Source organism: Rhinoderma darwinii, chromosome 12 (assembly GCF_050947455.1).
Source record: "Rhinoderma darwinii isolate aRhiDar2 chromosome 12, aRhiDar2.hap1, whole genome shotgun sequence".
NCBI classification, from domain to species: Eukaryota; Metazoa; Chordata; class Amphibia; order Anura; family Rhinodermatidae; genus Rhinoderma; species Rhinoderma darwinii.
The window spans coordinates 12,815,628-12,887,716 of NC_134698.1; the positions used below are offsets into that span (position 1 = coordinate 12,815,628).

The 72,089-nt window shown below is 41.9% G+C and overlaps 1 protein-coding gene across 1 annotated transcript; it reads left to right on the forward strand.

Annotated features, from left to right (window-relative positions):
• Positions 1-12,324: 12,324 nt before the first annotated feature.
• LOC142664389 (embryonic protein UVS.2-like) lies at positions 12,325-56,274 on the forward strand. Its single transcript, XM_075843460.1, has 14 exons — positions 12,325-12,373; positions 12,750-13,073; positions 15,364-15,501; positions 33,392-33,589; positions 48,739-48,798; positions 50,227-50,361; positions 50,443-50,560; positions 52,118-52,296; positions 52,401-52,482; positions 54,248-54,375; positions 54,517-54,632; positions 55,030-55,255; positions 55,686-55,804; positions 56,053-56,274. The coding sequence occupies exons 1-14, from the start codon at positions 12,325-12,327 to the stop codon at positions 56,272-56,274; spliced, it is 2,094 nt and encodes a 697-aa protein (XP_075699575.1).
• Positions 56,275-72,089: the final 15,815 nt, after the last annotated feature.

A 72,089-nucleotide genomic window follows, 5' to 3' on the forward strand; every position in this document is an offset into this window, starting at 1 on the left:
ATCGTCCGATTTGGTATTAGGCCTTCCCTGGTTGCAGTTGCATAATCCCACATTTGACTGTAATACTGGGGAGCTTACCAAATGGGGTAATGAATGCTTGACGTAATGTTTTTCTGTTAATTCTATTTCTCCCCCTGAGGAGGTGAACACGCTACCTGAGTTTGTTCAGGACTTCGCTGATGTTTTCTCTAAGGAGGCCTCCAAAGTGTTACCTCCTCATAGAGAATACGATTGCGCTATCGATTTGGTACCAGGAGCTAAGCTCCCTAAGGGTATGATATTTAATCTCTCTTGTCCCGAACGTGAACCCTTGAGAGAGTATATCCAGGAATGCCTGGCCAAGGGTTACATTCGCCCCTCTACTTCTCCGGTTGGTGTTAGCTTCTTCTTCGTAGGGAAGAAGGATGGTGGTCTTAGGCCATGCATTGACTACCGTAACTTGAATAAGGTCACTGTAAGGAACCAGTATCACCTTCCTTTGATTCCTGATCTCTTTAATCAGGTTCAGGGGGCCCAATGGTTCTCTAAGTTTGATCTACGGGGGGCGTATAACCTTATCCGCATCAAAGAGGGGGATGAGTGGAAGACTGCGTTTAACACGCCCGAAGGTCATTTCGAATACCTCGTCATGCCCTTTGGGTTGTGTAATGCTCCCGCGGTCTTCCAGAATTTCATAAATGAGATTTTAAGAGATTACCTGGGGGTATTTCTTGTAGTGTACCTTGATGACATACTTGTGTTTTCCAAGGACTGGTCCTCCCACATTGAGCATGTCAGGAAGGTGCTCCAGGTCCTTCGGGAAAACAAACTGTTTGCGAAGACCGAAAAATGTGTGTTTGGGGTGCAGGAGATACCATATTTGGGTCAAATCCTCACTCCTCATGAATTCCGCATGGACCCCGCCAAGGTCCAGGCTGTGGCGGAATGGGTCCAACCTGCCTCCCTGAAGGCGTTACAGTGTTTCATGGGGCTCGCTAATTATTACAGGAGATTTATTGCTAACTTCTCGGTCATCGCTAAGCCTCTTACGGACCTCACTCGCAAAGGTGCTGATCTCCTCCACTGTCCTCCTGAGGCTGTCCAGGCTTTTGAGGTCCTTAAGAAGTGCTTTATCTCGACCCCGGTGCTGGTTCAGCCCAACCAAATGGAGCCATTTATCGTGGAAGTTGATGCATCCGAGGAGGGAGTGGGGGCTGTCTTGTCCCAGGGTACCAGGTCCCTCACCCATCTCCATCCCTGTGCCTACTTCTCCAGGAAGTTTTCGCCCACTGAGAGTAACTATGATATTGGCAACCGCGAACTCTTAGCCATTAAATGGGCATTTGAAGAGTGGCGCCACTTCCTGGAGGGGGCTAGGCACCAGGTAATGGTCCTTACCGACCACAAGAATCTGGTTTTCCTAGAATCTGCCCAGAGGCTAAACCCGAGACAAGCTCGATGGGCGTTATTTTTTACCAGATTCAACTTTTTGGTTACCTATAGGGCTGGGTCTAAAAATATTAAGGCTGATGCACTGTCGCGTAGCTTCATGGCCAGCCCTCCTTCAGAGGAAGATCCTGCTTGTATTTTGCCTCCAGGTATAATCATTTCTTCTATTGATTCTGATTTAGTCTCTGAAATTGCGGCTGATCAAGGTTCAGCTCCCGGGAACCTTCCTGAGAACAAGCTGTTTGTTCCCCTGCAATTCCGGCTATGGGTACTTAGGGAAAATCATGACTCCGCACTATCTGGTCATCCAGGCATCCTGGGTACCAAGCACCTCATTGCCAGAAACTATTGGTGGCCTGGGTTGCCTAAAGACGTTAAGGCCTATGTCGCCGCTTGTGAGGTTTGTGCTAGGTCCAAGACTCCCAGGTCCCGACCAGCGGGCTTACTACGTTCTTTGCCAATTCCCCAGAGACCTTGGACCCATATCTCCATGGATTTTATCACTGATTTGCCTCCATCTCAAGGCAAGTCGGTGGTGTGGGTTGTAGTAGACCGCTTCAGTAAGATGTGCCACTTTGTGCCCCTCAAGAAACGACCCAATGCTAAGACGTTAGCTACCTTCTTTGTCAAACACATCCTGCATCTCCATGGGGTCCCTGTCAATATTGTGTCTGACAGAGGCGTACAATTTGTTTCATTGTTTTGGAGAGCCTTCTGTAAAAAGTTGGAGATTGATCTGTCCTTCTCCTCTGCCTTCCATCTTGAAAATAATGGCCAAACTGAGAGGACTAATCAGTCTCTAGAACAATATATAAGGTGTTTTATCTCTGACTGTCAATATGATTGGGTCTCATTCATTCCCCTCGCCGAATTTTCCCTTAATAACCGGGTCAATAACTCGTCAGGGGTCTCCCCCTTTTTCTGTAATTTTGGGTTTAATCCACGGTTCTCCTCCGTTTCACCTGATAGTTCCAACAACCCCGAGGTAGAGGTCGTTCATCGGGAACTGTGCACAGTCTGGGCCCAGGTTCAGAAGAACCTAGAGGCATCCCAGAGCATACAAAAAACTCAGGCAGATAGAAGACGTTCTGCTAACCCCTTGTTTATGCTCGGGGATCTGGTGTGGTTATCGTTTAAGAACTTGCGCCTTAAAGTCCCGTCCAAGAAGTTTGCTCCCCGGTTTATAGGGCCGTATAAGGTCATTGAAGTCCTCAATCCTGTCTCCTTCCGACTGGAGTTGCCCCCATCTTTTCGAATACACGACGTGTTTCATGCCTCCCTCCTTAAACGCTGCTCCCCGTCCTTGGCTCCCTCGAGGAAACCTCCTGTCCCCTTTCTCACCCCTGAGGGGGTGGAATTCGAGGTGGCCAAGATTGTGGACAGCAAGATGGTCCAAGGCTCCCTCCAGTACCTGGTCCATTGGAGAGGATACGGGCCTGAGGAGAGGACTTGGGTACCCGCCCGGGATGTTCACGCTGGGGTATTGGTCAGGAAGTTCCACCTTCGTTTCCCCAATAAACCAGGGCCACCTAGAAAGGGTCCGGTGGCCCCTCATAAAAGGGGGGGTACTGTAAAGGATCTGCCAGACACAGCTTCTGTGTATACGCCCATAGGTAATCAGTCTGCACCTGCTTCTATGTCTGTGAGACTGACTCCATCTTCCACCACTCAGGATGACAGGCTTAGGAGTGGGAGAGCCTATCACAGCCTGGCCAGACAGAACTAGCTCCCACCCTCTGTCTATTTATACCTGCCTTTCCTTTTCCTCCTTGCTTGTGATTCTTCTCGTGTGGTTTCCTGGCCCTGCTGCAGCTTCTGAACTATTAGACCCTGCTTCATACTGACCCTGGCTTACTGACTACTCTCCTGCTCTGCGTTTGGTACCTCGTACACTCCTGGTTTGACTCGGATTGTTCACTACTCTCCTGCTCAGCGTTTGGTACCTCGTACACTCCTGGTTTGACTCGGCTCGTTCACCACTCTTGTTGCTCACGGTGTTGCCGCGGGCAACTGCCCCATTTCCCTTAGCTTTGTGTACCCTTGTCTGTTTGTCTGTCGTGCACTTACTAAGCGTAGGGACCGTTGCCCAGTTGTACCCCGTCGCCTAGGGCGGGTCGTTGCAAGTAGGCAGGGACTGAGTGGCGGGTAGATTAAGGCTCACTTGTCTGTTTCCCTACCCCCATCATTACAGTTGTTTTGAATAATCATTGATACACTTTTAGCAATCACTGCCAGCTTGCAAGATTATGTGTAACGGTCCTTAACAACCACCAATTATAGAAATTGTCAGACTGGCATAAGGTGGGAATCAGTGCAGATTGATTTCTAGCAAGCATTTGATAATCCGGCCTGGACTTTTCATGTAGTATAACAAACAAAGTCAGCCAGTCTGTGGTATTATAACATGAAACCACCTACTTGAATACCATTGAAAAATAACATCCTGTAATCAATGAAGGACCCTGACACTTACCCTAATTGCAAACTATGTTATAGTAATATAACTACCTACACAAGTTACAGTGAAAGACATTGGTATTGGCTGACACCCAGAGCCCCTAAAGAAATTTTAACCAAAATACATCACAGGCTGTATGAACCAAAAACTATACCTCGGTAGTGAGGGGTTTGTTGATGTTTTAAATGAATGTGACCAACTCCTGCTTGATTCAATGGAGGTTCACGAATGTGTATTGTGTTGAAGAATTTGCTCTTACAATTGTTGATTGGCAGCATTTTGTCTGTTCTTGATGTTTAAAACAGTGAGGAATCAGAGGAAAGGAGATCCTACTGCTAGAATGTCTGGAGGAATGACTTTTGATATACTATTGGTAAGACAGTCTAGAAGATAGACTGGTCTGAGATATCTGTCGGCAGACGTGGCCAGTTTGCCTGGAGTTGGGGGATTTACCGGAGATCACCCTACTGCTCTCCGACCATGGGGTCAGGAGAAAGTGAGACAAAAATGAAGGTCAGCCTTGGGGCATGGGTCCTGGCCATCATTATAGTAGAATGAGCAAAAGGAGCTGAGGCTGTTTATGTAAAGAATGTTAAAGAATGATGAGAGCTGGATATTATGATGCTGGAAGAATGTGAAGACAAAATAACACACTGTAAAAAAAAATTGTTGAAGAGGCTAGCAGCGGTAAGATGGTTGTTTGCATGTGATAAATAGAATGGTTTGTGGAAAGTTGAATAAGGGATGGTGGATGGCCAGGAGTTAACCTCTGTTAACTAGCTATAAGTTAAAATGACAATGTAAGTGATTACATGTGGTTACAAGAAAGTTGATGTGAGAAAGAACAATTTAAATACTGGTGTAAACATACATTTGCAGTGACTAATTTGGGTCAGAACGGGGGGAGTGTAATGTAAACGGGTGTGATGTGACATCTGTGTGATTTGTGAGACATGTGTGTAATATAACATGTGTGAAGTTTGAAACGAGTGGCTACAATATTGCAGATCTATATTGTATGCTCTTATTTTTAACAGCAGTACTGTCTAAAAATTTTTGTGTCTTGTGTATGGGGTTAAAATCAGTTCCTCTCCTCTGTGTATAGAAATGTTTCTTATGTCTGCGCATGCAATGTTGTCCGTAAGTACACCAAGTGAGAAAAATATTACAGCCGGCTGAATTTGTCTGCGAAAAGATAAAAGTTACATATTTATGTGTTATGATGTGATAAGATTTAATGTTGTAATGTTTTGAAGTTGAAACAAATGAATTAAAATACAAATATTGTGAGACACAGGGTCTTGAAAATGTATGTACCCCTACTGCTCCCTATTCTCACATATAGTTTATTGGCTTGCAGTAATTAATATTAGCAGATATATTATTTTTTGTTTTATTGGATAAATAATTACAATTGTTTTTTTGTTTTCACACATGCAGGCAAGGGGTATAGTACACCCTAAATGTCGTTTTTGAAAATGTGTGATGTTTTAACCCCTTCCCTCTTTAGCCACTTTTGACCTTCCTGACAGAGCCTCATTTTTCAAATCTGACATGTTTAAATTTATAAAAACCGAAAAAGGCCATACTTAGAAATGGACACAGCCAGGTCAGAAACGCTGATGAAGGAGAGTGAGCAGGTTTCAGGTTTCTCCTTCATCAGCGTTTCTGACCTGGCTGTGTCCATTTGTAAGTATGACCTTTTTCTGTGTTTTTGTATATGTCCCCTTGTTTTTATCGGTTTTGTATGTTTCAATTTATGTGGTAATAACGTCGGAATACTTTTACCTATCCAAGCGATTCTGAGATTATTTTCTCGTGACACATTGGACTTTAAGATAGTGGTAAAATTTTAGTCGATACATTTAGTATTTAATTGTGGAAAAACACCAAAATATAGTGAAAAATTGCAAAAATTAGCATTTTTATAAATTTAAATGCTTGTAAGACAGGCAGTTATAACACACAAAATTGTTGCTAATTAACATCCCCCATATGTCTACTTTATGTTTGCATCGTTTTTTGAACATCCTTTTATTTTTCTAGGACGTTACAAGGCTTAGAACTTTAGCAGAAATTTCTCACATTTTCAAGAGAATTTCAAAAGGCTATTTTTACAGGGGGCAGTTCAGTTCTGAAGTGGCTTTGAAGGCCTTATATATTAGAAACCCCCAATAAGTCACCCCATTTTAAAAACTGCATCCCTCAAAGAATTCAAAACAGCATTTAGAAAGTTTCTTAACCCTTTAGACGTTTCACAGGAATTAAAGCAATGTAGAGATGAAATTTACAAGTTTCGTTTTTTTTTGCAGAAATTCATTTTGAATCCATTTTTTTTGTAACACAGAAAGTTTCACCAGAAAAATGCAACTCAATATTTATTGCCAAGATTCTGCAGTTTTTAGAAATATCCCACATGTGGCTGTAGCGTGCTTATGGACTGAAGCACCGGCCTCAGAAACAAAGGCGCACCTAGAGTATTTTGGGTCCTTGTTTTTATTAGAATATATTTTAGGCACCATATCAAGTTTGAAGGACTCTTGCAGTGCCAAAACAGTAGTAACCCCCCACAAGTGACCCCACTTTGGAAACTATTCCCCTTGAGGAAATTATCTAGGGGTATAGTGAGCATTTTGACCCCACAGGTTTTTTTGCAGAAATTATTGGAAGTAGGACGTGAAAATGAAAATCTAAAGTTTTCCCAATAAAACGTAGGTTTAGCTAATTTTTTTAATTCCCACAAGGACTAAAGGAGAAAAAGCACCACAAAATTTGTAGAGCAGTTTGTCCCGAGTAAAACAGTATCCCACATGTGGTCATAGACTGCTGTTTGGACACACGGCAGGGCTTAGAAGGGAAGGAACGCCATTTGGCTTTTGGAGCTCAAATTTTGAAGGAATGGTTTGCGGAGGCCATGTCGCATTTGCAAAGACCCTGAGGGGACAAGACAATGGATACCCCCCACAAGTGACCCCAATTTGTAAACTACACCCCTTGAGTAAATTATCTAGGGCTATAGTGAGCATTTTGACCCCACAGGTTTTTTGCAGAAATTATTGGAAGTAGGACGTGGAAATGAAAAACTACATTTTTTCAAATAAAATGTAGGTTTAGCTAAAAAAAAATTCATTTCCACAAGGAAGAAAGGAGAAAAAGCTCCACAAAAGTTATAAAGCAATCTCTTTCGAGTAAAACAGTACCCCACATGTGATCATAAACGGCTGTTTGGACACACGGCAGGGCTGAGAAGGGAAAGAGCACCATTTGGAGCTCAAATTTATCAGGAATGGTTTGCGGAGGCCATGCTGCATTTGCAAAGCCCCTGAGGGGACAAAACAGGGGAAACCCCCCAAAATTGACCCCTTTTGGGAAACCATGCCGCGCAAGGAAATTATTTAGGGGTATAGTGAGCATTCAAATAAATGATCCAATTAAAAATCCATGGATGTGTGATAAACTTTGAAGCACTCCTTTATACACAGGCCAGGTTTTTCGGGGCAGGTGTCGCACTGATAAATGGTGTCTCGTCTTCTCCCCCTTTTGTAACAGACTTTGCACCTTTTTGGGTCCTTCCCTTTTTACCAGTGGAGGGGATTTCGCAGGGAAAGTGTTGCCCTTTTACAATACGTGGACCATCGCTTCTAGAAGTACTGGGGCCCTTCCCTTCCTGGTTCCCAAATACAAGGGCCTTGATAACGACCTCTTGAAAATTAAGGAATGTCCCTGTCCAGCCTGCACATTGGTATAGCACGTAAGCGTTATACAATGCCATCTGCACCATGTGCACGGCCAGATTTTTATACCACACCTTTGTTTTCCGCATGACACTGTATGGCTTTAGTACTTGATCAGCGAGATCAACCCCTCCCATGTACTTATTGTAGCCGAGGATGCAATCTGGCTTGGGGGTCATTGTAGTGCTACCTCGGACAGGTACAGGGGTGCTGCCGCTACCGTGTATTGTGGTCAACATAAGGACATCCCTCTTGTCCTTATACTTGACCAGCAACAAGTTATCGCTGTGTAGTGCCCTACTTTCTCCCTTTCTTATTGGTTGCCCAATCAGATTTTAAGAGAGGCCTCTCTGGTTTCTCACGGTGCCGCATGCTGAAGTATTTCTGGTGGAGAGGCATTTAAATAGTGGGATGCTGGTGTAGAAGTTATCAACGTAAAAGATGATAACCCTGGTCCAGCAATGGGTGCATCAAATCCCACACTATTTTCCCACTAACTCCCAGGACAGGGAGGCATTCTGGGGGTTCTATCCTGGTGTCCTTCCCTTCATAAACCCTAAACCTGTAGGTGTACCCTGAGCTGCTCTCGCACAGCTTGTACATTTTAATTCTGTACCTCGCCCTCTTGCTTTGCAGGTATTGGCAGAATTTTAGTCTCCCCTTAAAATGTACAAGGGACTCGTCTATTGCTTTGTTCTTTTCGGGGGTGTACACTTCTTGAAATTTGGTGCAGAAATGATCAATGACTGGCCTGATTTTGAATAGGCGGTCGTATGTGGGGTTATCACGGGGTGGCCACTGTGCATTATCACTGTAATGCAAAAATGTCAGAATTATTTCAAAACATGCCCGGGTCATTGCCATGCAATTAAATGTGGTGCTGTATAAAACGTCCTTACTCCAGTGTTGCCTAACTTCTGGCTTTTTTACTAGGCCCATATGTAGTACGAGGCCCCAAAATTTCATCATCTCTGCTGCCTCTATGGGGGTCCACCTAGCAAATGATGAAGTGGGGTTTTGGGCTAAAAATTGCTGGGCGTATAAATTTGTCTGGGCCACCATTACATTAACAAAATCCTCAGAGAAAAAGACCTTGAAAAAGTCAATTTCTATGAGGCCTGCAGTCTCTAACCGAATTCCTGAGCTCCCTGTGAAATCCGGAATGTGAGGCTCATAATTATCAGGGGATGGGTTCCACACGATATCATTAATTTGGGGGGTTGCCTGAGCTGATGTCCTGGGGCACCTTTGTGGAGGTTCCTCATCACTGGATGAGGATGATGAGGAGGAGCTCAAGAGGAATGGGGCAATTTCCTCTTCTCCCTCGCTGGCCGATTCAGTGTCAAAGGCCAGGATGGCGTATGCCTCCTTGGCTAAGTAGACCCTTTGGGATGATTGGGACATTTTTATTATGGGGGTATGTAGTGCTTCAACACGTGTAATAATTTATTTTTATAGAGGTAGTTGTGTGTGTTGTGCTTTTACACGTGTAAATGAAATTTATTGAAAAAATAAAAAAGGAAGAGAAGTAAAGGAAGAAAAATTCCTGACTACCTGACACTAACAAATAAATAACTAACGCTAACTAAAACGCAGTAAATAGACTCTAAAACTGTCGCTACGCTATAAAAAATGTAGTGAACGAACTTCAGTTAAAAAAACGGAATGTCCGTCATTAACTGACGTTAACTATAACGCAGTAAATAGACTCTAAAACTGTCGTTACGCTATCAAAAATTTAGTGAACGAACTTCAGTTAAAAAAAACCTGAATGTCCATCACTAACTGACGCTAACTATAACACAGTAAATAGACTCTAAAACTGTCGCCACCCTATCAAAAATTTTGTGAACGAACTTCAGTTAAAAAAAACCTGAATGTCCGTCACTAACTGACGCTAACTATAACGCAGTAAATAGACTCTAAAACTGTCGCTACGCTATCAAAAATTTAGTGAACGAACTTCAGTTAAGAAAACAGAATGTCCGTCACTAACTGACACTAACTATAAGCTGTAAATTTACTCTAAGGGTATGTTCACACATTAGCTGGCTTTTACGGCTGAAATTACAGACTGTTTTCAGGAGAAAATAGCTGCCTCGTTTCAGCCGTAAAAGCAGCTCCTCGTATTATGCGAGGCGTCTTTGACGCCTGTAATCTTGAGCTGCTCTTCATTGAGTTCAATGAAGAACGGCTCAAATTACGTTGCAAAGAAGTGCCCTGCACTTCTTTGCCAAGGCAGTCAATTTACGCGTCGTCGTTTGACAGCTGTAAAACGACGACGCGTAAATTACAGGTCGTCTGCACAGTACGTCGGCAAACCCATTCAAATGAATGGGCAGATGTTTGCCGATGTATTGTAGCCCTATTTTCAGGCGTAAAACGAGCCATAATACGCCTCGTTTACGCCTGAAAATAGGTCGTGTGAACCCAGCCTAAAAGTGTAGAAAAAATATATAGCTAAAACTTCTGCTATATATTTTTTTTACAAAACGAATGTCAGTAAATGTCCGCTACTCTAACGCCCTAAACTTACTCTTTTTTACAATTATATAAAATAAAAATAAAAAAGAGGCCCAAAATAACCTGCGTCAACAAATTACCACTGAGGCTGATTATAGACTCAGCACTCAGCAGCCGCAGGGCGCACACAAAAGATGGTGCAGTAAAGAAAAAAGGACAAAAAAATAAAGAAAACTTAGCCAAAAAATTAGCACAAATGCTGATCAGTGACGACGGTCACTGATCAGTGCTCAGCGGTCGCAGGATACACACACTAAAATGGTGTGTACAATGGGTACAAAAAAAAAACTGTGCAAAAAAAAATTACCACAGATGCTGATCAGTGATGGCGGTCACTGATCGGCACTCAGTTGCCACAGGGCACGCACTTGGAGACGGTGCAGAAAATAGAAAAAAAAAGTCCTGTGCCAAAAATTGAGCGCACAGAGCGATCAGTGATGGCGGTCACTGATCCGCACTCATCGGCCGCAGGACGTAAAAAGGGGGAGGGGGAAGGGGGGAAAGGGTACAGGGATAAGAAGTTGAGGAAAAAACCAAGTGCTGCTGCTAAAAAATACAAAAAATCAGCAGCAGCACAGATGATGATGATGGTTCACTGTTCTGCAGGAAGCAGTCAGATCAAGACGTCACAGCAGGATCGCAGCACAGAAGGCCTCAGATTCGGTAAGATGGCTTCACAGACGGTCAAACTAGCTCTCCTCACCGTTCCTAACCGGAATGAGGTGGGCAGGGCTGGTGGAGGGTGTGTCAAACACCCGCTATGGCTGCGATTGGTCGGTCGGTGCAGACCGACCAACCGTAGCGATCGGGGGGCTGGAATCACCGCCATTTTTTACATGGAACATGGTAGTGATTGGTGCTGTCCTAGACAGCACCAACCACCACCATATCACTGTGCCCTGTGGCACAGTAATTGGCTAAAGCCGCAAACTGCCGGAATTGGCCCGTCTGAATTGACCGGCCAATGGCGGCGATCGCCGATGTGGGGGGGGGAGGCGACACCCCCCTGGGCATCGTGTATAGATGGCCTGCTGTTATGAACAGCAGCCATCTTTACTTTAAAACGTTCTAATTTTTTTCTGTAACTGTTTTCCCGTTTGTCGTAAGTATACAACATTTTTGCGGGAAGCACTGGCTTTCCATGACGTATACTTACGACAAATGTCGGGAAGGGGTTAAAAGTAAATGGTTGTAAGTTATTTAAAAGATAAAATGTAGTTGTGTCAGGAGAAAGTCACTTTTGTTCCAGGCTATTGTGTATTTAAGGGGGCCAAACTAGTGCCCCCAGATAGAGTGACCGACCTTATTATGTTGAGATATGTAGTTTTGAACCCTGCTACATTACTTTCGCATAGTCCAAATAGGAGGGAGTAGTGAGGGGACTGATCAGGTACAATTTTGTTTTGTTTTGTATTTTGTTTTGAATTAATTAATTTGGTTCTAGGAGGTCTACAAAATGTGTATGAGACCACAATGAATAACCTAGATTAAATGTGTATGACAGTAACCCAGATTTTGAGTTTTTCTGTGTAGATGGTGTATGCTGTACTGTAGTCTCCACCCAACATGATGTCTTGTGTAAGACAACATCCCCCTCCAGTAAATCGGCACAGAAGGCCGAGGTGATGTCACTCACATGGGAAGGAGGCAAAAATTGTCTGAACATTGTTAATTTTATGCCAGATTTTAGTAAAATAGTTTGTTTTTGTATTAATCAGGTATTTACAGGACCTGATGGGGGTGGGATTTATAAGTGTTCTGGATTATCAGATGAATGTGTAAAAATAAAACTCCACCCTTTTGAAATAGTCTATCTATATGCGACATGGGTTTCCAATGTAAATTTGTAATACTTTAGCATATACAGTATGTACAAGACAGGATAGGAGGCCCAAGGTAAATTATCCAAAAAGCACTCTCGGGGGGCGTGGTCAACAGTTAATGGTGCCGGTCGCATAATCCCGGAGCTCCGTGCCCTGCCACACAGCAACAGCCGTAACTAGCACTCCCAGGTGCCCATCTATTGGGAAAAATAGACCCAAAGGGTCTGGACTCACCTCTGCAGTGCCTCATCAGGTTGATCCTGCTCCACCGACGTCGGACGGCTATTTTCTGCGGACACAGGCCGCTCCGCTCCCCCAGCTTTATCAGCCGCCATCTTTAGCTTCCTCGTGCCGGCGGATGGAAGAACTGTCTCTGCGGATGGAAGACATGGCTACCCAGCCTCAGGGTAAGCCACAGGGCCAGCAGGCTCCAGTGATTCCCCCTGGATCCCCTATATTAGCTAGTGCTTCACCTAACAGTCAGGGGAGAGACAGACCGCACTTGGATGGGGCTGCGGCCGCCATTCCACGTGGTGCATCAGTAGCGGGGGGCGGACCCTGCCCTTATGCTGACTGTTCCACCAATGTCACAGTCCCCAGGACAAGCAGCCCCTCTATTATTGGCTGCACCTTAGCCTCAGAGGTCTTCAGCCCAGCATAGGGAGATAGTATGCGGTTCCACCTATAGCTATTCCCAGCAGCCGTTGGTGGGGGATGATTTAGGGGGCACACCATCTTTAACCCCATGTGCTCAGATCCCTCTCTTGTATGCCTCTGATTCAGTCCAGTCTGATCCTATTTCGCCACCATCAGATATGCCTCAAATGTTGAGGGAATGCTTTTCACAGTTACCTACTAAGGATGACTTTAAGAATATGATACAAGATGTGAAGGAAGCATTTCGTTCAGAATTGGCGGTGGTTTCTCAGCATATGCACCAAATTGCTACAAGGGTGGAGTCTCTGGAGGACGATCAAGATGCTACTAGATGCCATGTTTCTGTCCTACAATCTACTATGTCCTCTCAGCTTGCGTCCATTAGAGACATGCAATTACATCGGGAGGATCTGGATAACAGGGGACGTCATCACAACATACGGATAAGAGGTATACCTGAGCCCTCGGGAGCGGAGGACCTTCATCTCATGTTAGAGACTATCCTCAATGACATTTTGGGTGCACCCCCTTCTCATAAAATACCGCTTGACAGAGCGCATCGGGCATTGAAACTAAAATCAATCACATCTCAACCCAGACATTTGTTGCGTTCAAGATTTCCGTACTAAAGAGGACATTATGCTCAAAGCCAGACAGCGTAAAAACTTGGCTTATGAAGGCACCCCGATCCAGTTGTTTCCGGATCTCTCCTGGATTACTCTACAGAAAAGATAACTGCTTCGTCCTCTTCTTGCTACCTTGCGTGACCATAATATTATCTACAGATGGGGTTTCCCGTTCTCCCTTACTGCTCGAAGAGATGGTGCCTCTGCAACCTTGCGATACCTGGGGGATTTGTCACACTTCTGTGATACCCTTGGTATACCTACACCCAAGATGCAAAATTGGGAGACCCCTCTGCCACCTTCTCCTCCGCCTCCAGTCTGGCAATCCGTCAGAAACAATCGGAGACTCTCTCCACGACAATCACCAAGTAGCAGATCCCCGAGACCTTATCCGAATTGATGGACGCTATGCTGTTTCAAGGCACTTGTGTGATTTATGTGAAGGGATCCTGGTCATTTATACCAGATGTTCTCTTTACCAGCTGAACTGTTTAGGCTGATTTAAGCTTATATTTCATGTTTCATCTTGTTTTTCTTTATTTCTTTAACCCCTTCCCGCCGCAGCCCTTTTTCAGATTTTCATTTTAGTTTTTTCCTCCACACATTCCAGAAGCCATAACGTCTTTATTTTTCCGTCAATATAGTACTACGAGGGCTTGATTTTTGCGGGACGAGTTGTCGTTTTTCGTAGCACCATTTATTTTGCCGTATAATGTACTAGGAAACGGGAAAAAAAATATTTGTGGGGTAGAAAATGAAAAAAACAGCGATTCCTCCATGTTTTTTTGCGCGCCGTTTTTACGGAATTCACTGTGCAATTGAAACAACATGTTAATTTTATTCTGTGGGTCAATACGATTATGGCAATACCAAATACATATAGTTTTTTCTATACTTTACTATTTTTACATGTAAAAACCTAAGTGTAAAAAGGAAAGTTTATTCTGCGTAGCCAAATTCCCAGAGCCACAACTCTTTTATTTTTCTGTCGATTAAGTGGTATGAGGACTTATTTTTTGCAGCATAAGCTCTAGTTTTTAATAATACATTTTTTATATAAATGCGATGGTTTGATCACTTTTTATTTCATTTTTTTGTGGGAGATGAGGTGACCGTGAGGGTTAAATAATGATATATTGTAATAGTTCAGACATTTGCGTACGCGGCGATACCAATTATGTTTATTAATTGATTTTTTTACTATGCTCTAGGGGGAAAATGGGAAAAGGTTTTTTTTTTAATTTATTTTTTTTTATTTTTTTTTTACACCAAAAAATACTTTATTTTACTCATTTTTACTTTTTTTTATTAGTCCCCCTAGGGGACTTCAACCAGCGATCATTAGATCGCTTGTACAATTTACTGCAATACTAATGTATTGCAGTATATCGTGACTCTGACAGGCACTTATTAAGCCCTGCCGGAGGCAAGGCTTAATAGGTGTACAAAGATGGCGGACCTGGGGGCGTTCATTAAGCCCCCAGGCAGGCATAGCAACCATCGCCCCCCCGCGATTGCATTGCGGGGGGGCCCGATGAGCTGTTAGAGGGGGTCATCACCCTCTTTCTGACGATTTAAATGTTGCGGTCAGTATTGACTGCAGCATTTAACGAGTTAAACTAGCGGGATCGCACTCGCGCTCGCTGTAACATACAGCCGACACCGTCATCGTATGGAGCGAGCTCACTGCGTGAGCCCGCTTCATACTTCCCATACCCGACTTTGGCGTATGGAAACATCAAATGTCAGGAAGGGGTTAAAGTAATTTGTGGCAGGGTAAGATCGGTCAAAGACAACTTAGCTCACTAACCTCTTTCTTGGCCTTTGAGTAATTTTAACGTACTCTTGTATCAGGAAATTTGATTGCTGAGACCCAACCTCCTCTTTGATTTGGGTATTATTTTTGTAGTTCTCCCTCTGTTTTTGGAGTGAGTTGCAAAAGTGTAATATTGTATTGCACGCTTGTATTTGCCTTAAAAAAAAATGCCCACTCCAGGGTATCATACTTCCCCTGGTAGTACATTTTGTTCTTTAACTGATGTGCATTGACTTCATGTATTTTCTTTTGTTATTACTGATATTTGTTTTGTTTCCCTGGTTTGTTTCTCTCCCAGTGTTTCTCCCTTCCCTTATACCTCTCTCCACAATAACAGATGAGATGACTTTGTGTCTTCCGCGGACCTCCTTGGATGAAAGGTATCATAGAGAACTGTTTGCTATGAGACTTGACAGAGACTGGCCTCGACGTAACTGTGAGTAGTATCCATTTGCACTTTTCACATTACTTATTTTTCTCCCCTACACCTATGACCATGGTTAAATTTGTCCCACACTCAATCTAAAGGGCCTCAACTCCAATGTGAAGAGACGCTTACTTCTTAAAGAGCTGAAATCGCTTGGAGCAGAGGTCGCCTTTTTACAGGAGACACATTTGGATTCTTCTGGTTCATTTAGTTTTGCTCAGGGGACATATCCTGTTGTATACTCTGCCTCTTCTTGTCGTAAGAGGGAGGGGGTTGCTATTCTGATTTCCATTACGTGTCCCATACAGGTACATACCTCACATTTAGATCCTGGGGGTAGATATGTAATCTTGGAGGGGACTCTGTCTGGCCAGCCCATTGTTTTGTGTAACGTCTACTCCCCCAATACAGCGCAGATCCCATTCCTCCCTAGGGGAGCATGGTTGGTTGGTGGGCACTCCACTCCATCTCCCACTCTCGCAGGACTTTCTACTCGCTTCAGGCAGCTGATTAGGGAACATCACCTCTATGACCTGTGGTGAGTTGATCATCCGGGCGATAGGTCTTATACTTTCTTTTCCCATACACATAACACTCATACACTCATACACATATAGATTATTTCTTTGGTAATGTCCCTGCCCTCCGTTTGCTTCAGATGGCGGTCATAGACCCCATCTCCTGGTCAGACCATGCGCCAGTTTCAGTAACTTTGCAGATAGGCAGACCCTCCACGAGAACATGTCATTGGCGTCTAAATGAAACTTTAATTAAATCCCCCACCCTTAGGGATGACCTGGCCGCCCACATGCATCAATTTTTCGAACTTAATGAGGTTTCGGTTCCATCCATTTCCACTCTATGGGAGGCCCATAAGGCGGTGATGAGGGGTCATTGCATGGCTATGGGTTCCAGACTAAAAAAAGGCTCTAAGGCCAAAAAGGAGGCTCTCCTTCGGAAAATTACTAAACTGGAGGGGCAAATGGGGATTAAGCCAACAGTGCCAACAAGTTGATAGAGGCTAGAGCGCAGCTTAAGGATTTAGCAATGAAAGGGGTAGAAAAATCACTTTTATACACGAAACAGAGATATTATGACAAGGGCAACAAAGCTCATTCGCTTCTAGCCCGTCTATTGAGGAATTAGGCGACTGCTCGCACCCCGCAAGCTGTTCGAGATAGCACAGGCCTCCTCCAACATCACCCAGATATGATAGCCACACTCTTCCATGACTACTATAAATCATTATATCATTCCCCTAGAAGAAGCCAGAATGCTGGCGAAACGCGCGTCGGGTGCTCAATCCTTTTAATCCTTCCCTGGTGTAACACATGGCCATATATGCCTGACAGGCCAATGAATTATTAATGCTTCCTACCTGGGTGACAGCAGTTTATTCAGCCGACAGTTAACAGTGCGGCTGTGCCATTCAGCCTAGCGTATCCTGCTGTCACATACGAGCGGCTGGTTGTACGCTTCTTCCAGCTGCCGTTCTAATCTGACCGCCGGTGCAATTGCCGTGCGGCTCCCTCATCACTGCTTACCCCGGTCACCCACGGGGACAGGGCTGCACACATAGCTCAGGTCCACTTACAGTGGATCTGCGCTTTGGCATATTATCTGTGCTGCGTCTGAGCTCACACTGGGCGCGAGCACAGCAAGGGAGATACAGCTGGTCTCCACGCTACTGCTCTGATCCACAGAGCGGCGGCGTGAGAGTGCAGCTGCTTGCTCATTACTCACACCTTCTGCGGCAATTGTGCTTGTAGGTACAGCAGGATTTCACCCTGAATCAGCCGTGTCCTACAGCAACATCACGGGCATGAGTGGTTTTCACTACTCTGACCCATGTGCTTTAGTGACAGTGCTGCTTAGCACAGCGCAATCTGCTGTCACACATGAGCGGCTGGCTATACGCGTCTTAGTTCGGCACAGCAGGGGATATAGAGCTTATCTCCAGGCTACTGCTCTGGCACACAGAGCGACGGCATGACAGTGCAGCTGTCTTCTTACTATTCACACCCTCTGCGGCAATTGTGTGTATGGATGCAGCAGGACATTCATCCTGAACCAGGAACATCACAGGCATGAGTGGCTCCCACTACTCTGACCCGTTTGCTTCAATTCTAATAAGGTTGCCGGCATCCCTACTGAAACCGACTAATTTAGTGCATAATAAATAATTCATTTACTACACGGTTTCTTATATAACAAGGACACACACAAGGTGTTTGCATATCACAGCAGCACAGCCTGAGTGGTTGTTTGTGCTCCTGGTCTGGCACACAATATACCTATGAGAGGGTAAGTCTCTAGACCCATGTTCACACTTTGCTGTAGTGCAGCTGCATGGTGGTGACACTAGCTACCCTGCTTCATTATTGCACTACCGCAGACCTGAGAATATAATTGCTGGTTTGGAAGCATAGTCACACGTGTTCTTTTTTGAACACTTTGTCATGAGTCCCAAACCATGACATCTTCAATATATATGGCCTAGGTATGTGAGTTTGGGGGTCACTCACACATACCTTTTACACCATCGGATATTTTACTGTTTATTTTCATTTCATTTAATGCATATTAATAAAAGTTACGTATTAATTTCAGATCACATACTTCTTCTTCTTCCTTCCCTAAATACATAGTTACTACAGGTGGTGCACACCAATGTGATCTGTTTACAACATTGTGAGATAGGTGGTCTTCCACTAGTTGCCTTGTTCCAATTATAGACCCATAGCTCTTTTGAACTCTGATTTTACATTTTTTACTCGCCTCCTTGCAAATAGACTTAATATCTGTCTCCCATCTTTGATTCATAAAGATCAGGTGGGCTTTGTGCCCCTTAGACAAGGGGAGATAACACACGGAGAACCCTTGATAATATTGATGCCTTTCAAAAGCAAGAGGACTCAGCGATCCTTCTTAGCCTGGATGCGGAGAAGGCGTTTGATCGCTTGGGATGGCCATTTATGTTTGAAACTATGAAGTAATTTGGGATTTCAGGTCCTTTCTTGACGGCTCTGCGTGGTCTTTACTCCAATCCAATGGTGGCGATTAAACTTCCGCATTCCACCTAACCCCTTTTCAGATTTGGAATGGAACGTATCAGGAATGCCCCCTATCCCCTCTTTTATTTGTGCTCTGTATTGAACCCCTTGCAGCTCAAATATGGCAAGCCATAGATATAGCAGGGGTCAAGATACAAGATAAAGAGATCAAGGTCTCCTTATTTGCAGATGACGTTCTCTTGACTATCACTAAACCTCATACATCCCTTCCTACCCTTACTACCGTTCTCCATAGATATGGGAGGCTTTCAGGTTATAAAACTAATACCTCTAAAACGGAAGCGCTCCCTCTTTATGTCCCACACCAAGAACTATTGCTCCTCAAACACAACTACACCTACAACCTGAAGGAGGCCTCCCTGACTTACTTGGGAGTACAGCTCACTCCCTCTTACACATTGGTTTACAAGGCTAATTTCCCTCCTCTTTTCGTGGAACTGCATAGACTTATGGCTGGGTGGGGTTCTCTCCCATTGTCCTTTTTTGGATGCATTGTAGCGGTCAAAATTACCCTGCTCCCTAAATGATTGTACTTCTTTGAGACCCTACCAGTGGCAGTACCTATGGGGGAACTGAGGGCAATGCAGTCTTCCATCCTTAGGTTCATATGGCACTCCGGCAGACATAGAATCCCAAAATCTGTTTTATTCTCTGGTCAATCTGCAGGGGGGTTGCCTGTTCCTGACGTTGTGAAGTACTACTGGGCGTCCCATCTTCATCCTAACTCTTTGTTATGGGGCGACTCGCTGGCCTTGCCTTCTTCGTCTCTGTTGGGTCCAATGCACTTTCAACGGGAGGTGTGGGAAGCTTGCAAAAAACGCTTTCGTTTTGGCATCAGGTTGTCCGCCTTTAACCTCGGTACTATATACTCCCACTATTCCAGGGGGTACTACCTCACGAGTGGTCCGATTGTGGACGGGGGCAGGTGTGTTCCACCTGGCCGATATGGTTGATCCTCATACGCTAGAGCTTCACCCGTTTCCATATTTCCAAAGGCATCATAACATCCCCTCTTCTACAGTTTTCCACTATCTCCAAGTTAGACATTACATGCAACAAACTTTCGAATTCACTTGGGTCACTACGCCTGCAAGCTTTGAAAAACTGTGTCGCCATTCTACCACTACTAAATAACTCATATCCGCTATTTACACAATACTGCTATCCCTGGATAACTCCCCTCCACCTGGACATAGATATATGTCAAAATGGGAGACACTGTTGAATAAATCCATCCCTTCCTCGTTGTGGCAGATCATTTGGTCACAAGCCGCTGAAACTTCTCTTTGTGCTACTTATAAAGAAAATCAATATAAATTTCTTATGTTTTGGTATCATACCCCTGCCCTCTTGCATAGCTTCAATCCGGGAATCCCATCGGATTGCTGGCGATGTAGAGACCAGAGGGGAGACCTGTTCCATATCTTTTGGAGATGCTCCCTGGTGCAACAGTTTTGGCTGGAGGTTAAGAATTTGATGGTGGTGGTGTTACAGCAGGATATTCCTCTATACCCTCTTCATTATCTCCTTAATGTCCTTCCTAGGTCCTTGGAGAAACCCCTAGCTCAACTTTTTTTTTTCTATTTTCTCCCCTCCCTTTTGTCTTTCTCATTGTGTCCTGTCTTGTCTGATTGGATTTTCTAATATGTCAATTGGATTGTATGGCCTGCCCATATGTCCTTATGTCTTGTGTGTATTTTGAAAACTTTTCCATAAAAATACAGTTGAAACCAAAAAGCACCCTCACCTTCTTGTTCATCTCAAGGAGCAAAGCTGGCGGTGCTCACTGAGCCTTGTAACCTGGCAAAAGGTAAAACGGCCGACATTTACACTGACTCTAGGTACGCTTTTGGCATCGCCCACAATTATGGGCCCATTGGTAGTAGGACCTTTGTTGGATCGTCGGGTCAGCCAATTGAGAGATCAAGAGATGACAGACCTGACAACAAGAGTATGTGCAGCCAGGTATCAGTAAATTGGCTTGTCCCTGGACTCAATTATGCCACCACTAGGCTTGTAGCAGCCTGAATGATGTGCACACGGCATGACATAGGTAAAACAGCAAAGGTACCTATGAAAAGTGCACCGTTGCCAGATTACTTGTTCCAGTGACTGCAGAACATACAACTACCCGAGGTAGGTGTGTAGGAGACGGTGCTCATATGTATAGACCTGTTCTCTGGGTGGCCTGAAGCCTGGCCAGTACCTTCCCCATTGCATAAGTTGTGTGTAGTGATGGGAATAGTTTTTTTTCCCAAGTATTGAACTGGTTTTTGTACAATGATTAAGATATCAGCAGTTCTCTAGAGGATTTTCCAAAGTTAGTTTGTTTAATAACTGTATTCAAGAAGTGCTGTGGGAATATTTAATACTGAGGTTATCTTTTATGTAAAGTTCTAGACCAGCATGCCTTAGCATTGGACAATTAGAGGCATGCGTCAGATAAATGATACAGAAGCGGAATATTCCCATTTGAAAACATTTTTTGTTGTGAAAGGAAAATTTTAGAGCAGAAAATTCTGTGCAGTATATAAAAAGAAGAAAAATCAGTTTGCAGGTATCACTTCTAGTTACTTCTTAATGTGAATGTTTAATGTAAAGATGTTATTTGTTAATCTTTATCTTCAACTGAATTATCTGATTAAGATCAATTAATGATAATGCGATGAAAAACATTGTTCTCCATCGGAAGTGTTCAACTGGGAGCGGAAGGCGTGAAAAAACAGATTCTAACAGAATGTGGATGGATAAACGAAGGTAAACCGGTAGCACCCAAGGCACTCTTGATGGCACTTGCATTGATGGTGTGTGGCCTCACATATGTTCCCAAGACTGCAAGGATCGATTTGGTAAGATCTAACTGGTATGTCCCAGGTTTTTACAGCTGTTGCTGCTAAATTCTGTTAGAGCTGTTTGATTTGCCTATAGAACAGCCCTAGCAGACTGGTGCCAACTTTATCATACCTGCCTCACATGAAGAGAAGAGACGAGACATTGAGAGGCCTTCCTATGCAATACAAATCAGAGTAAGAAAAAATTGGTTTGAGACACTTGTCAGATAAACATATGATATCTGTGTATATTTTTGTGGGTAGGAGCTATTACAGGTAATCAGCTCAAAACAATGTAGAAATAATGCTGAAAAGTGAGTGTAACACCAAGATCAAAATAAAATGTACCCAGTAACTACACAATTTCTAGGTGCCCTGTCCATTGGGACAGATACATTTTTCTTATATAAAGGTGTTTGTTTGATTTAGTTTAAGGGCCTGACATTGTTTTTGTATGTACTTAGAACAATTTTTATATTATGTAAATTTTATCACCAGATTGGCATTTATATTAACAATTGACAAGGGTTGGGTTCCTAGCAAGTGCCAGTAAACATGAACTATAAGACTTTAGCATGATGAACTCCATCACTGGGATGAGGCAGGCACAGCCTGAGCCAATACAATGTGTTTGCCATAAACTGACGGCAGTGTCACAATTCTAAGCAGCCGTGCAGACAAGCAACTTACCGGAGGAAGAGGACAGATGCGGAGGGTTTGAGGTAGTCACAATAAAACTCCACTACTTGGTCTATGTGGGATCTCACCCCAAGCTCACAACATGAGGTGCTGTGTACAACCCGCTGATGTACACTTAAAGAGACGGTGACAGATGAGAAGGACCAAGCCAAGTCATCATAACATCAACAAAGGTCAAAGCAAACGTCAAAGTAAAGCAAAACCCTGAGTGAACCCGTCAGCAGCATCTAAGTGTTTTAATAAGTAAGTGACCAGGAGGAGGGTAATAATAAATCCCCCACTGGACACCATCGTACCGTCTGACAACATAATTGTGTGGGTTACCCTAAGGGCGACAGTCAGTGAAAAACCGAAGATAGAAGAGGACGAAAATGTACAGGACCTGTCAATGCACTGGTGGGACCCTATACCCAAACCTGAGATTGGTGATTTTTATATTATTAGTTGTGGCCCTATTGATATATTGTTTGAGGTTTATAATCATAACATGTAATTTCTGTAATTTAATAAGAGAAAAAGGGGGGTTTGTGAACAATGGTCTATTTGCTTATATTCTCTGTATTAAATTACATTATGAATTATCAAGCAGGATGCCGAATTACTAAGATATGTAGTCTTCATTATTTTAATGACCTTTCCTCTACATAGTGCTACTCGATTCTCAAAGAAATGTGTTATGTTTATGTGATCTTCATGTGGCCTTCATGCATCCATGGCTAGCGGGTTGGCTGAACGCCCAGACATAAAATGCAACTATTTGTCGTTATCACATGGGAAAGAACAGTTAACACCACCCCATTGTATGCTTGTCTCCAGATGTTACCTAATGTCAGCATTTTAATGAAGAATTATAATTATGTATTTGAAATATTCTATGGTCTGCTATTGGCTGAATAAGAATTATTGTCACATAAACCCCCAGAGGAGTATTTTGAGCATACCAGCAGCGTCTGTGTGTAATTTCCCCTTTCTCAATATATATACTGCTGGCGTGAGTTTCTGTTTGGAACACTCATCTAAATTTCAGTTTAATATATATTTTGAGCCATTAACGTCCACGACACTAGAAAAAAATAGTTCCTTGACAATAAACGGATCACAAAGTGTCCCCTTGCTTGGACCCCATCGATCAGGAACCTGGCAGTAAGTGTTTAATTTCTCTGCTGCACTACCAAAGGAAAAATCAAGCATTACACTGCACTCATTCAAATCAGTAGGTTGACTGTAATATAGGACAGGTCCTCTAGAACATGTAACGCTATTTGTTAACTGCTCTGCGCTCTGGATCATAGGTTAGGATCTTGACCCACACCAATTGAACTCAGATTCCCTACTAGAGTATATGTAAATGTTTTTTATAAACTATATAACACCTTTAAGCTCTTATGATCAGAATGTTCTGAACTGATATAGTCAAATAATAAGACTACATAGGGGACTCATGACTACCAAGTCTCATACAAATAGGAATTCTCCCAATAAATTTATGCAAGAGATAGAAGATCCATAGCTTCACTTGATTTCAGACCAATAACGATACATTATAATATTCTGCATGATCTAATGTAAGAAATGTGACAAATCTTAAATAGTAGAACCTACCCGCCTGAAGACGCAATGTTGAGGAAGTCAGTCTCTGCTGTCCGAGGCACAAACCTCAGACAGGTAAGTGTTTCAAATTCCTGCATGGAAGTCTTAATCAAGTTGCGGTGCCAATCACCTGAGGATATAAGAACAGATAATGAATGTATTGTAGGACAGTTACCATGGCCACCTTATGCATAAATAATAAAACACTCACTATAATCAGAGGAAAGGGTGTAGGGCACAATGACAGTCCCATCTGATGATTTGGGCCACAGGCATTCTCTAAATTTTATAGCACTGCATCCTATTTGTATCAATATGTATCCTTCTTTTACGGCCCAGGTGATTTCTAAATGAAGAAAACAGTAAAATCAAGACCAATAATTATATATATAGCATGTCATCTACAATTGACAATGGACAATATAGAGACAAAGGTTTGGACCTAAATGTTTGGACCTAAATTTTGACTTGTGAGGAATGATGAATAATTTTGAATACATTTAATTTGTATAATACAGCTTTATACCCTATTCCATAATGTGTTTGAGGTTTATAGACCAATCTATACACACATTTTTTTTCAATGTATTCTCAGTAAGGTCCAGTTATCACCATATTGTTGGAGTTAATATGATATGACGGTGGTTGAAAGTGATTGTATACATTAAGAGACCTTCCTACAATCTACATAAATTAAGTCATCTTAAGTTACTTGCTTGTTCAGTGCCTGGCAGAGATTTCTTTGGCGATTTGAAGTCCAGGAGGTGCAGTTTTTACACAAGACACTGCACAGTAATATAAACTATCTGTCCTACTAAATTATAATTGCAACTCTGAGCTATAAGAAAGGCTTTGTATAAACATCAGTACATGACAGACAATGCAATGTGTTTGGAAAGCTACTCAACTTTGTATGTTTGTTACATTTGTTACATATGTGTAATGCTTAATTTCTGCTCAGGTGGCGCTGCAGGGAAATATAACACATACTGCCATATATATATATATATATATATATATATATATATATATATATATATATATATATATATATATATATATAAGTAGTTCAAACGTTTGGGGTCACCCAGACAATTTTGTGTTTTCCATGAATACTCACACTTATATTTATCAAATGAGTTGCAAAATTACTAGAAAATAATGATTTTCATTTGAAATATCAATTTTTCTCCTTCAATCTTTGCTTTCGTCAAAGAATGCTCCATTTGCAGCAATTACAGCATTGCAGACCTTTGGCATTCTAGCTGTTAATTTGCTGAGGTAATCGGAAGAAATGGATTGGCATGATGGGCACTTCTTGCGTACCATACGGTCAAGCTGCTCCCACAACAGCTCTATGGGGTTGAGATCTTGTGACTGCGCTGGCCACTCCATTACAGATAGAATACCAGCTTGCCTGCTTCTTCTCTAAATAGTTCTTGCATAATTTGGAGGTGTGCTTTGGGTCATTGTCCTGTTGTAGGATGAAATTGGCTCCAATCAAGCTCTGTCCACTGGGTATGGCATGGCGTTGCAAAATGGAGTGATAGCCTTCCTTATTCAAAATCCCTTTTACCTTGTACAAATCTCCCACTTTACCAGCACCAAAGCAACCCCAGACCATCACATTACCTCAACCATGCTTGACAGATGGCGTCAGGCACTCTTCCAGCATCTTTTCAGTTGTTCTGCGTCTCACAAATGTTCTTCTGTGTGATCCAAACACCTCAAACTTTGATTCGTCTGTCCATAACACTTTTTTCCAATCTTCCTCTGTCCAATGTCTGTGTGCTTTTACCCATATTAATCTTTTCCTTTTATTAGCCAGTCTCACATATGGCTTTTTCTTTGCCACTCTGCCCTGAAGGCCAGCATCCCGGAGTCGCCTCTTCACTGTAGACGTTGACACTGGCGTTTTGCGGGTACTATTTAATGAAGCTGCCAGTTGGGGACCTGTGAGGCATCTATTTCTCAAACTAGAGACTCTAATGTACTTGTCTTGTTGCTCAGTTGTGCAGCGGGGCCTCCCACTTCTCTTTCTTCTCTGGTTAGAGCCTGTTTGTGCTGTCCTCTGAAGGGAGTTGTAGGAAATCTTCAGTTTCTTGGCAATTTCTCGCATGGAATAGCCTTAATTTCTAAGAACAAGAATAGACAGTCGAGTTTCACATGAAAGCTCTCTTTTTCTATCCATTTGGAGAGTTTAATCAAACCCACAAATGTAATGCTCCAGATTCTAAACTAGCTCAAATGAAGGTCAGTTTTATAGCTCCTCTAAACAGCAAAACTGTTTACAGCGTTGCTAACATAATTGCACAAGGGTTTTCAAGTGTTTTCTAATCATCCATTAGCCTTCTAACACAGTTAGCAAACACAATGTACCATTAGAACACTGGAGTGATGGTTGCAGGAAATGGGCCTCTATACACCTATGTAGATATTGCATTAAAAACCAGATGTTTGCAGCTAGAATAGTCATTTAGCACATTAACAATGTATAGAGTGTATTTCTGATTAATTTAATGTTATCTTCATTGAAAAAAACTGTGCTTTTCTTTCAAAAATAAGGAAATTTCGAAGTGACCCTAAAGATTTGAACGGTAGTGTATACATATATATATATATATATATATATATATATATATATATACCGTATATATCGGCGTACAAGACGACTTTTTACACCCTTAAAAAAATGTCAAAAGTGTGGGGTCGTCTTATATGCCGGATATTGTCTACATTAGGGATGCACGTTGCAGCCGCACAGCTCAGTACAGTAACACATGAATGTATGGGAGCGCGGCTGCGGCTGTGTAATTCAGCCACAGCCCCGCTCCTGAGTCATGATAAGTTTGCTGGGTCAGGATGATGCAATGTGGCCAGCGCTGCACTAATGAGCGGCGGCACTGGAGACAGAACATGGCGGGCGCGCTACAAAACACCCCCATGTTCTGTCTTCAGTGCCTGAACTGCCGCTCATTAGTGCAGCGCCGGCCGCATCACCTCATGCTGACCGTGCGCACACTTCCTGTCAGGAGCGGGGCAATGGCTGTATTACACAGCCGCAGCCCCGCTCTATAACGGCGGAGATCAGAGAAACCGCTCATCTCCGCCGTTATTCCCCTGAATGCTGCGATCACAGCTGACTGCAGCATTCAGGGAAAAGTGAGAAGGGGGGATGCCCCTGGATCGCGTCACAGGGAATTCCTGTGACGCGATCGAGGGCCATACCATATATGGGCAGACAGCCCAGGGTCTATTGACGGATCCCAGGGCTGTCTTACCATATTTCATGTTGTTAGGACATACCCAAGTGTGTCCTAACAACTGCCTGTGTATTATCCGTCCACAGGTTAATGTACTGGCACATATCTGATATATGTCAGTACATTAAAGTTTAAAAATAAAGTAAAAACAAAGTATTGTTAAATTTTAAAAAAAATACACCTTCACCTTTTTTACAATAAACATTAAAATAAGTCTCAATACATAAAATACACACATTCAGTAATGGCGCGCACAACAATGTTTTTGCATCATTTATGATGTGTACGCTGTAAAAAAATTAAATAAACACGGCTTTCATTCACTTATTAATGTGAGGCGCGAGGTGCGATGAATTTACCCTCCATGTTCCTCACATTAATAGTAATTAACCCCATCATGTACCTCGCACATTAACCCAATATGACTGAGAAACATGATGGGATTAATTACTATTAATGTGAGGCGCGTTCAAAATTCATCACACGTCGCGCCTCACATCAGAAAACGGAAGAATTTTTTTTTTATTACTGTTGGCAAAAGTATCGAAATTGGTATCGAAATCGCAATACTAAACGAAGTATCGGTATCGAAGTCCAAATTCTGGTATCGTGACATCCCTAGTCTACATATTGTCTACGCACAGGTTGTGTGTTACCTTGTGAGCCTGCAGTCCGGTACACAGGCTCCCGGGATGCACGGAATCCGCCACGGATCTGAGGGAAGCCGGTATTAGCCGTCAGGGAACATCTCTGTAAGATCCTCTGGCCCGCCCTTTCCTATCATTCCCTGCCTCTCAGATCTCGCGCGATGAAGCAGCCTATCTGCGCATGCGCGAGTTCAAAGAGACAGAGAGTCCTGGGTCCTGGGTCCTGCCGCCGATGGCCATAGTGAAGCGCTCCTGCACGAAATGGTGAGTATATCTTAAATTCTATATTTTAAGGGTAAAAGTTGGGGGTCGTCTTATACGCCCAGTCGTCTTATACGCCAACATATACGGCCTGAGGCTTGATAAAGATCCTATTGTAGGATTGAAACGTTGCTGTTGTTCTTGGATTGAATAAACCACCACTTTTTTCACATTGGAGTGCTGCAAATCTTCTTTCTTTATATACCAATACACGTCCGAGGATCGGGACGTTTTGCTGGGCACCTGATCGATTGATTCCGTGTGAGTGCTGCTGCTTTCTTGTTTGCTATATATATATATATATATATATATATATATATATATATATAGCAACAAAGAAATGATCGCAGCACTCCAGAAGCACTTGCAATATATATATATTTTTCTTTCAAAAATAAGGAAATTTCTAAGTGACCCTAAACATTTGAACGGTAGTGTATATATATATATATATATATATATATATATATATAGCTATATATATATATATATATATATATATATAGCAACAAAGAAATGATCGCAGCACTCCAGAAGCACTTGCAATATGTATATATATATATATATATATATATATATATATACATATATATATATAGATAATGTAATACTACTGGTAGTTGTAATTCTACAATCATCTGTAATTCTACCATTCAATGTAAGAATATTTACAATCAATGTTAATATCAATTGTGACTTGTTCTATGATGTGTAGAGGTTCAGATAGCACCAGCTCGGGGAGGGGGGGGCGGTAATGCACGGATAGGGGCCCAACCCAATTCTGAATATTCTATATTGGTTCATTGAAAAAGTAGAAGAGCAAAGAATTTGATATATCTTATATTGTTAGGAGATTTATATCACATCGAAGGACCCAGATAGAAGTAAATGTGATTGTTGCTAGCCCCGTTCCCCCCTCCGGTGTTATCGACAACACCGGGCATTAGGGGGACCGTGCCTGCCGATCCATAAAGGTTGTGAGTCAGCTGCCTCTGCCCCCGTATCAGGGACCCTAAGAGGATGGGGGCCATGCACAATTGCCCCCTAATGCCGCTCCAACCTGTAGCCTAGTAAATGGCAGAATAGGGAGATAACACAGATACTATTGAATGTGGTATCGCTACCGCTGCAGCCACCGAGCATGGGGGGGCAAGACGGCAGGTGGCATGGGCCCCCTCGTGCCGTGGGCCCCCATAGCAGCCGCTATGGCTGCTACATCGATAGTTACACCACTGGATGAATCATCTGGGATTAAAGTCTGCAATTTAGAAAACTAAGGCATTTCCCTTTTCTTCAAAGACTAACGCCTATTGGAATTGAATAAAGAGACCTACTTGAAATCTTAAAAGAGACAATTTTAATAAACATAGAGGTATAAATTAAAGAGAGGGGCTCCCATAACAAAGATAACAAAGACTAAAATACCCCTGCCCCCGTATGAGTGCCGTGGTCCCTCCAAAATGGCCGATCGGCTGCGGTTCCGGGAGACAGACCCCCAACGATCAGATATTCATAGCCTATCCTGAAGATAGGCCATCAATTGCCATATGACAAGAAGACTCCTTTAAAGGGAATGTGTTGCCAGCAAAACATGTTTTTTTTTTTTTAGTTAAACAATTAGTGTGTAGGTGATTAAACATTGTTCTAATTTTTTTTATTTTTTTCACGAGTCAGGAAATATTATAAATTGGATTCAATTTATAATATTTCCCAGCACTGGTCACTAGATGGAGCAATTCCCAAAATTGCAGCATTGCATGTGGTAAAGCAACCACATTGCTTTATGCTGCAAAATTGGGAAAAAATCCCTCGCTCTAGTGAGCTCTCAGAATCCCCCCCTCCTTTATCCTGGCTAGTGCCGGGAGAAACAAGGGGTTTGAACGGTCTAACCTCCTACACTGTGTGTCGCCATTTTTTGAGCTAACACACAGTGTAGAAGGTTTACATACACTAGTAAACACACACTGAAACACGAACATACATAGAAATCACTTACCTGCTCCAGTCGCCGCCGCTCCCTCCGGTCCGTCCGCTCCGTCTGCTGCCGCTGCTCCATGTGCACAAGTTCGGAAGCCGCGACCGGAAGTAGTAATCTTACTGTCCGGCCGCAACTTCCGGTCCACAGGAAAATGGCGCCGGACGGCGCGCATTTCAAATTGGACTGTGCGGTAGCGGCGCATGCGCCGTTCCCACACACACGGCGTACACCATAGTGGATGGAACGGGCCCCGTTCGCATTCCCTATGGGACTGGAGCTGCCGTATTCCATGTCTGTATGTGTCGTTAATCGACACATACAGAAATGAAAAAAAAAATGGCAGCCCCCATAGGGAAGAAAAAGTGTAAAAATAGAAAAAAGTAACACACAAACACACAAATAAATATAAATGTTTTTAATAAAACCCTAACATAAAACTGATATAAAATAAAAAATTTTGGTGACACTGTTCCTTTAAGTAATTAAACGTCACTAGATTTGATTGCTATCTTCTGAATTGTTGGTAGAGAGATTTCTAGACTGGGCATTGACAAAATATCAGAAAGGCTGATCTTAATTCCAATGCCCTTGACCAGGAGTTTTTGGTGTACATATTCCACCAATGACATCATGACCCTTGCAAAAATAAGGGGTGACAGGCGACACCTCTGTCTCGTGCTTTTGCAGGGGATCGATTAGTAAGATATGCAACCCAAGGAAAATACTGGGGCAAATGTATTATGACATTACTGAACATTTTGTGAACCCATTAAAGTGAAATTTACTCAGTTACTAGGATAAATGCCCACAGTATACATGGTCCAATGCTTTCAATGCTAGTAGCAGAGGGGGATGTTTGAATCTCTACATTAAACTAAAGGGGTATTCCCAAAATCATAAATTATCACGTATCCACAGGACAGGTTATAATTTTATAATGGCTGGGTGTACCACTGCTGAGACCCCCACCGATCATGACAACGTGGATCTCGAACGCCCAGATCTTTCTCACTACTAGACCGCAGTACAGTGGAGCTTGAATGGAGTGGCAGTCAAACATGCGCTCGCCACTGTCAATGAAAGTAATGGAAACATCTGAGTGCTGAACTCGGCTGTTCCAATCATTCCGATAGACATTGAATGTGAGGAGGAACTCTTGGTTCGGAACCCCTGTTCTCACGATTGGTGGGGGTCCCAGCAGTGTGGCCCACAGCGATCAAAAAATGATCTATTCTGTGGATAGGTGATAATTTATGATTTTGGGAATACCCCTTTAATAAAGCATCTCATGCCATTGGAGGATGGGCTTCCAGGCACAAAAGTCAACTTGATTTGGATGTATCAAATCCAGTCGTTTCACCCTGAGCCCTTTAGCTATTATTTTGCTATAAAATACTTTCATGTGTATATTTAACAAACATATTGGCTTGAAGTTCTCCTGAACATTGGTTTGTTACGCTTGGTTTAGGCAATGTTATAAGTATGGCCCAACATATCTTTTTGAAATGTGCCATCTAATAGTTGGGTTATGTAGAGGGCTAAAAGAAATGTAACACATTTTTTTATAGTAGGCATTTTAGATATTATCTAGGGAAGGTGATTTATGACATTTTATAAATTTCACAACTTTCGCTTTTTCTTCAATGGTCAATTAGACTTAAAGTTGACCAAATTACTGATTACTGATAAGTTCAAGGTAATAAGCGCTAAAAATAGTTAGTTGCCTCCAGGGAGGGCTGGGGTGTATTAATGTCAAGACCTCAATTATACAGTGAGTGGTAGTAATTCCTGAAATATTAAGTGATATGTGGCAGTCTGATAATTTTGATAGCTTCTATGTTTAGCTATAAAGGTTACTTATTTTTGTGACTTACTTTCTACTTTGTTGTTATAAAATTAAGAATTGAGTTTGTCTTTCTTGTGCATTGTCATGTTAGTATGCTTGCATGGTCTGTAGTTGGTGTCTAACTGTAAAGATCTGGAAGCAGATTTGAAGTCCAGTGTCTGAAACAATCTGGAAGGTGGGTGATATAAGTAAGAGTAGTCAAGTAACCTTCCAGCAGGGGTGGGATTCGGCCAGATCTCCCCGGTACTCCAAACCGGATGTTAAATGACAGCCGATTTGAGTAACCTCTGAGACGCAGGTTCCTGACCAGGTCCTCCGTACACTGTCTTCAGGACCCAGACATATTTGAAAAACCTAACCTGTGCTGGCAAGTGAAAAGAACCATCAGTCCCCTACCACATTATTTGGTGCATTTCTATAATGCTACTGCTGGAGCATGCCTGGTGCTGTGTTCATGTACTGTTATAATTGCAAATTGCCCTAGGGGAAAAAATTACCTATTGTCCACTTCAAGTATTATATAAAACGTCCCTTTTATGAAACCAAAATATAACTCAAAACAATCCTTCACCAACAAACTGATTAAAAACTCATTGATGATCCCAGCCGCATAAATATAAGTGCATCACAGATATTCTACAGAAAGCTCCATACTGAACCAATCATCTCCAACTTATGATACACTGATATTTATACAAAACTAAATCAATAAATTTTCAATCGGTTCTTTGGTGAAGGGTTGTTTCTAGTTATATTTTTTAGGACAATAGGTAATGTTTTGTCTTAGGGAAATTTGTAAATATAAAAGTTTTATATACCTTACCACTCATGTGGGGCGAAGTGTGAATCTTGTTGGATTTTGTTATGTACTGAGCTTGGATCTTGTGCTGTATATATGTAATTATCTTGGTTCTGTTGCTATATATATGTAATGGTCTTGGTTCTGGGGGTGTATTTATATACTGAGCTTTGCTCTAGTGCTGTATGTATTTTACTGAGCTTAGTACTGGTGTTGTGTTTATGTACTGAGCTTGGTTCTGGTGATCTATCTATGTACTGATCTTGGTTCTGGTGCTTTATTTATGCACTGAGCTTTTCTCTGGTGATGCTTATATGTACTAACCTTGGTTCTGGTGTTGCATTTATGTACTGAGCTTGGTTCTGGATATGTATAGATAGATAGATAGATAGATAGATAGATAGATAGATAGATAGATAGATAGATAGATAGATAGATAGATAGATAGATACATAGATAGATAGATAGAAAGATATGTATGTGTGTATTTAGCTTGATTCTGGTGTTGTATATACGTATTGAACGTGAGATATAATATTGCCATACTGTATATCAGATTTTCTGCACAATGGGAACCCACATTGAAGATCCAGACAACAGAATGTCAACTATGTAAGTAGACCCCTTGGTTTTGTTTGCTATGGCTGTGGTTACTCCTATGGTTCAGTTGACCAAATCAGGGGCAATAACAAGGTTGAAGTGACCATCTAAAAGCGCTCCTGTACCTACCATAAAATAATAGTTTAGCATTTTTTCAATAAATATTGTTTCACATAGAGGAAGTATATGTTAAATATTAGATATTCGGCACTTTTAGCAGTAGAGTTTAAGAGTAAATATCGTCTTGATGTATCTAGCTTCAGCTTCTTAAGTTGAAAGGCTATAGAGTCTTTGATATATTTGAAATTAAGATTCATTTTTGTTTAGTGGGAAAAGTAAAAAAGTGTTTCTTGATCAAAGTTTATCACTCTTGAAGGAAAGTGATTTCTACCATGAAGTTCTGTTTTATAATTGGGACATCAAATCCCTTAGCATTGAGGCACAACAACTAACTGTGCTGAGTGCAAGACTGATCAATTCCCCACAATCCTCCATTGTGGACCTCATGGGTTTGCGGCCTACATGGCCAGGCTCAACACCACTTAGGAACTCTTTATGACATATGCCTGATTTACAGGGTTTTTCGACAAATAGATTGGATATAACCCCTTAAATTCTGGCATATTTTGAGCCCTTAAGGAATAAGCATTATTTTTTTTTATTTTTTTTTTAATCGACACATTTCAAGAGCCGTAAATTTTATATTTTTCCATTGATTGAGCTGTATGACGGCTTATTTTTTGTGGTGCAATTTTTACTTTTCAATGGCACAAATTTGGAGTACATATAATTTATTTAGCTTTTTATAAAAGGGAAAAGAAAAGAAAAACAGTAATTCTGTCTTAACTTTTTTTATTTTATTGTATGGGCTGGTATAAAATATGTTTTATAAAAAAAAAATCATTTTAGGTCGCCACATTTCAAGACCCATAACTGTAATGGCAGGGGGTAGGGAGACGGACAAGTGAGCCCTAATCTACCCGCCACTCTGTCCCTGCCTACTTGCAACGACCCGCCCTAGGCGACGGGGTACAACTGGGCGGCGGTCCCTGCGCTCAGTAAGTGCACGACAAACATACAAAGGAACACAAGCAAGGAAAAGGGGCCGTTGCCCACGGCAACACCGTGAGCAACCAGAGTGGTGAACGAGCCGAGTCAAGCCAGGAGTGTGCGAGGTACAAAACGAAAAGCAGAAGAGTAGTCGGTAAGCCAGGGTCTGTATGGAGCAGGATCAAAAATAGCAGGAGCTGTAGCTGGGCCAGGAAAACACAAGGAAAGAATCACAAGCACCGAGGGACAGGAAGTGCAGGCTTAAATAGACCGAGGGCGGGAGCTAGCTGAGTCTGGCCAGGTTACGATAGGCTGTCCCACTCCTAAGCCTGCCAGCCTGAATGGTGGAAGCAGGAGTCAGTCTCAGGGATGTATTCTCAGGTGCTGACTGATTAGTTCTGGGAGTTAACCCCGAAGCTGTGCCTGGCAGATCCTCTACAGTGCCCCCCCTTTTATGTGGGGCCACCGGACCCTTTCTAAGTGGACCTGGCTTACTGGGGAAACGCAGGTGGACTCTCCTCGGGCCCGTATCCTCTCCAATGGACCAGGTACTGGAGGGAGCCTTGGACCATGTTGCTGTCCACAATCCTGGCCACCTCGAATTCCACCCCCTCAGGGGTGAGGATTGGAACAGGAGGTCTCCTCGAGGGAGCCAAGGACGGGGAGAAGCGTTTGAGGAGGGAGGCATGAAACACGTTGTGTATCCGAAAAGACGGGGGTAACTCCAGCCGGAAGGAGACAGGATTGAGGACCTCAATGACCTTATAAGGCCCAATAAACCGGGGAGCAAACTTCTTGGACGGAACCTTGAGACGCAAGTTCCTAGACGACAACCAGATCCCCGACCATAAACAGGGGGTTATCAGAACGTTTTTTATCAGCCTGAGTTTTTTGTACGCTCTGGGACACCTCTAGGTTTTTCTGAACCTGGGCCCAGACTGTGCACAGTTCCCGATGAATGACCTCTACCTCGGGATTGTTGGAACTACCAGGTGAAACGGAGGAGAACCGTGGATTAAACCCAAAATTACAAAAAAAAGGAGAGACCCCTGACGAGTTACTGACCCGGTTTTTAAGGGAAAATTCGGCGAGGGGAATGAAAGAGACCCAATCAAATTGACAGTCAGAGACAAAACACCTTAAGTATTGTTCTAGAGATTGATTAGTCCTCTCCGTTTGGCCATTGGTTTCAGGATGGAAGGCAGAGGAGAAGGACAGATCAATCCCCAACTTCATACAGAAGGCTCTCCAAAACAATGAAACAAATTGTACCCCTCTGTCCAAAACAATATTGACAGGGACCCCATGGAGACGCAGGATGTGTTTGACAAACAAGGTAGCCAACGTTTTGGCGTTGGGTAGTTTCTTGAGGGGCACAAAGTTGCACATCTTACTGAAGCGGTCCACCACCACCCACACCACTGACTTGCCTTGGGATGGAGGCAAATCGGTGATAAAATCCATGGAGATATGTGTCCAAGGTCTCTAGGGAATGGGCAACGAACGCAGTAAGCCCGCTGGTCGGGACCTGGGAGTCTTGGACCTAGCACAAACCTCACAAGCGGCGACGTAGGCCTTAATGTCTTTAGGCAACCCAGGCCACCAATAATTTCTGGAAATGAGGTGTTTGGTACCCAGGATGCCTGGATGGCCAGATAGTGCGGAGTCATGATTTTCCCTAAGTACCCTTAGCCGGAATTGCAGGGGAACAAACAGCTTGTTCTCAGGAAGGTTCCCGGGAGCTGCACCTTGATCAGCAGCAATATCAGAGACTAAATCAGAATCGATCGAGGAAATGATTATACCTGGAGGCAAAATACAAGCAGGATCTTCCTCCGAAGGAGGGCTGGCCATGAAGCTATGCGACAGTGCATCAGCCTTAATATTTTTAGACCCAGCCCTATAGGTAACCAAAAAATTGAATCTGGTAAAAAATAACGCCCATCGAGCTTGTCTCGGGTTTAGCCTCCGGGCAGATTCTAGGAAAACCAGATTCTTGTGGTCGGTAAGGACCGTTACCTGGTGCCTAGCCCCCTCCAGGAAGTGGCGCCACTCTTCAAATGCCCATTTAATGGCTAAGAGTTTGCGGTTGCCAATATCATAGTTACTTTCAGTTGGCGAAAACTTCCTGGAGAAGTAGGCACAGGGGCGGAGATGGGTGAGGGACCTGGTACCCTGGGACAAGACAGCCCCCACTCCCACCTCAGATGCGTCAACTTCCACGATAAATGGCTCCATTTGGTTGGGCTGAACCAGCACCGGGGCCGAGACAAAGCACTTCTTAAGGACCTCAAAAGCCTGGACAGCCTCAGGAGGCCAGTGGAGGAGATCAGCACCTTTGCGAGTGAAGTCCGTAAGGGGCTTAGCGATGACCGAGAAGTTAGCAATAAATCTCCTGTAATAATTAGCGAACCCCAAAAAACACTGTAACGCCTTCAGGGAGGCAGGTTGGACCCATTCCGCCACAGCCTGAACCTTGGCGGGGTCCATGCGGAATTCATGAGGAGTGAGGATTTGACCCAAAAATGGAATCTCCTGTACCCCAAACACACATTTTTCGGTTTTGGCAAACAGTTTGTTTTCCCGAAGGACCTGGAGCACCTTCCTGACATGCTCAATGTGGGAGGACCAGTCCTTGGAAAACACCAGTATGTCATCAAGGTACACTACCAGAAAAATCCCCAGGTAATTTCTCAAAATCTCATTTATGAAATTCTGGAAGACCGCAGGGGCATTACACAACCCAAAGGGCATGACAAGGTATTCTAAATGGCCTTCGGGCGTGTTAAACGCAGTCTTCCACTCATCCCCCTCTTTGATGCGAATAAGGTTATACGCCCCCCGTAGATCCAATTTAGAAAACCATTGGGCCCCCTGAACCTGATTAAAGAGATCAGGAATCAAAGGAAGGGGATACTGGTTCCTTACCGTGACCTTATTCAGGCTACGGTAGTCAATGCATGGCCTAAGACCACCATCCTTCTTCCCCACGAAGAAGAAGCCAGCACCTACCGGAGAAGAAGAGGGACGAATGTAACCCTTGGCCAGGGATTCCTGGATATACACTCTCATAGCTTCACGTTCGGGACAAGAAAGATTAAATATCCTACCCTTAGGAAGCTTAGCTCCTGGTACCAATTCGATAGCGCAATCGTATTCTCTATGAGGAGGTAACACTTCGGAGACCTCCCTAGAGAAAACATCAGCGAAGTCCTGAACAAACTCGGGTAGCGTATTCGCCTCCTTAGGGGGAGAAATAGAATTAACAGAAAAACATGACGTACAACATTCATTACCCCATTTGGTTAGCTCCCCAGTATTCCAGTCAAACGTGGGATTATGCAACTGCAACCAGGGAAGACCTAGAACCAAATCGTACGATAATCCCTGCATCAACAGTACAGGGCATTGCTCCAAATGCATGGAGCCAACAAGGAGTTCAAAAACAGGGGTATGCTGTGTAAAATAAGCATTAGCAAGAGGAGTGGAGTCGATACCCACTACCGGGACAGGTTTAGGCAAATCAATCAGAGGCATAGCAAGGGACATAGCAAATTCCACAGACATGATATTAGTAGAGGACCCTGAATCCACGAAGGCACTGCCGGTAGCAGACCTACCACCAAAAGAGACCTGAAAGGGAAGCAAGATCTTAGTACGTTTCATATTTACGGGAAATACCTGTGCGCCCAAGTGACCTCCCCGATGATCACTTAGACACGGAAGTTCTCTGGCTGCAATCTTACGCTTAGGACAGTTGTTCACTTGATGCTTGTCGTCCCCACAGTAGAAGCAGAGACCATTCTTCCTGCGGAATTCTCTACGTTGTTGGGGGGACACGGAGGCCCCGAGTTGCATAGGTATCTCTGAATCTTTCGGGGAGGAACGAAGCAACGGAGCTTCGGGAGGCATCATGGGGGAGTCGGAGGAGAAAACACATAAACGTTCACGTTGTCGTTCCCTGAGACGTCGGTCAAGTCGTACCGCTAAAGCCATAACCTGGTCTAGGGAGTTAGAAGAGGGATAGCTAACTAGCAGGTCTTTCAGGGCATTCGACAGACCCAACCTAAACTGGCACCTTAAGGCAGGGTCATTCCACCGAGAAGCTACGCACCACTTCCGAAAGTCAGAGCAATACTCCTCAACCGTTCTCTTACCCTGACTTAAGGTCACCAGCTGACTCTCGGCAAAGGCAGTCCTGTCAGTCTCGTCATAAATAAGTCCGAGAGCAGAAAAGAAACAATCAACGGAGGAAAGTTCAGGGACGGCAGGAGCCAAGGAGAAGGCCCACTCTTGGGGCCCTTCCTGGAGCTGGGACATAATTATACCCACCCGCTGGCTCTCAGAACCTGAGGAATGAGGCTTTAAACGAAAGTAAAGCCTACAACTCTCCCGAAAGGAGAAAAAAACCCTCCGGTCCCCTGAGAACCGGTCGGGCAACTTGAGGTGGGGTTCAAGAGGTGCGGTGAGGGGAACTACCAGGGTAGCATCAGGCTGGTTGACCCTCTGAGCCAGGGCCTGGACCTGTAGGGAGAGACCCTGCATTTGCTGAGCCAGGGTCTCACGGGGGTCCATAGTGGTGTCAGGGACCAGGGGTAGACTAGGTATGGGCTTGTGATTATGTAATGGCAGGGGGTAGGGAGACGGACAAGTGAGCCCTAATCTACCCGCCACTCTGTCCCTGCCTACTTGCAACGACCCGCCCTAGGCGACGGGGTACAACTGGGCGGCGGTCCCTGCGCTCAGTAAGTGCACGACAAACACGACAAACATACAAAGGAACACAAGCAAGGAAAAGGGGCCGTTGCCCACGGCAACACCGTGAGCAACCAGAGTGGTGAACGAGCCGAGTCAAGCCAGGAGTGTGCGAGGTACAAAACGAAAAGCAGAAGAGTAGTCGGTAAGCCAGGGTCTGTATGGAGCAGGATCAAAAATAGCAGGAGCTGTAGCTGGGCCAGGAAACCACAAGGAAAGAATCACAAGCACCGAGGGACAGGAAGTGCAGGCTTAAATAGACCAAGGGCGGGAGCTAGCTGAGTCTGGCCAGGTTACGATAGGCTCTCCCACTCCTAAGCCTGCCAGCCTGAATGGTGGAAGCAGGAGTCAGTCTCAGGGATGTATTCTCAGGTGCTGACTGATTAGTTCTGGGAGTTAACCCCGAAGCTGTGCCTAGCAGATCCTTTACAATAACTTTTTTATTTTTTCATTGACATAGCCGTATGAAGGCTTATGTTTTTTGCAAGATGAGTTGTAAATTTGTATTGGTACCATTTTGGGGTACAAATAATTTTAATTCATATACACTAAAATAATACATATGCAATAAATTATTTAATGAACAAAAGGGGATTTGCTTTCTAGGGACATTTTTTTTAATTTCACTAATCTTTAATAAACTTTATTTTGCTTTATTTTACTTTTTTCTAAGTCCCATTAGGGGACCTGAATTTGCGATCATATGATCACATATATAGTTGCCTAACACACTTAGACGTATGGCAGACCTGCGGATCTTTGTTAGACACTTAACTGCCATAGTAACCCATCGGCACCCCACAATCACGTTGCAGGGTGCCCATAGGAAGACAGGGGGAGACCCCTCCCTTTATCAAATATCTTAGATGCAGTTTTGCCTTTGCTGTTGATCACATGGGCACAGCTTCTGTGCCAACGTGATAATTATGACATACCTGTACGTCATGCAGCCTTTACTTAAGGGAATCTACGACGTACAAAAAAATACAATAAAAGAATAAAGTAGAACCCCCCCCCCCCCCAGTCCCATCTCTGGGATACGCAGACTTATTACCTTTTATGTTATTATTATTATAATTTTTTTTACCCAAATGTAGTACTACTTCGTGTTAAGTAAACATATTATATATGAATCAAATACAATTCAAAAACCTTCTCCCTATCTAAGAAAATCTACTTATTAAGTTAACAAAATTCCACTGAAGACCAAGAACATACAGTATAAAGTAAAAAGAAAAAAATTAAGTACATTTTGTGTGATTTTAGGCTAAAAAATTCTGTGATCTACGTTGTTAAGATTGTGAATCTAACTGCAACAAAGATAATAATCAATTATAGGTATTAGTAAACAGGTTTAACAAGTTTCAAATTTTACACATTTACACAAAATTATGAGTATGTAAAATAATGTCAGTACACCATGAAAATAATTGCTGCCCGATTAGAAGAACATCTCCATGTAGTCACCTTGAGATCACATGTAAAGATAATTGTACATCAGTAACAGGCGTATAACTGCTCCGGGCTGTTCTTCTAACCATTACAGATATCTTTATTTCTGCTTTCTGATTGGAAATATTTCTACACTTTACCTGTATATAATGCGTTCCTGAGATGTAGGTTAGCATTCATCCAGACAAGGAACAATTCCTTCCAATATTGTAGAGATACCTCAACAACATGGGTGAGAAGATCTGCCTCCTCCTCCTGCTATGTGTAGCAGGACCTGTGACAGCTGTACCTCTATCTCCATCATTATCGGTAAGATAACAAATTTTTCTGCATTAGAAATAAATATATATATATATATATATATATATATATATATATATATATATATATATATGTATATATATATATATTTACAATTTTACTATAGTGGAGAACGTGAGAAGAAATTAGGATCAATTATTTTTCTTCTCTAACTGTTATGGGTACATTTTTTAGGAAGTTTACCCTTCAATGTCATCTCTGAGACATTCGGTAGCATTCAATCACTCTACTCCAATTGAAACAAAAAATTTAAATCCTAAATATCGAATGTTTTATTTTGTTGAGAGTCCAGTGTTTCTATATGAATTTTTTTGGGATCTTTAATTCTTCTCTTCTCCTTCAGTACTCGTAAGTCCTCCATGACTTTACAACTTCTCATTCTGAAGCTTTTATCTTTCTAATTTCTCCTCTTTTGAACAACTAGGCAATTACATTTCTCTTATTGTTAATGGATATAGTTGGCAAAATGTATTTTTTATTATCTTCCTATTTTACTGAAGACTTTTCTTTACACCAAATAAACATGATTTGTTGGGAATTGTAGTACATAAAAATCCACCATGTAATTCCTCTTAAAGAAATGCTTCATTTCTTACATAATATATGTTTGGCATAGATTCCTTTCTGTATATGACACATATTTGAAGTGTTAGTAATGATTATAAATATTTCTTCTACAGCTTTCAATACCTGGCCTAAATACATATGGTAAGAACTTTCTCAATGTTATTTGGGTTATTCTTCTATGTCTGTCTCGCTATATTCTTCAAATGTATCTTTAGACTTTTGTTTTTATATTTGCTAGACTAGTAAACTCTTAAAACATAGTTTCATATGAACAAAACATGATCTAAATGGTTCACATATTTATATTTTACTTTTATAAAACCTGCACATAAGCTGAGTAATTATCTTTACATAGTACTAACTAACTAACTAACTAACTAACTAACTAACTAACTAACTAACTAACTAACTAACTAACTAACTACCTAACTAACTAAGTATAATTGAAAAAGCTGATTACTAATGCAACCTGAGATGGGGAATGGAATTATGTGACTGCTGCCAAACTGCTCGTTCCCTACTCTGATGTTATCAGTGACAATCCAGTTTAGGCCTCATGCACACGACCGTAAAAACGCCCGTTATTACGGGTCGTAATCACGACCCGTAATAACGGGCTCATAGACTTCTATTGGCGACGGGTGCCTTCCCGTTTTCTCACGGGAAGGTGCCCGTGCCGTTGAAAAAGATAGAACATGTCCTATTTCAGGCCGTAATAACGGCACGGACAGTCCATAGAAGTCTATGGAGCTCTCGTAATAACGGGTGGCTACATGTGTGCACCCGTCATTACGGCAGCGTTGCTAAGCGACGTCAGTAAATAGTCACTGTCCAGGGAGCTGAAAGAGTTAACTGATCGGCAGTAACTCTTTCAGCACCCTGGACAGTGACTACCGATCAGTATAAACCTGTAAAAAATAAAAATAAAAGACGTTCATACTTACCGACAACTTCCTGCTTCCTCCAGTCCGGTCTCCCGCCCGTTGCCTTGGTGACGCGTCCCTCTCGACATCCGGCCCGAAGTCCTGGATGACGTTTCAGGCCATGTGACCGCTGCAGCCAATCACAGGTCAATCACAGGCTGCAGCGGTCACATGGACTGCCGCGTCATCCAGGGATGTCGGGCTGGATGTGAAGAGAGGGACGCGTCACCAAGACAACGGCCGGGTAAGTATGAATTTCTTTAACTTTTATTACAGAAAAGGCTGTCCCTTCTCTCTATCCTGCACTGATAGAGAGAAGGGGCTGCCGATTAGTGCAGTGCTATTTTACCGCTAAAAACGTGCCCGTAAATACGGGTGGAATACGGGTGACACCGGACCCATATTTACGGGCACGGGTTCGTAAATACTGGTGCAAAACGGGTGGAATACGTGTGACACCGGACCCGTATTTACGCCAGTATTTACGGGTGGGAAAAAATACGGTCGTGTGCATGAGGCCTAAGAGGTAATCTGTCATTCCTGTCAGTCTGGTTGCTAAGGATGCATTGCTTAGGAACCAAGGTCTTTTAAATGGGCTCATCAGTCAGTGCATCCCTAGTAACCAGTTTGTTTCAAACTAATCAGATTTTCAGTTAAGGACACTGCAACTAAACTTATAGTAGAGAAGGGATAATGAGTCTTAGTAGGAGCTACATAAAAGCATCAGTGTGATCAGGGCCGGCCTTAGGGTAGATGGCGCCCCGTGCAAAATTATCTTTCGGCGCCCCACGCCATTATAAAAAATGCCCCATAAAAAAGCATAATTCCTCCCCACAGTATAATGCCCTATATAGTGCCCCCACACAGTGTAATGCCCCTTTAGTGCCCCACACACAGTATAATAATAATATTTAATAATGTAATATATTATTACGCCTTCAAGGACACAGTATTTTGTCCTCTAATTGTGCCCACACAGTGTTATGCCCCCTAAGTGCCACACACATTATATTGCCCCCTGTAGTGCCCCTACACAGTATGATGTCCTCCACAGAGTATAATGCCCCCACAGCCCCCCTAGTAGAAAGTTCCCCCTGTAGATTGTGCCGTACAGCCTCCCTGTAGACAGTGCCATAATCCCCCACCTCCTCCTTGTAGACAGTGCCATACAGCCCCCATCTGCCCCTTGTAGAGTCATACAGCCCCCATCTGCCCCTTGTAGTGCCATACAGCCCCCCATCTGCCCCTTGTAGTGTCATACAGCCCCACCTCCCTCTTGTACACAGTGCCCCCCACCGCCCCCTTGTAGAAAGTGACATACAGCCCCCACCTCCCCCTTGTAGACAGTGCTATACTGCCCCCCACCTCCACCTGACAGGATCCTTGCGTAGGCCGGCTTGATCCAGAGATGTCATCACGCCGACTGCGCAGGGATCCTGTCCCTGCGCCTCATAGGCTGCAGGCGCCTCTGTAGCCTGTTACAGAGTTTCCCAACCTTTTCGGACTTGAGCCACCCCTGGAAAAAAAAAATTCCTCCTGGTCCCCCTACCAAAAATTGTTTAGAGAAAGACAGAAAACAGCTAAAAATAAGCACTACATTCTTAGGGTATGTTCACACAGCATTTTTTGGAAGGCAGAAAAAATCTGCTTTTGAATTGACAGCGTTATTTGATGGGGTTTGTTTAGCGTTTTTTTCTAAAGCTGTTGAAGCGAATGCAAAAGACGCAGCAAAAAAAGCTCCAAACGAGCGCCAAAGCTATTTTCTTCCTACTATTAATTTCAATTGGAGGTCAGAGGTGGAAACCACTTGAAGACCATCAGCCCCCCCCCCCACCACTCACAGTAAAATGACCATCAGCCCCCCACTCACGGTAAGGCTGGGTTCACACACACTATTTACGGACGTAATTCGGGCGTTTTAGCCCCGAATTACGTCCGAAAATGCGGCTCAAAAGCGTCGGCAAAGATCTGCCCATTCATTTGAATGGGTCTTACGATATTCTGTGCCGACGGTCATTTTTGCGCCCGCGTCAAAGAAAAGCCTGTCACTTCTTGAGACGTAATTGGAGCCGTTTTCCCTTGACTCCATAGAAAAACAGCTCCAATTACGTCCGTAATGGACGCAGCGAAAAGCGCCTGCACATGCCATTACGTCTGAAATTCCGGAGCCGTTTTCTCCTGAAAACAGCTCCGTAATTTCAGCCGTAATGGACGCTACCATGTGAACATACCCTAAAATGACCATCAGCCCGTCCACTCACAGTAAAACGACCATTAGCCCCCCACTCACAGTAAAACGACCATTAGCCCCCCACTCACAGTAAAATGACCATCAGCCCGCCACTCACAGTAAAACTACCATCAGCCCCCACTCACAGTAAAACGACCATCAGCCCCCCACTCACAGTAAAATGACCATCAGCCCCCCACTCACAGTAAAACTACCATCAGCCCCGCACTCACAGTAAAATGACCATCAGCCCCCCACTCACAGATGCCCCCTGTAGGTCATGCCACACAGCCCCCTTGTAGGTAGTGCCACACAGCCCCTTTGTAGGTAGTAGGGATGTCACGACACCTGAATTTGGACTTCAATACCGATACTTCGTGTAGTATTGCAATTTCGATACCAAAATGATACTTTGCCAACAGTAATAAAAAAAAGTTCTTCCATTTTCTGATGTGGGGCGCGAGGTGTGATGCTGAATTTAACCTCCATTTGCCTCACATTAATAGTAATTAACCCCATCATGTTTCTCAGTCATTAATGTGTGAGGTACATCATGGAGTTAATTACTATTAATGTGAGGCACGTGAAGGTTAAATTCATCATCACACCTCGTGCCTTACATTAATAAGTGAAAGCAGTTTTTTTTTTGTTTTTTTTTTTACAGCGCACACATCATAAATGACGCAAAAAAATAGTTGTGCAGGTTATTACGGCCGCGCCAATAGCGAATGTGTGTATTTTATATATTGAGACTTATTTTAAGGTTTATTGTAAAAAAAAAGGTGAATGTGTATTTTTTTAAATTTAACATTACTTTATGTTTTTACTTTATTTTTAAACTTTAATGTACTGGCATATATGAGCTATATGCCAGTACATTAGCCTGTGTACTGATAGTACACAGGCAGTTGTTAGGACATACCTAAGTATGCCCTAACAACAGGAAATATGGTAAGACAGCCCTGGGGTCCTTCAATAGACCCTGGGCTGTCTGCCCATATATGGTATGGCCCTCAATCGCGTCACAGGAATTCCCTGTGACGCGATCCAAGGGGCATCCCCCTCCTCACTTTCCTCTGAATGCTGCAGTCAGTTTTGATCGCAGCATTCAGGAGAATAGCGGCGGAGATGAGCGGTTTCTCTGATCTCCGCCGTTATAGAGCGGGGCTGCGGCTGTGTAATAGTCATTGCCCCGCTCCTGACAGAAGTGCGTGCGCGGTCAGCATGAGGTAATGCGGCCGGCGCTGCACTAATGAGCGGCGGCGCAGACACCGAAGACAGAACATGGGGGTGTTTTGCAGTGCGGCCGCTCATTAGTGCAGCGCTGGCCGCATCGCATCATCCTCGCGGCGCGCTCTTGTCAGGACTCAGGAGCGGGGCAATGGCTGTATTACACAGCCGCAGCCCCGCTCTCATTCATCATGTATTACTATACTTACCGGTGTGGCTCGAACCATATGGGGATGCACAGTATCGAAGTTTCGATGCAGTGTGCATCCCTAGTAAGTAGTGCCACAAATCCCCCCTTGCCGCACAGCCCCCTTGTAGGTAGTGCCACACACACCCTTGTAGGTAGCACTCCCTTCCTGTAGATAGCGCCACTGTAGCTCCCTGTGGCTGGGGATTCCGCTCCTTGACGGAGTGCTTGATGTCTCTGTCCATATATGAACAGTGACATCGGGCAACTAACTCCTGAAGCGGAATCCCTGTCCACAGCGTTGCCGACGCTGTGACCGGGGATTCCACTCCAGGAGAAGCCCCTGACGTCTCTGTCCATTTAGACGGGGGGTGCCTTCTACAGGGGTTCTGCAAAAAAATCTCCTCCTCCTCCTCACATCCACTTTGCGCTATGAGGAGGAGGAGAGAAAGCACGTCCGTGGCAGTTGTCCAGAGGAGTGTCGCGGCACCCCTGGAGGGTTCTCATGGGAACCTCATGTTGGGAACCACCAGCCTAGTAGATCACAGAGCAGTGAGATACCTCCCTGCTCTGCTATAGTGTTCAATAGTATCTGCGTCTTTAGCATGGCCGTATTTACAACTCACGCTGCCCTAGGCACTAAGCCTGAATATACCCCATTACAGGCCTATTTAGTTTAGCCAATTATCATCATGATTCGCCAGTTTCTGACCAATTATAATGATATTTGGTCAGTGTTAACAAAGGGGAAGATCAATGATAAAAACTTTGCTTATTGTTAATCTCTAATGAGAAAAAAAAAAGGTAATACACCCGGCCGTAGTCATAGCGATGCGTATTCTGTTCTGAGCGTAGCCCGGCCTCCAGGGAGGACGATGCGTCCCATGTGACAGCTGCAGCCAATCAAAGGCTGCAGCGGTCACATGGACTACAGCGTCATCGCAGGAGGCCGGGCTACGTTCAGAGAGAGAGAGGGACTACGGCCGGGAGTATTAGGTTTTTTTAAAATTTATTTCTGCAGTTTTTCCGCCCAAAAAACTGCACCAAAATTTGGTGTCGTTTTTCAGGTGAAATTCCCTGCGGTTCTCAGGACGTATACACTGTGTGGTTTTATGTATCCACCCTGTGTGTTCCTACCCTTATAATCAAGTTGCTCTCCCCCACAAATATTATCTCTAAGGGCTTATTTAGACAAACGGGATATACGTCCGTGCAACGCGCGTGATTTTCATGCGCGTTGCACGGACCTATATTAGTCTACGGGGCCGTGCAGACATGTGTGTGATTTTTATGCTGCGTGAGTCCGCTGCGTAAAAGTCATGACATGTCCGTTCTTTGAGCGTTTTTTACGCATCACGCACCCATTGAAGTCAATGGGTGCGTGAAAACCACGCATGCCACACGGAAGCACTTCAATACGAACAGCGTGATTCACGCACCAGCTGTCAAAAGGATGAATGAAAACAGAAAAGCACCACGTGCTTTTCTGTTTACAAACATCCAAATGGAGTGTCATAATGATGGCGGCTGCGCGAAAAGCACACAGCCGCGCATCATATGCTGCTGCCGCACGGAGCTGTCAAATGCATTTTGCGCAGGCAAAACGCTGTGTTTTTGCGTGCGCAAAAGGCACACGCTCATGTGAATCCAGCCTAAGGGTAAGGTCACACGGAGTGGCCCTGACACGGTCGCAACGCAGCTAACAACCACACCGGCACCATGTTCAGTGCGGCTGTCAAACAGCCTGTTAATGGCCGCACGTATTCCGGTTACATTCGCACGCGCACTGCCGCTCCATTCATTCTCTATGGGAGCGCCGGAGATAGCCGAGTGCAGTGTTCTGCTTTTTCCGGCGCTCCCATAGAGAATGAATAGGGGGTAAGTTGTTGTAATTTGCAAAATCGTGCGGCCATAAAGGGTATATTAATTCATGGCCGCACGATTTTGAAGATACAGGGACGGTTTACCCGCGTTAACGTGCGGCCCTGAATTAATATACCCTTTATGGCCGCACGATTTTGCAAATTACAGCAACTTACCTCCTATTCATTCTCTATGGGAGCGCCGGAAAAAGCAGAACACTGCACTCGGCTATCTCCCCATACATAACGCTAAGTTCCCCTCCCTCATGATTCATAATAAGCTCCTACACCACAAAATAAACTATACAGAAGTCCCCCTCCCCACAAAATACATTTATAAAGAATCCCCCACACTCCTATAGCATTTAGGGCAATGTCCCCTCCCCCACAAAATCGATCTGTAAAAAATACACTCAAAGTACCTATAACCTAGTCTCCTCTCCCCCACAAAATCGATCTTTAAAAAAAAAAAAAACATCCTGTTACACATCACATAAAGCCCCTTCTCTCCCCCTCTGTGACACTGCAGTACAGGCTGTGCTGATTGGTGGAGCAGACAGAAGCACCTGCTGCTCCTCCAATCAGCGCTCACTTCACGCAGCAGTGCAGAGGGAGGAACATTTCTCCTCTATTCTGCTCGTACCCACTGGCGCCCCCCTTGCAGCATGGCGGCCGGCGCCCTGTGCGACCGCACGTGTCGCACATAGCTAAGGCCGGCCATGAGTGTGATGACATCAACATCCAAAATCCCGCTTATATTTTATCTGTAATTAAATATCTGAAACTGAGATATGAAAATTGTCTTCTTCTGGATAAAACTATATGTAAAAAAAAGATGTGATGTAAATATCCTGACAAAATGTAATATCATATTGTTTGCTCTCCTACTTTTTTAATAGAACATGGCACAATTAATATTATCTTTGATGGTGAATGGTAGTGGTTACATTGAATGGTAGAATTACAGATAATAGAGAATTACAACTACCAGTAGTATTAAGCTATAAATATAAAAAGTGAGTGGTTGAAGATACATATATGATACCAGATTATCACATTATATACATCCTTATATTAACAGAAGTTAAGAATGAAGAAGAGGATCCAGGAACCTTTGGCAGAATAATTGAAGCCAATAAAGGTAACAGCATATTGATAATGTTTACCAGTAAATAGAAGTGACACATTACATATATATTGATATAATAATTATAGATATATAATAATTATAAATGAAGTAATGATTTCAGTGATGTCTTAAGAAAAACCCTGTAATACATTCAGTCTATTATTAGCCTAATGTTTTTATCATTAGTTAAGCAATAATCATCTGTGTATCACAAGAATCATAGGCTTAAAGGGCATGTCAACCAATTTTAATCACTTGGCAAAAGCACCATTATACTAAATCACTGACAGAAGTTCCCAAAAGATGAGCACCATGTGTAAAGTCTGCACCTCCTGGACCTGAAATTACCATAGAAATCTCTGCCCAGAAACTGAACAAGCAAGTAATTTAAAGAAGACCTCCAGTGGAAATACAATTTTCCATGTCTGAATTCCCCAACTGACTGTATACCACACTCTACAATTTTTTTTATGCATGCCGTACTTACTTTTTGAACTGCTGCCTTGTCTGTGCTTAGAAAAAGCCTCCATCTTGATTCTTAGTTTTCCCCAGCTTTCTCTTCCTCTCTGCTTTGCTATCAATCTCATGATGCTTCAGCACAGCATCACATGACCAGCTAAAGACCATACCATTTCTGCATGCTTGGGGAAACTGTGATTCTCATTCTCTCTATATTCTTCTAAATATGCTGAGAAACCATAAGTATACAGACAAGGAGACTGCACTATATTCTTCTACATTATACCTGTGTGACAGGAACCTGTCTAAGTATAAGTGACAGCTGATGAGAGAAGCTTCTGTCCACTCCTGTGCAAAACTTGTGTGGTACAGGAACTGCTGAAGCCTTGTAATGGGTGACACATAGATCTCCATAGAATCAAGTAGCGAAAGCGTGTCACCAAGCCTGAGTCACACTGCTGCTAAGCAACCATCCCAGTCTAACATATAGAGATAGAAGCAGCAAGAAAAATATCAGGCGAGAGACTGACACATGGAATCCCAGAATAGTAGACATGGGAAAGTTTCGTTTTGGCCAGAGTGTTCCTTTAAGATGACTAAACTTATATAGATTGTAGAATAGTCTCTCAATGTATACAAGCACTTTAAATCACCATCATACCTTATATTAACCCCAACAATTTGGTGATAACATTACCTTGCTGGGAACATATTGAGAAAACACCTGTATATAGAGTGGTCTATAAACATCAAACACATAATGGAATAGGATATAAAGCAGTATTATCTAAAGTAGTTTATTTCAATATTATTCATCATTCCTCACAAGTTAAAGTTAAGGTCCAGCAATTTGTTAATCTCTCTCTATGTTATCCATAAGACTTGATACCATCAAACTGTGGATTAGCTGCTATATAAAGAATTATTGGTCTTGTAAAGCATAAACATAGAATTTAAGATTTCACTGTTCTCTTCATTTAGAAATCACCATAGCCGTAAAAGAAGGAGACATATTGATACCAACAGGACGCAGCGCTATAAAATGTAGAGGATGCCTATGGCCCAAATCATCAGATGGAACTGTCATTGTGCCCTACTCTCTCTCCTCTGATTATAGTGAGTGTTTTATTATTTATACCTAAGGTGGCCATTATAACTGTCCTATAATACATTCATTATCTGTTCTTTTATCCTCAGGTATTTGGCACCGCAACTTGTTTAAGACTTCCATGCAGGAATATGAAACACTTACCTGTGTGAGGTTTGTGCCTCGGACAGAAGAGAAGGACTTCCTCAAAATTGGGTCTTCAAGCGGGTGGGTTCTATCTCTTCTACTAATTCAAATGGGGAATTCCGATTTGTATGAGGCTTGGTAGTCAAGAGTCCCCTATGTAGTATTATTATTTGACTATATCGATTTTTATTTCAGAATCTGATAATTTCTGATCATAAGAGTGTAAAGGGAACCTGTCTCCAGCATTTCACCTATTAAACCAGCAGTACCTGGTGGAAGTGGGTGAAAATCATTTATATGTAACCTATAATTATATTCTAGGTAGGCTCTGTAACGTTAGAATTCCGTTTTTTAGTGTTCACATGCTGAATTCTAAAGAGCATAAAATAGTCATACCGTCATTCGAATAGAGTCATATCTTCATTCCACAAGCCTTTCCGAGTTAATCTCGCCTCCTTACAGCTCCAAGCCCCTCCCAAGCACACATAAAATACTGTGCTTGCGCATGAATGTCCTGTTCTGGTGCATGCGCACAACGCGACACCAAAGCTGTGCATGCACAGTAGCTAGATTTGAGGCTCGGACGAAGCAGGGAAGGATATCGGACCAAACATGATGGGCGCATGCGAGCTATCTCAGATGAGATTTCTGCATTCTGGGTGGGCCAGTTTTTGGTGGTGGGCGGGCATAAGAAAAGGAACGAACAAGACTGCTGGATTGTTAACGTTATAGGCGCACAATATTTGCAGACCGTTATTTACGGACTAGGATGAGTTTTGGAGAGGGGATAATGGCAATGAACTTTTGACAGCAGTGGACAGTGAGGGGTGAGTAGAGTTCAACAGGTGAAATGCTGGTGACACGTTCCCTTTAACGGGGTTGCCTTGGTTAGAATAGCAATTTACATATACTCTGTTAGGGAATTCTGAGTTGATAAAGGGGGATCCCCTATACAGTATCTTCATCTATTATCCAGAGCGCAGAGCAGTTACAAATAGTGTTATTTGTTCTGGAGGACCTGTCCTATATTATACAGTCAACCCACTGATATGGATGCAGTGTAATGCTTGATTTCCCCTGTGGTGGTGCTGCAGGAAAATGTAACACTTATTGCTAGGGTACTGACCGCTGGGGTTCAAGCAGGGGAACACTTTGTGATTATTTGTTTGCTACAACTCTTTTTACACATAGAGATTGTCCAAAGGGAACATCCTCTTAAAGAGAATTTGTCTTATGACAGTAGAATGCAAATATATATATGGCAGCCTGTAATTTCCTTCTGACTATAAACTTGTAGTCTGAAAATTAACATATACTTAATTTTATACAATAGAGAGTGTCTCTAGATATTTCTTGTAGAGGGATGTCCTGTTCCAAATTTAAGAGCTAGATAGTAAATCTCTCCCACTTGTAAAGTTGAACCTATACAAAAAGGGATTTCCTACTCTATTCACTTCTCTATAATCATGAGCAAGAGACATGCAGAGATCAACTCCGACTCTGACAGACCCAATGTAACCATGTATTAGTGATTACCTATGTCTCTCCTGTAATAATGCCGGCTTATTTCTTATATATTATGATTAAATTCATTGCCCTCAAATTTATAACAAAATGTTATTTCCTATATATTTTCAGGTGTACAGGATTTATCGGACGAGTAGGTGGTAGTCAGCATGTTGGATTAGCTATAAATGGTTGTATGTACAGAGGAATTATACAACATGAGCTCAACCACGGCCTGGGCTTCTACCATGAACATACGAGGAGTGACCGGGATGACTATGTCACCATCATGTATGAGAATATTTCACCAGGTAATGCCCTCACCATAAATATATAAATAATTCCTCTCATGAAATATTTTATATTGTTCTTATTACAACAATGAGACTAACAATAGAGATTTATTGTCTTAAAGATGAAACTGAAAACTTTGACAGGCAAGACACCAATAATCTTGGTCTGGCGTATGACTATGGATCAGTGATGCATTATAATAAGTAAGTTCATTGTTTACTGTAAACTGTAATAATAAAGAATTATATAAAGTCAAAAGTTATAATGAAATTCTGGAATATTCTGTTCTATGATGTACACTACCGTTCAAAAGTTTGGGGTCACCCAGACAATTTAGTGTTTTCCATGAAAACTCACACTTATATTTATCAAATTAGTTGCAAAATGACTAGAACATATAGTAAAGACATTGACAAGGTTAGAAATAATGATTTTTATTTGAAATAATAATGTTCTCCTACAAACTTTGCTTTTGTCAAAGAATGCTCCATTAGCAGCAATTACAGCATTGCAGACCTTTGGCATTCTAGCTGTTAATTTGCTGAGGTAATCGGGAGAAATTTCACCCCATGCTTCCAGAAGCCCCTCCCACAAGTTGGATTGGCTTGATGGGCACTTCTTGCGTACCATACGGTCAAGCTGCTCCCACAACAGCTCTATGGGGTTGAGATCTGGTGACTGCTCTGGCCACTCCATTACAGATAGAATACCAGCTGCCTGCTTCTTCCCTAAATAGTTCTTGCATAATTTGGAGGTGTGCTTTGGGTCATTGTCTTGTTGTAGGATGAAATTGGCTCCAATCAAGCGCTGTCCACAGGGTATGGCATGGCGTTGCAAAATGGAGTGATAGCTTTCCTTATTCAAAATCCCTTTGACCTTGTACAAATCTCCAACTTTACCAGCACCAAAGCAACCCCAGACCATCACATTACCTCCACCATGCTTGACAGATGGCGTCAGGCACTCTTCCAGCATCTTTTCAGTTGTTCTGCGTCTCACAAATGTTCTTCTGTGTGATCTAAACACCTCAAACTTCGATTTGTCCGTCCATAACACTTTTTTCCAATCTTCCTCTGTCCGATGTCTGTGTGCCTTTTCCCATATTAATCTTTTCCTTTTATTAGCCCGTCTCAGATATGGCTTTTTCTTTGCCACTCTGCCCTGAAGGCCAGCATCCCGGAGTCGCCTCTTAACTGTAGATGTAGACTGGTGTTTTGCGGGTACTATTTAATGAGGCTGCCAGTTGAGGACCTGTGAGGCGTCTATTTCTCAAACTAGAGACTCTAATGTACTTGTCTTGTTGCTCAGTTGTGCAGCAGGGCCTCCCACTTCTATTTATACTCTGGTTAGAGCCTGATTGTGCTGTCCTCTGAAGGAAGTACACAACGTTGTAGGAAATCTTCAGTTTCTTGGCAATTTCTCGCATGGACTAGCCTTCATTTCTAAGAATAAGAATAGACTGTCGAGTTTCACATGAAAGCTCTCTTTTTCTAGCCATTTGGAGAGTTTAATCGAACCCACAAATGTAACGCTCCAGAAACTCAACTAGCTCAAAGGAAGGTCAGTTTTATAGCTCCTCTAAACAGCAAAACTGTTTACAGCGGTGTTAACATAAATTCACAAGGGTTTTCAAGTGTTTTTTAATCATCCATTAGCCTTCTAACATAGTTAGCAAACACAATGTACCATTACAACACTGAAGTGATGGTTGCTGGAAATGGGCCTCTATACACCTATGTAGATATTGCATTAAAAACCAGCCGTTTGCAGCTAGAATAGTCATTTACCACATTAACAACGTATAGAGTGTATTTCTGATTAATTTAATGTTATCTTCATTGAAAAAAACTGTGCTTTTCTTTTAAAAATAAGGACATTTCTAAGTGACCCTAAACTTTTGATTGGTAGTGTATCTTTCTGTCACAATCTCATGTTTCGTGCTTTCTCATTGTCTCCTGTATCTGACAGGTACGCATTCACTATCATTCCAGGACAGCCCACCATTGTGCCCAAGCCGGTCCCAAACGTCCCAATCGGACAAAGAGATGGACTGAGTGTTCTAGATGTCGCTAAAATTAACCGTCTGTATAAATGCAGTAAGTTCCTGCAAGTCTAGAGTCTTTAAAAGGTTGTATCCAAGTTCTGTCACCTTTATAACATAAGAACCAAAAGGAACCAAAAAAACATTTTTGTTACATATGAATAGTCATTGATGTAGTTTATTTTTCCTTTTATAGATGTTTGTGCTAATTTGCTTAATAACAATGCTGGAAATCTGACCTCAGACAATTACCCATCAGCCTACCCAAATAATGCCAACTGTGTCTGGCTGATAAGAACACCATCAAATCAGGTACAGAAATGAAGAAGCAGAAATTTTGTCATAGAACCAATGTTTTTTTTTAATTTTAAACTTGTATCCTGAATCCAGTCTGGAATAACTAGGATTATTGTGTATTGCCCCTCATCAGTCTAATCAGTGTTTATATCCATATCTATACTTGTATCTCATTTCCTATTTGAATCATCCCTGTGGTAATATTTATCATCTAGTTGTCCAACGTGAAGAATTTAAAATATCCTTCATGATTTTTCAGTTTTTTTAGATTTTTGTTCAGCACTTACTCATTATCACACATCTGAAATAGAATTAAGTCACTCCAGGGATCTCCATTATTTTTTTACTACTGTCATTGGTGGTTCACGAGCTGATATGACATCTAATATTTTTATATTTCTTTTATTATTAGGTTGCATTGAACTTTGTGGCATTTGATGTCCAGTCATCTCCTGATTGTATATCTGACTATATAAAGATTTATGATGGTCCCACTAAGAAATCTCCTCTGTTATTGGACAGAACCTGTGGATCAGGATTGATCCCTCCAATTATTGCGTCAACTAGCCAGTTACTGGTGGAGTTTTCCAGTGATAGCAGTGTTAACGGGACTGGCTTCAGTGCTTCATACAGCTCAGGTGCAGTATTAGATTCTAATTCTTGTATTAGAATTCCACTACTTAAAGAAGTTTTCCAGAAATTTATATTGATGGACTCTTCTTAGGAGAGTCTAACCATTTGTAATCAGTGGGAGTCCGACCTCCAGGACCTCCAATGATCAGCAGAATATAATGGAAGAAGAAAAGTGGTCGAAGCTTCAGAGTTTCATCAAGCATGACACATTGGTCAACATTTGACAACACTAAGTGTTAAAAGCAAATCTAGGTCTGACCCATCATTGTTTCATGAGTGTGTCAGATTCACCAACAGGGCATGTGTCATGTTGATGAATCTGCCACATTCTGCAGACTGGCACACCATTTATGCATTGCACGATTATGAATCATTTTCTCCATGGTGTATAATTTTTTTATATTAATTTACTGATTTAAAATATATTCTCCCCAGTACGATGTGGAGGAACATTCTATGCACCGGACAGAAATATTACATCCCCCGGTTATCCCAATGCCTATGCTCCAAACTTGAACTGCGTCTACACAATCACGGCTCCTGTTGGACAAAGGGTAAGATCCTTTTAGGATGTAATCTATCTAATAATATAAGAAATTAATTTTATTTATAATAGACAAAATATCATAAAGTATCAAAGCAAAAAACAATGAATGAATTATCCACATGATTTTCACACCTTTTCACAATTTCCTATCATGTATGACTTATTAATAATTCATATATTATAGCGTCATCCGATATTCTCTATTACAATTGTGTTACCTTGGATAATTACAATGTATGATTCTGATCTTTACAGGTTTCCCTGACTATTAAGGATTTCCAGATTGAAGGTAGTAGATTCTGCCAATATGACTATTTAAAGATAACGGACGGGCCCATAGAGAAGGGTCCCTTCTGTGGTGACAACAAAATCCCTATCTTCACCTCTACTGGGACCACCCTGGTGCTGACACTTGTTAGTGATAGCAGCAATCAGATGAGAGGGTTCCAGGCATCATATATATTCAGTGAGTATTAGAGTCTAATCTATATATCTTCTTCACATACATAGCACATATACTATTTATCTCCCAAGTGAAGCAGACATACAACTATTAATGTAGAATTAATTCGACTGCCACAGTCAACTTGTATCATCCAGTAAAGACCTTGACACGGGTCACATAGGCAGGGGCCGACATGCAACAATCTTTACACAGAAGGAACACGAGTCAGACAAATAGAAGCTTTTATGATAGCTTATTCTTCTAGAAAACACAAGTTACCAATGATTGTTATTATAGATCTTTAGACCTTTAAGGGTTTTGATTATAGACTTTTATAACAGGTCAATTATACATCACATCACAGTGATATTTACAGCTGAGGTCCCCAATATTTGGATCCAAGCCTTGATTTTCATTTAGACATGTTTTTATATTAAAAACCTCCTCTTTATTGACACTAATAAGAGTATTGGAAACCTATGAATTCTCTCAGTCGATTGATAAATAATCATTTGAAATTTAGATATAAATTTTCAGAAACTGAACGGACAGAATATATTTACAAAATGTTTGGATATGTAATTGTATAAGTAATTCAAGAGGTTGTACACTTTGGTCAATTGTTTTTTGTTAGAAGTGTTCCCTATTGATAAGATTACAGAATTTTCTATTGTTCGATCCTCTGTTTGAAAAAGAGAAGCATATGCTCAATTCCTCTACAGCACACCCACAGGGCAAATGGAGCATTGCAACATTTTCATTCAATAAGCTGTCTATGCAATGCATAGAAATGTAAGATCCTCCAGGCTGAGAGACACTATAATGCCTTGTTCACACAGTGCAGATTTGCTACAGATTTTACATGTATTTTTAAGTCAAAACCAGGAGCGGAACCTAAACAACTGCCAACTAGCCAATTGCTATTCCTCCTGATTCAGCTATTGATAATAACAAGGAATAAGTTGTATAGATTAGTACAAATTTGCTTTTCTAATGAATCTTTATTTCTCTTCTCTACAGTATAACTGGAGATAACTACACACCAGAATACAATACAATTCCAACTATTTATTCTGGAAATGGCTTATCATTACTGAAGATAAATTATCTTATTGTTCTTGCTTTAATTTTATTTTAGCAATTTGTAGTTGTGATTAGGAAATTGTTTCATATGACTCCCTGTCTTTTATATACTTGCTTTGTTTGGGAAATAAAGTTTATATTGCATCATCTATAATATTATATTCCAGATTTCATTATTTTGAATGCTTGAATGTGTATGCGATAATATAAAGGTGTATGACATTGTCTGCCATGTCTGAAGAATTTCTAATTATAATTATATATAGAACGATAGATAGAGAGAAAGCTTGAGATAGATAATAGATAGATAGATAGATAGATAGATAGATAGATAGATAGATAGATAGATAGATAGATAGATAGATAGATAGATAGATAGATAGATAGATAGATAGACAGACAGACAGACAGACAGACAGACAGATAGATAGATAGATAGATAGATAGATAGATAGATAGATAGATAGATAGATAGATAGATGATAGACAGATAGATAGATAGATAGATAGATAGATAGATAGATAGATAGATAGATAGATTTACAAATTGTAAAAATAATCAAAATTAGAAATGGGCAAATACTTTTTCACCACACTAGATATATATATATATATATATATATATATATATATATATATGTATATATATATATATATATATATATATACATATATATATATATATATATATATATATATATATATATATATATATATATATATATATATATATATATACTTATATATAGTTACATAGTTAGTACGGTTGAAAAAAGACACATATCCATCAAGTTCAACCAAGGGAAAAGGGAAGGTAAAAATTTCTACACATAGGAGCTAATATTTTTTTGTTCTAGGAAATTATCTAAGCCTTTTTTAAAGGCATCTACTGCTGTGACCAGCTCCTGCGGTGACTATTCCATAGATTCACAGTTGTCATAGTAAAGAAGGCTTGTCGCCTCTGCAGGTTGAACCTTTTTTTCTCCAGACAGAGGGAGTGCCCCTTGTTTTTTGTGGGGGTTTTACATGGAACAGCATTTCACCATATTTTTTGTATGTGCCATTAATATATTTATATAAGTTGATCAAGTCCCACCTTAGCCGTCTTTTTTCAAAGCTAAATAGGTTTAATTCTTTTAATCTTTCCTCATAACTTAGATTCTCCATGCCTCTTATTAGCTTTGTTGCTCTTCTTTGTATTTTTTCGAACTCCAGGGCATCCTTTCTATGAATCGGAGGCTAGAACTGGACTGCATATTCTAGATGAGGCCTCACTAATGCTTTGTAAAGTGGTAATATTACATCCCTCTCCCGCAAGTCCATACCTCTTTTAATACATGACAATATCTTGCTGGCCTTTGAAGCAGCTGATTGACATTGCATGCTGTTATTTAGTTTATGATTTACAAGTACACCCAGATACTTCTCAACAAGTGAATCCCCCAGTGTAGCTACCCCTAGGACATATGATGCATGCAGGTTGTTGGTACCCAGATGCATAACTTTACATTGATCTACATTAAACTTCATTTGCCAACTGGATGCCCAAACACTTAGTTTATTTAAATCCGCTTGCAATTCATGAACATCTTCCATAGACTGAACTATATTACATAGCTTGGTGTCATCTGCAAAAATAGAAATAGTGCTATTAATCCCATCCTCTATATCATTAATAAATAAGTTGAATAATAGTGGTCCCAGCACTGAACTCTGGGGTACACCACTTACAACCGGGGACCATTCAGAATAGGAATCATTGACCACAATTCTCTGGATACAATCATTGAGCCAATTCTCAATCCAATTACAAACTAAACTATACTATCTAAACCTATAGTCCTTAATTTACCCATTAGACGTCTATGAGGAACAGTGTCAAATGCCTTCAAAGTCTAAAAACACTCTATCCACAGCGGCCCCTCTGTCTAGGCTTTTCATAAAAACAGATCAGGTTAGTTTGACAACTTCTGTACTTAGTAAAACCGTGATGGCTGTCACTTATAATACAATTTTTTGTCACATAATCCTGTATATAGTCCCTCAATAGCCCCTCAAACATTTTCCCCACAATGGATGTTAAGCTTACTGGTCTATAATTACCCGGGGAAGACCTAGAGCCCTTTTTGAAAATAGGCACCACATTTGCCTTGCACCAGTCCCTTGGCACTATACCAGTTACTAGAGAATCTTTGAATATTATCAAGAGTGGGACTGAAATAACTGAACTAAGCTCTATAAGAACTCTAGGGTGTAACCCATCTAATCCCGGGGCCTTGTGCACATTTATTTTATTTTATTTAGCTTGGACCATATCTACATTCATCCAATTCAGTATATCAACTGATATATTAACAGCAATGGCACCGGCTACATCAGCTGTTCTTTCTTCTATTGTATATACAGAGCTAAAGAACCCATTTAGTAACTCTGCCTCCTCTTGATCCCCTGTGACCAACTCCCCATTACCACTATCTAAGGGTCCTACGTGTTCAGACCTTGGCTTTTCTGCATTTATATATGTGAATAATATTTTGGGATTTGTTTTACTATCCTTGGCCACCTGCCTTTCATTTTGTATTTTTGGTGATTTTATTACATTTTTACAGGTTTTTTTTACGCTCTTTTTAGTTTAAAAACGCTACAGATGTACCCTCAGATTTGTGTTTTTCAAATGCCCTTTTTTTGTCATGTATTGTCCTTTTTACAGAAGATGTAAGCCATGTGGGGTTTAATTTTAGTCATTTATACTTGTTACCTATAGTAATAAATTTTGCACTATAATTACCCAAAGTGGATTAGAAAATCTCCCATTTTTCATTTGTACCATTATTTGACATTAGTTTTTCCCAGTCTATATCCTGAATTGCTGCCCTCATCCTGGGGAAAATGGCCTTCTTAAAATTAAGTGTTTTTGCCATCCCAGCCTGTGTTTGTTTTTACAGTATAGGTAAAATGTAACTATATTGTGATCACTGTTACCAAGGTTTTCATGAACATTGACGTTACCAACAAGCTTTGCATTATTAGAAATCAAAAGATCCTACAGAGCTTCACCTCTAGTCGGGTCTTCCACAAACTGGCCCATAAAATTTTCCTGCAACTGGTTGAGGAAATGTCTCCCCTTTGCAGTTAAAGCAGAACCATGACACCAATTAATATCCCAGTAATTAAAAGCTCTTATTATCACTACAGTACCCACCGTGCAGCCCACTCCATCTGATTATATAGCTGACCTTCCATCTCCTCAGTTATTTTGGGGGGGTTTATAGATTACACCAAAAGTTATTTTTTCAGTGTTTACCTCCCTTTCTAGTTCCACCCGCAAGGTTTAAACCTCCTCACAATCTTCACCCTCTAATGTCTCTTTCACACTCGCCTTCATATCACTTCTCACCTACAGACATGCACCACCGCCTTCATATCACCTCTCACATACAGACATACAGCACCGCCTTTCCTATTTCTCCTGTCTTTCCGAAAAAGTGTAAAACCTTGTGGATTTACAGCCCAGTCGTGGGAAGAGTCCGACCATGTTTCAGCAACACCAACTATATCTATATATTCCTCCAGTACCAAGGCCTCCAGCTCCCCAATTTTACTTGCTAAACTTCTGGCATTTGTGAATATACACTTTAACTTGCATTTCAGTTTTTCACTTTCATTATCAGAAATGTGATTATTTGACATTATTTGGGCATTTTTATTTTCATTTTCATTGCTGTTTTGTAACAAAAGGATCTCCATATCCTGTTGTCTAGTCCTCTCCCCACAGTCTGTTTCTCCCCCCACCAATATAGTCTGACCCCTCTTTAACCTGACTACCCCTTTATTTTCTACATTGACCTCCATCCTCAGCCCTATCGTAAATAGTCCACCACCCCAGCTAGAATTCTCTACCCCAGCACAGCGGACCCCCTTTGATTTAGGTGCAAATCATCTGCAGAATACAGTTTGTACCCCAATGACCTAAGCCATGCATTTAACTCCCTGAGCTCCCGCTGTCTTTCCTGTGATGCGCATGGCATATATACATATATATATATATATATATATATATATATATATATATATATATATATAAAGAGAAAACTTGCAGCACTCCAGTAAGAAAAAATGGTGGTTTATTCAGTCAAACACACAGCAACGTTTGAATCCTACAATAGGATAGCATAGTGACACATCTAAGAATGCACACATATATAGGGCAGAGAAACATCTGCATAATTCATCTCATTAAAACACAAATAAAGTGCATAGTGCAAAAAACATTGACGACAAGTAATTTTAAGGTATCAATCAAAGTTTCAATATGATACAGAAAGTGCAAGTGCTAATACAAAATGTCGTAAACAACAATATAACATACAAAATTCATAAAAAACAGTTAATTAAGGCACAATCAAATATGCCTCAGATGTGTTGAAGTGAAGTGTAGTAGATCCACTCACCAATCAGAACTTCAGGTTATTATTAGTGCAACAATCAGTCAGGTTTCGTAGTGATGCTCAGCTGTAAGACCCATTGTAATCTGAATGAGCCAATAAGTAGTGCGCATGAGTAAGGGTTTGAAGCGGAAGTATCAAGTTGCCAAGCAACAGGACGATCAGGAGACGCAATGACGACACCATGCGTGCCGACATATAAGTATCGTGAATGACAGCGTCCCCAGTAGCCAAGCAACCGATCAGGAACGACCACACATAATGCGGTACAGTGTGAATATCACTCCTGTATATTAAATATTATTGACAGCATTGCTATTTATGAGCCATATAATTGATAGTGGAAAAAAATCCATATATGATGGTGCTCCAAGAGGTAGGCAACTGGGATATATGAAGTAAAAATAAAAGAAAAGACAGCCTATCAGTGTTTTAAACTTATCTCACCGTAATAAAGAAATTAATATTATTCTAGACCCACATGTGGGTATGCGGATCTCTGATCACATTCACGTGATCCGAACGATCACGCTGCCAGGAAATCAAGAAATCACTAAGTAACATCTTCATGTACGTAGGATATTCTATCAACCACTCACGTGTACCGGATCAAACTTGTCATTTCATCGCGATTTAGTATGTCAGCAAAAAAATTGTCTATAATTACTCATTATCACAACGTTGCTTGTTCTCAAAGGGAGACTAGGAATAAATACTTAAAAAATTACTTTATTAAGAAAATAAGCTCAAACTTTTATTTAAAAAAATAATCAATAATTTTGATAAATAATGGTCACAGATATCATATGTAGGGAATCCCGAAGTTCTGTTGGGAGTTCTATTTGGATCTATAAAAATACAAAAATACAGTGTTAATAGAAAATAATCATGAATAAAAGATAATGAAATACCCATAACTATATATGAGGACAAATCACACCTACTCCAAAGGGGAAAATAACACCAAGTACAATTAGTACCTTGCGAACATATATAAATTCTTTATTACAATGAATCATAAAAACATATTGGCCATCAGGACATAAAATATACACAAACAATTAAAATACACTGATGTAGAGAACAAGACGGCTAATCAAAAAATGACCTATATTCTACAGTGCTATATAATGTAGTAGCACAGCGGGATACTTAATCATACAAGCTGGTACATGTGTAATACAAAAAACTGTGATACCCACAGATGAGGTTCAGAGACACATGTCTCCACACATGAACATGTCATTGACCCAACCAAATATAGAACGGGATGGCGACAAGCACTAAGTATTAGTATGTGTATAGCTAAATAGAAACCAGGAAATCCCCAAAAAGTCAAAAAAGGTCCCAGAGACTATACCAACCCATAGTTAGCCTGAAGTGAACTCCACAACCAGAGCCCCGACGCGCGTTCCGCGGTAGCTTTTTCAAGGGGTACTGACAGATAAGGTAACTGATGCTGTATTTATACTCGGCGGCAGGAGGGGTTAATTCTACAGGACCACTAACGATTTAGTATTGCAGATGCCTAATTGTACCCATGTGAGATAAGCCAGGTGTAAAGCATCAAAAAGTAGGCTGATTTATATATAAATACCTGAATAAGCAATGCATAACGGACACCGCCATCGTTTCCCCATGTACGCGTCTACAGGACGCAAAGTGCGCATGCGCGTGCGCATCAACATGAGAGCGCCGTGGGGAGAGTGTACGGTCACACACCTATGACGTACTATGCTGGAATGGCCATTTTAGATATGGGCAAGAACGATCAGACAAACCCATACACTGCTAATGCCGTTTAAAATATAGGAAAAGCAAAACAAATATGGCGATCAAGGTCTCTATGTATAGACACAGATAAATATACATAGTGCAATAGTAATATGAATACATATAAGAACATGTCATTGGATAATCATACATAAACATTATATCTTAATGTATAAATATACGAAAAATCCATACATACATAAATAGAAATATAATGAGTATTAAAAAATATATATATTATATGGAAATAATTTAAGAGAGGGGGGATCTTTTTATTATTTTATATATATATATATATATATATATGTGATAATAATATTTAAAAAAATGTGATAAATGAAAGGTGAGTGAGCACACGTGCACAGTGATAAGGTGAAAAAATAAAATAAATAAATAAGAAGAGTGAAACACACGTGATGAGACGCACCTGAGGAATTCAATTCAACTCTGGGAGTTAGGAGGAGAGTGTTTGAGAGTCCCCCTCACTATGAACATTTTTCACAGGTGTTTTGTTGAATTTTTACCATTTGTGACATAGAAATGGAGTGTTACAAAATAATTAATTAGTGTAAGTTTGGTGTATGTTCACAGCATTTCAAGCAAAGTACATTGCCAAATAAATTGTGTCATTTTCGTGTCATGTGCACAAAGGACTCTGTGAAAAGGGCACATACGTACAAAATGAATACTTTAATATAAGTACTATATACGTATATAATTCTTTTTTTTTCCATCTGTGACAAGAGTAGCGCACACTCAATTCTGCAGTGATCACATAATTCTATGTTCTGTTTTTGAAAACCTACACATAGCTGTGCACTGCCATATAAAAACTGTGTGATTGTTTATCCATAGTGATGAAGGTCATGGTTAGTTGAAGTGGCTTTGGAAGGTGGTCAGGGCCAACTACCCACAGAACCCCCAGAGGACAAGACTGATAAATTGACTTATCCCTGGGTTAATCATGCCCACATATAAAAAAAAAACTCATAAACCATGGACAGTTTCATCAGATGCAGACATTGTGAGCTTGGTGTATGTGATTGTTTGTGGTTATTGTGTTATGTAGAGTTTAGGCAGAATGACCAAATAGGCAAGGGAAAGGAAGAGTTCAGGACTATTCATATAGACTGCTTAGGGTCTGATAAAGCTCCTATCTCTGGGACAAATCAACACTTCTGTGAGTCATTCCTAGACCGCTGCCCTTTTGCCATAAAATCTAATAGTTAATACCCAATTAACACACACAATAAATAAAGAGGAAAAAAAAAGGACCATGATTCCTATGTATAATTTGTATTTTGCTGAAACTAAACAGAAACGCCAGATTCAACAAAAAACCTTTGGAAATGTTGATAGTGAGGGGGACTCAGCAAACACTCTCCTCCTAACGCCTAGAATTGATGTCAACATCATTGCTGCTGAATCTCAGGGTCCAACTGCTTGGACACCCTGTTGCCGTGGTTGCTGATATTGTCAGTGCAGATAATGAAAAAGCTGATACCAGTTGCCATAGAAGTGTATGCTACATGCAGGGGTGAACCTAGCCCCTCTGCTGCCTGAGGCGAACTATAAAAAAGCGCCTCCCCCAAATCTATCAGAGTTTTCTCATTACTAGCTTTACACATCAAACACGCAATATATAAATTTTTTAAATAGGAAAACATTTGATGTTTATTTGTTAAAGTGCTGTTTGAAGTATAGAAAATATTTAAAGAATTCTTCTTACTACCAATCAGTGCAGTGCAAATAATATGGTCTGCACTGCACTGCCCCATATCTCACCTCGGCAGCCAGTCTCATTTGCAGCGTCACTCTCTGCAATTACATTCAAGCCAGTCCAGGACGGATCGCGCTTAGCGCTGTTTTGAAGCAGCACATTGTGGGCTGGTTTCTTTGCTCTACCTTCTGTATTGTTGTGGTCTGCTTGTGCTGGCTTGATGCCAGTGGTGGATTAATATGATCTTAGGCCCTGGGCTGTACACAAGTTATGGGCCCACATCCCACACGTAAGTATCACCTGCATGTCAAAGTACATCACATGCCACTCTGCAGACTATCTCTTAGCCTGATCATCTGCTGCCACATTCACACTTCCCCACAGCCCACACCACAGTAATTTATGTAGATTGTAAGATCATCATTACCAATAATACCCCATACTGTTACTGAATGATACCCCCACACCATAACCACATAGTGGCTTAATAATACATCCACACCATGACTGCATATTACCACCACATAGTGTCTGAATAATACCACCATAGTGTTAATGAATAATACCTCCACTCCATGAGAACATATTACTACCACACAGTGACTGAATAATACCAGCATACTGTTACTGAATAATACCGCCACTCCATAACCACATAGTGACAGAATAATACCCCCATACTGTTGCTGAATAATACCGCCACACCATAACCATATAGTGACTGAATAATACCCCCATATTGATACTGAAAAAACCCAAGATCACATATTAATACAACACAGTGTCAGAAAAAAAAACATGATACTGTTAGTGAATAAAACACACTATATATAGACCAATATTGCCACCATACAGTGACCATATAAAGGTAGATGCCAGTTATACACAGGAAATCTGCAGACCATATAAGTGATTACAGTATAGTTATATTGAGTGACTCACAGGTGACGTCTTCTCAGATTGAAGTCGCTCACTTTCACCTTTTCTTCTTCATCCAGCCAAGACCGCAATGACAACTTCTCCCGGACATGATTTCCTAAGTCCTGCAGAATATGACACAGATATCTTTGGCTCCTTGCTTTTCTAGCGCACTCCCTAACTATTTCCTACCTCTACACAAACTTCCTATACATACTATACTAAGTGCCCCACTTAGTAATAGTACGCACACCCTTTTGTTCCCCCAAAGGCCCCATAGAGTAAGTGCTACTTTTGTTCCCCTACACAGTGTTAGTGTCCCCTTTATACCTTACTCAGTGATAAAGCCACTTTTAGGGCCCTCACCCAGTAATAGAATTCCCACTCAGTACTAATATCCCCTTTATGTCCCCACAGAAATAATGTCTCCACTCAGTAGTAATGCAGGCTTATGAATTTTAACTTAATTCAGTGACCCGGCGTGGACAGCATGATGCAGTGACGTCATCGTGCCGGGCAGTTGACGTCATCAGCGTGCTCCCGATCTCTTGTAGGCCTCAGGTCTAAGCCAGGCTGTGGCCTACAAGAGCAAACGGCAGAGCAGGGAGCCAATGGCCAGGGGTTGGCTGGCAAATTTTAGTCTGCGGGGCAAGCACACAGAACTGGCCCAAGAGTAGTGGCCCATTCTGGGGGATCTGGGCAATTGGCGAGTTTGCCCCCCTATCACCACTGCGGAAGAACTCTGCTACCTGTCAACGGAAAAATCATCCACCAGGAGGAAAAATTATTCTTGATGGCGGAGTACAATAAAGCCTGACCAGGGAATTAGACTTTCTTGTACTCCGCCATGGGAAAAAAAATTCCCTCTGGCAGATAACTTTTCAGTTGACAGGAAGCAGAGTTACATGAAGGGGAATTATCTTTCCTTGATCTCTAGTTTCTATTGTGGCAAATTTAAGTTTTTTAAATTTTTATACTGCTAACTTTTTTTTGGTAGGTTCCGCTGGACCGTTTGGACTACGTCATAGATTCATTGGACTACTTTGATGATCTACTTTAAAAAAAAAAAAAATGGTGAAAGAGGGTTGCATGGGGGAGTTTAGATTTCAATAAAACATTTTTTTTCTAATATCTTTTTTTTTTTTTAAATAAACAGATTTTTATTGATCCAGTATACATCTAATCATTACATACAGCAATGAAACATTGCAAACAAAGCATTGGGATAAGGATCACATTTTTTACAGAAAAAAACCCAAAAAAAACATACAAACAGACAAACAAAACTCCGGATCCAGACACGACAAATTGACCACATATTCGACTAAGGTAATCATAAGAGTATGTCGAAGTAAGTAGAGTCAGTCCAATAATCCTATAAGGAAGTACGGGCGTAGGACCCTTGAATAGAGTCTAAAGCGTGTTCCATAACACAATTATTGTTAACATATAAAATCACTTCACTCATACTAGCCACTTTTGTAGATTTCCAGTATTTTGCAATTAATATTTTTGCAGACAGCAATACATGAAAAAGTACGTTTCTGACACGTATCTGTATTTTTTTAATACTTTATTATGGCTTTAGTAATGGCTGTTGTCTGATTGAGAGCGTCCATTACTAAGAAGGGGCTTAGTGTTAGTCAGTAAAAAGGCTATCACTAACCCCTATTATTACCCCGGTTCTCACTTCCATGAGGGGAGTACGATCCAGTACCAGACCATCTGATGTGACGGTAAGGCAGCAGGGCAGCCGCAGGCTGGGAATATCAGGATGGGACAAAAACCATGGCCCTTCCCACCCTGGTAATGATAGGCTGCTGCTGCTTTGTTGTATCTGGCTGGTTATGAAAAATATGGGGAACCCCATGTAATTTAAAAAAAAAAAATAGTTGAAAAAAAATTACATGAGATCCCCTCCATTTTTCATAACCATCCAGATACAATAAAGCAGCAGCAGCCTAGCATTACCAGGGTGGCAAGGGCCACGGTTTTTGGCCATTCGCAGCCTGATATTACCAGCCTGCGGTGCGGCCACCCCTGTACCCGCCCTTCAGTTCAGACGGTCGGGTGCTGGATCGTACCCAGCTCTTCCCAGTACTCCTGGTGGCGGTGGGTACTGGGGTAATAATAGTGGTTAGTGCCTTATTACTGGCTAAGACTAAGCCCCTTCTTAGTAATGGATGCTCTCAATCAGACAGCTGCCATTATTAAGGTGGTAATGAAGTATTAAAAAACATAAAAAAAATGTATTTTATTGTAATAACAACTCTTCCACACAATCCACTTAAACCATTTTATTTTAAAAAAAAAGCTTAAAGCAGCGAAGTAGTCCAACGAATTTAGGAGCTAGTCCAAATGGTGCAGTGGATACTGCAAAACAAAAATTAGCAGTATGAAAAGTTAAAATAAAGATGGCTGCCCCCAGAGAATTACAAACATATGAATAAATAGTTACTTTAGGGAACATATTAAAATAATTAGAAAAAATAGGCCCATAAAATAAAACATATCAAATAAAAAAAAATAATGAAAAAATGATAATACCTTTCCTTTAAAGAGAACCTTTCACCTCCCCATACTGTAAAGGATCTGCCAGACACAGCTTCTGTGTCGACGCCCGTGGTTAATCAGTCTGCATCTGCTCCTAAGTCTGATAGAGTGACTCGATCAGCTACCACTCAGGCTGGTAGGCTCAGGAGTGGGAAAACCTATCACAGCCTGGCCAGACGGTTCAAGTTCCCACCCTCGGTCTATTTATACCTTCATTTCCTGCTTGTCTCTGCCTGTGATTCTTTCCTGTTTCCTGGCTCTGCTGCTCCTGCTATTGTTATTGACCTTGCTTCATTTTCACCCTGGCTTTACTGACTACGCTCCTGCTCTGCGTTTGGTACCTCGTACACTCCTGGTTTGACTCGGCTCGTTCACTACGCCTGTTGCTCACGGTGTTGCTGTGGGCAACTGCCCGATTTCCCTTAGCTTCTGTGTCCCCTTGTCTGTTTGTCTGTCGTGCACATATTGAGCGTAGGGACCGTCACCCAGTTGTATGCCGTCGCCTAGGACGGGCCGTGCAAGTAGGCAGGGACTGAGTGGCGGGTAGATTAGGGCTCACCTGTCTGTCTCCCTACCCCGTCATTACACATACATGTGCACTGAGTGCAGCATGTAATGGGCAGGGCTGCACAAACTCTGAGGCACTTTACATTTTTTTATCTAGCCTCCTTCGCTATTTAGATATCGGTGCCCGATATTTAAATAACCCCCTGAACTGTCAATGGGGAGGTAATTGGCAAGGGGGCGTGTAACATCGTGTGACACTGTCCAATCAGCTACAGATAGAGTCACAGCAGGAGCTGGAGAGAGGAGAGTGTGTGCGCGCAGCTCCGCCACCACTACAGAAGAGAAGAGTTTGAACTCTTCTTCTTCTGTTCCATGTTATTAAAGCTGTGCGCGCGCACGCTCTCACTCTTTAGCTCTCGGCAGACAAGGACAAGACTGATCTCTCGCGAGAGATCACACAGTCTTGTACTTGCTTGCCGAGGGCTGAAGAGTGAGAACGTGCGCGCGCACAAGCTCTCCTCTCTCCAGCTCTTGCTGTTGACACTGTTCGTAGCTGATTGGACAGTGTCACAACGATGTTACATGCCCCCGTGCCAATTACCACACCATTGACAGTTCATGGGGTTATTTAAATATCGTGCGCCAAATATTACGGCACCGATATCTAAATAAGGAAGGAGGGTAGGAAAAAATGTAAAGTGCCCCAGAGTTGGTGCAGCCCTGTCTATTAGATGCTGCATTCAAATGCACATCTATGGGCAGGTGAAAGGTTCTCTTTAAAGTGTAACAACTTTTTTACAAACTTTTGACATGTCAGAAGTTTTGGTCAGTGGGGTCCGAGCACTGAGACCCCCCACTAGTCGCTAAAATGAAGCAGCATTAATGCTCGGGTGAGCGATGTGCTGCTTCAATTCTGTTTGGCTTTCCTTGGAGCAGTGTACAGGCTCAATAGAAAGTCTCGATAATAAATGAAGCGGCACAGCACTCGCCCGAGCACTAATGCTGCTTAGTTTTAGTGATCGGTGGGGGTCTCAGTGCTCGGTCCCCCACCGATGAAAACTTCTGACATGTCAGTATTACATGATAAAAGTTTAGTTACAGTTTAAAGGCTATGTACAGCTTTAAAAACATGTTTATACGCTACCGTTCAAAAGTTTGGGGTCACCCAGACAATTTTGTGTTTTCCATGAAGACTTACACTTATATTTATCAAATGAGTTGCAAAATGACTAGAAAATATAGTAAAGACATTGACATTGTCGTGGATTGCGAGCTTGCATCCTTTGGGCCAAAATGATCACTAATACCCCAGGTATTTTTCGTTATTTCATTATTACGTATATTCGCTTCTCTTGGACACAGCCGGATCTTTGATGCTGGGAGAGCATGGTGTGTTGTTGTTTGGCATAGCAAGCAGGGTAGCCCGCTCTATGAACTATCAAGGCGTCACAAATAGGCTTCTACCTGGCTACACACGTTGTGCCTCATGACGTACACACTATCCCTCCATGTTTCACACACTTGCACCCCATTATCCATTTATTTCTATTGAGGCACCTCACTCATTACTGCCCCCTATATTTCACTTATAGTATTACACTTGCACACACACTATTCATTTATTATTTCTTACTACACATCCCATGCATCACACACCACTCCCCTCAAGACTAGTGGGAGTAGCTATTATTATTTAAAGCACCTGCTCACTCTCCTTCATCTGCGTTTCTGACCTGGCTGTGTCCATTTGTAAGTATGGCCTTTTTCTGTGTTTTTGTATATGTCCCCTTGTTTTTATCTGTTTTGTCTGTGCATCAGGAACATTCAGTTCCAGTTAAGGAGTTAGGGACTCGCAAGTCTGGGGATCCTTGTCGTGGATTGCGAGCTTGCGTCCTTTTGGCCAAAATGATCACTAATACCCCAGGTATTTTTCATTATTACGTATATTCGCTTCTCTTGGACACAGCCAGGTCTTTGATGCTGGGAGAGCATGGTGTGTTGTTGTTTGGCATAGCAAGCAGGGTAGCCCGCTCTATGAACTAACAAGGCGTCACAAATAGGCTTCTACCTGGCTATACACGTTGTGCCTCATGACGTACACACTATCCCTCCATGTTTCACACACACCCTTGCACCCCATTATCCATTTATTTCTATTGAGGCACCTCACTCATTACTGCCCCCTATATTTCACTTATAGTTTTACACTTGCACACACACTATTCATTTATTATTTCTTACTACACATCTCATGCACCACACACACACCACTCCCCTCAAGACTAGTGGGAGTGGCTATTATTATTATTTAAAGCACCTGCTCACTCTCGTCCATTGGCGTTTCTGACCTGGCTGTGTCCATTTGTAAGTATGGCCTTTTTCGGTGACCATGTGTGACAAAGTCAGCATTGAGACCGTTAGGTCTCAATGTATGTAATCTCTCTATCCACTGAAGTTCTTTGTATTTGAGTAATTGAACACGATTGCCTCCCCTGCGTGGAATAGGTACGTGATCTATCAAATAAACCCATATTTCTCTCTCCGTATGTCCTGCCTCTGTGTAATGCTTAGATACGGGAAGATCCAACCGTTTTTACCGGATGGTATAACGGTGTTGGTATAACCGTATCTTAATTTCAAGCCGCGTCCTGAGGTGGTGGAGATACATAGACAATGTCTTACTCATCTGGACAGGCAATGACAGTGAACTTCAACGCATTTCTGAACACCATTTACCCTACGTTCATATTCACCTTGGTTAGTTCAGATACATCTATTCAATTTATCAGTATCAGTCAATATCCATGAGGGTAATCTGACCACTGAGCTTTTCGTAAAAACGACAGAT

Excerpts from the sequence above, each read along its gene's own strand:
- LOC142664389 (XM_075843460.1), top strand. The coding sequence starts at position 12,325 with ATGGAAGAACTGTCTCTGCGGATGGAAGACATGGCTACCCAGCCTCAG. Across the intron at positions 48,799-50,226 it reads AATAATTGAAGCCAATAAAG|AAATCACCATAGCCGTAAAA; the intron begins GTAACAGCATAT and ends CTCTTCATTTAG. Across the intron at positions 50,561-52,117 it reads AAAATTGGGTCTTCAAGCGG|GTGTACAGGATTTATCGGAC; the intron begins GTGGGTTCTATC and ends ATATATTTTCAG.